The sequence below is a fragment of the Nicotiana tabacum genome, chromosome 21 (assembly GCF_000715075.1).
Source record: "Nicotiana tabacum cultivar K326 chromosome 21, ASM71507v2, whole genome shotgun sequence".
In the NCBI taxonomy this organism is placed as follows: domain Eukaryota; kingdom Viridiplantae; phylum Streptophyta; class Magnoliopsida; order Solanales; family Solanaceae; genus Nicotiana; species Nicotiana tabacum.
This window is the reverse complement of record NC_134100.1, coordinates 16552613-16624701: the sequence shown is the minus strand read 5'-3', so window position 1 is coordinate 16624701 and position 72089 is coordinate 16552613.

Sequence of the window (72089 nt, the reverse complement as noted above, 5' to 3'; positions counted from 1 at the left end):
AGAAAATCCAAAAGGCAGCCAACATCTCGGGCGTTGACAGTATTGGGTCGAGCTTTCAGTCTCCATTGAGGTCGTCTTTGGTTCGTCGAGGTCCGGTACGTCGAGTTTGTTGTCCGAGGTTTCGTCGCAGGTCCAACGCATCGGACGTTAATCTCAAGTAGGTTATCTCTGCCCGTGTCCTTCATGTTTGCTGTTTAGTAATATGTATAGGTGTTTGTTGAAATACAATCCTAGTTCATGCGGATAGTACGCGAGACATATATACATGATGATTGCGAATTGCTATATTTGATAATTAAATCTGTATGGTATTGAAATTTGGCCGTGAATGTCTTTTCCGTTGTTTCGTTATTTTAAGTATCTATTTGACATTTTGTTTCTTCATGTTTAAATTGTTGTTATCCAAATATTTGTCGTAATAGAGGTTTGCATGAAAGGTGTTAATTATTTAGTTTGTCTTAATAGTTGTTTATACATGTGGTAGTAATGTTGAAATTATAGTAGCAATTTTAATTCCACGGAAAAATACTCGCTTCATCAAATAGGCTCAATCTATAACCTATGACCTCGCAAAGTAGCAAAGAATGTAGTTATTTTAGCCTTATCCTTTTTTTTCTTTTGAAAAAATAAATAAATAATAAATAAAAAAAAAACTAGACAAGCTTCACCAAAAATAAAAAGTGTACAGACTGCGGAGCCCTCACAAAAATGTATGTATTAAATACTTAGATTCCGGGATAGGCCGCTTAGCAAATTTCACGGCCCTACCCAAAATAATAATGCGCTAGTTGCTTTAGGCGCGCCTTTAATAATATTATCTCCTTAAGCTCGGGTGCACATTTATGTGACCCAAATCCAAGTCTCAGCGAAATCGAAATGTGTCTCTAATCACGGGTACATTGATTGTGACGTGGTCTGAGATGCGTTTCCATGACGTTGCAAATTCCTTTAAAAAAAAACAAGAATGAGATGAGCCTCGCCGAATAAAAATACAAATTGCGGGGCCCTCAGTAAATACTTGTTTTAAATTACTTAGAATTCAGGAGGGCCGTTTAGCGAATTTCACGGCCTTCCCAAAATAATAACACGATAGTCTCTTTAGGCGCGTGTTTAATAATCTACTCACTTAAACTCGGGTGTGCATTTCATGCGACCCAAATCCAAATCCTAAAACATTGAATAAAAATATGTTCTGGATCGTGGGTGCATTTCATGTGACGCGGCCCGAAGACATGTTTTAAGCGATGTTCACATTCCTTAATAATAATAATTATGAAAGCAGTAAAAAGTAAAAATTTGCACATAAGTTCATAATTGTATTTAAAATCAGATAAATAAGCCGAATATAACAGTTGAGCGACCGTGCTAGAACCACGGAACTCGGGAATGCCTAACACCTTCTCCCGGGTTAACAGAATTCCTTATCCGGATTTCTGGTACGCAGACTGTAATATGGAGTCATTCATTTCCTCGATTCGGGATTAAAATTGGTGACTTGGGACACCCTAAATCTCCCAAGTGGCGACTCTGAAATAAATAAACAAATCCCGTTTCGATTGTCCTTTAATTGGAAAAAAACTCCTTTGTACCCTCTCGGGTATGGAAAAAGGAGGTGTGACAGTTACAGGGGAGATGTTGCCCGAATTTACGTAAATGAGCTATTACCTTAAGCTACAAACTTAGCCTTTGCTCAGCACTGATTTTGAATCTCCTTATACTATGATAGATTGAGTTGACTTGTTTGAAGAGTTGCTTGGAGTGTATTAAGGACTCAATGGGTTTAAGGTATGTTGAGTCACTTCCTTCTTTCTTTTGACATGATCTAATGTGAAATGAATACGCTATTTCATAACTGATCTACTTCTAGTAACTAAGGTTGTCCATGTTGTTCTTTCCTTATAAAGTTATTCTAAGCAATTGTGTGTGATACTTGAATCCTACTGAGGTTCATATTGTGGGTATGGATGTCCATAACGTTAATCGAAGGCGCAATGACCTTAAGTCACACCGAAAGCTTTAGAACGTGATTCTATGAGTCTAGCATGCATTATACATAGTATCTATTTTACTCTACCGAGCCACGCTATAGTTGGCCGGGTATAGAACCTCTTGTTCAACCACTGATTAGTTGGGTTTACCGAGCTCCATGTGGCCGGGTACGATTCTACCGAGCCTTATGATGGCCGGGTACGTTTACCGAGCCCTCTTTGAGGCTGGGTACGGTATGATGATGATGATGCCCACTGAGGTGAATGTTTTTAAAAGTTTATGTATATATATGTATTATGAATTTCATGTCAGTAGCCCTCAGAGACATTCATATATTATAGGTTGTATCTCCTCTATCTCTCTTTACATTACTATTCTTGTTTATGTGTTCCTGCCTTACATACTTGGTACTTTATTCGTACGATGTCCCTTTTTCTCTTGGTGACGCTGCATTTCATGCCCGCAGGTCTCGATAGACAAGTTGACATTCCTCCTAGTAGGCTATCACCTCAGCGGAAGGTGTTGGTACACAATACTTGCTCTAGAGTTGCCTATTTGGTCAGTAAGATTTGGACATGTATTGATTGGTATGACGGGGCCCTATCCAGACCTTTATGATGTGTATGTACTCTTAGAGACTTGTAGACAAATGTTATGTATATAAAAGATTGTATAGCCTTATCAGCCTATCTTTAGTGTACGAGTGTTCATTTTGGTCTTATAGAACCGTATGTCACATATATAAGTTTCTACATCATATTGTGTCGTCCTATGTCTAGTATTCCTTTAAGTTTTATTCTCGTTCTCTCATGAAGACCCTTTTGGTCCGTTTACCCATAATAGTATGATAAGAAAGATAAGTTACGTTGGCACTCGATTAAGTAAGGTACCTGGTGCCCGTCGCGGCCCTTCGGTTTGGGTCGTGGCAAGATGTCGAACCCACGAGGACTTGTGATTAACTATTTACTAATTTAGACTATCCTAATTATCTAAATAAGGACTTAACCCAAAAGTAGTGATGCTAAAGTAATTAAACTAAAAAGAAAATAACTAACGAACTATAAACAAAGGAAGAACATGTTTTTATATTATCAATGTAATGGAAACGTTCTAGGGTTATGGTCTATCTAACATTCCTATTGTATTCTTCAATTTAATTGACTAACTGTATCCAGTATATTGGTTAAAATGGTTAATATTGCTAATAAGAATCTGTCAAGTTCTTACTCGCCTATTCAAGATAACCTAACCCCTATATGCCTATGGAATTAGAACTAACAAGAACACATTTATAATTCCTATTAATCAACCAAGATGGTCAATTAGGTATATGTCTATCCTAGTCGCGAATCCGTTCTCCAATGCCCAGGTTCAAGAACTTGCTCTACTCAATCCTATATGCAATCTAAAATTCCCACTTTTGAGTTCAATTCTAGATTCGTAGATAGTATTTAATTGGTGATCAATGAATCAAATAAGTAAGCGCATGATTGAGTAAATAAACCAATACGATAAACTAAGCTATCAAAATCAATATTCGAATAACAATAGTCATAAAAGAACCACAACCCTAGAACGTGAAGTTTAGTTCCACATAGACATGGTAGAAAAACAACAAATCATACAAAGAAACATAAAAATTACTAAGGTTGGTGGAAGAAAAGATGAAACCCGGCCTCCATGGAGGCTCTGTGCTCTACTTAGGCCAAATGTTTGCCAAATGTTACTCTAAAACATATTTTTACATGTATTTATACCAAGTAGGGTCGGGCCCAAATGAAAACACCTTTTCCTGTGCGAATTAGAATAATAACTCTATAAGAATTGCACAGGTGCACCACATAGATGACGTTCCACACAGTGTAGTAGTGGAATTTATCAGAGAACTCAACACTTGAAGATGCATGCATATTTTGTACAGACACGGCACAGTGAGCATCGCGTTAGTAGGATTCTTCAGAAAAATTGGCAAAGTCATTGCCTGATGGAATTTTGTCCAACTCCTAATCATTCACGTCATTAAGAATGTGATATTACGCCTCATCATCAAAGGCTTTGGTTTTGTTGCCTTCTGCTACAACATTAAATTGCATATTCACCAGGTGACTTACATTGGCCTGCCCAACGTGGCAGCACTATTTCATCTCTATGTAACTTTTTTTTCTTTCATTTTCCTTGTACGTACTCAATTTTCGACCTCCGAACGCCATCCAATTTAATCCTTTGGGCTTTTACTCAGACTTTAAAGCTCAAAATCACTCGAATCAGCTCCATAACATCTATATCACTCGAAATCACTCCTACAATGCATAAAACACACAATTAGTGCAAAACACTAGCGATTAAAGCTCATACTCAATTAAAATACAATAAATTAGAGTACAATAAGTGACTAAAATATGAAATTATAGCCTACCATCAATACCCAACACTTAAACCATTGCTCGTCTTCGAGAAATCAAACTACACTTTATATGGATACGACCTTTTTAAACAATTCCCCTAACACATCACACAAGGAATTTTTAAAATAAACTAAACACAAAAGTGTAATATCTTCACCTCATGATTTGACTCACAAGTACCATGGATTATTCATAATTCACTCACTTACTCTAACATAGAGGTCAATGACATTACCTATCCTTCATGAATCAAGTGCCCTCATACAACAAACGAGGGTAGTTCCACACAATAAAATTTAAGAACAATTAGGAACTCAAGATAGAAAGAATTAACTCACTTTCAGAATCAAAATTCATGTGCAACAGAAGGCGTACCATAGGCTTGCCCGTAATATAATATTGTACTAATCGAGATCATTCAGTCTAGGATAAAGTAGGACTTTAATTGGTTGTAATGTAGGCTGCAGGACGGGTAGGATACATTTAGATATAAGAGTGACTACACCTCCCTATGCACTTTAATACATACACTTTTACATTTAAAACCCCACACTTATGTCAAACCATAACTTCACCTTCATATCAATGTATATTAACTCCATACTTCTTTAAGCACAATTACATCAAGAGTCACCACTATCAAGGAATATTTTTCACAGTAATACAACTATTTTTTCTTTCTTTTCAATTCAAGTGGCTCTTACTTTTTCAAAATAGTGCACCTTTCTCGGTATTTCATTAGTTCCATTAAAAATCCAAACCAACCACCCCACAGTTTAACTTTTATAAAGTTCATTACAATTCAAGTGCTCATGAGAGGTAAAAAGGTTCAAGAAGATGATAAATTCAAACAAATGGGTATGGCTTGTAATGTGATTGCCAAAGAAATAGGATTACTAGATCAAAGGAGTTAACTAAGATATATAACAATTAGGCAGGTAAAATATATATATCTGGCTCAACAAAGAAAAGCCTATATCACTACCAAGAATGAACAAAACTACTATTTCCCTTTGCAAACACACGAGGCAAGTTATAGACATCAAATGCAATGCACAAAATAACACACAAACCTCACACACATATGTCATATAACTCACTAAGGATTGGACTCATCAAGACACTCCAGTCAAAGCTGTTAAGGAAAGTTACAATCACATAATTTAAGATACTTATACAAGAGTCAAAAACTGAGCCTAAGAGTCACAACCAAGGTACTCACTATTCTCAAGTCATAAGAAAGTCAAGAAATATTGCTTCACTTCAATTCATAGCATAAGGTTTCCTACTTCTAACGAAAAATACAAACTAACTACACCAGGTTCAAACAAAACCCTTGGAAAAGAACCGCATCACAAAAAAACCAAAGGAGAATTATTACACTAACTACTAAAAGAAAATATTTTTGTCTTTTTTTTCTTTCGACTTAAATCCCTCAAGAAAACCGTTGAATGAGATCCATCGTCAGGAAAAGTCCAAATTTTTTTCCAATTTTTCTTAAAAGGATTTATACTACACAACGATGAAAAAAACAATAAGTTAACATTTTTCTAACACACTACTCCTAATTATCTAGAGAAATTCTCCCGTCCCACACATAAAGGTGTGTAGTGTATGCAATGTACAAATAAAACAAAACAATAACGAGGGTGGACAAAAAACTCCCTGAAAGGCCAAAGGCCGAAACAATAGCGGCTCATGGGGTACTCAGACTTCCTCCATGCATGGTCCTTTGTATGGGCACCCCACACTTAGTTCTCACCATCTAGCTCGCTTTTATACTCTTCCAATGGCTTTGCTTTCTATGCTTATAATACTACAAAATAAAACAACACTAAAAAGGTAATAAATAATTTTCAAAAATAAAAATAAAAAAAATAGTAAAGCTAAGTTGCCTCCCAACAAGCGCCTAATTTAACGTCGCGGCATGACGTGAACCACTTTTTGCCTCCTCCTAAAACTTATGAATTGTACCCCTAATTTGACTTCAAGCTTTCTGTTATGCTTCCAGGGCGGTGTGATAAATTTAATTGGGCCAAGCAACCAATATAGCATTCTAAACTTCTTGGCCTTCAGATAAGGTATGTAATTCTGTCTCTCTGGAACGACGAATTCAAGAATGTAAGCATCCCATTCCTCATCCATTGGCTCCTCCAAAGGCTCGAATGACTCAATTACCATATCATCATCCAAACACAAAGTCAAAAAATGCATGGAATGAGGACCGGTATGCCACAACTCTAGAATTGTATCACTATTTACATCCTCATATGTACACACACTAGAGTCTTCAAAAATAATATTATCTACTTCCTCACATGGCTCTAATGTACTTTTCTCAACATGGGCATCATTAACAAAAGTATGGTTGAATGATTGGCTTTCCACTATTAGCTCCTAAATTTGCCATATAAGCTCCTTTTCAACTTCACACTACTCATTACTATTTTGTTGGGCGTTAGACCCATCAACTTTTGCAATCAATTGAGCCCCTAAGTCGTGAATAGCAATTCCAAAGTTTTTGATCTCTTGTCCCATTTCAGCTCTCCCTTCTATTAAGTCTTTTATCCCATCTGTAATTTTCTCATGTTGAGCTTTATATATTTCTAATCGTTCAGCTTCTTCCATTAGCAGAGTTTGGCTCAAAATCTCCTCTTATTTGAAGGTTTCCTCTAGCTGGAACTCACTCTCTTGCCCAATTTTAGGCTCTTCTTGACTATCAACTATGTGATGACCCGATAGGTTATCTTATGTTTTAAAACAAAATTCTATATTCCGAGGCCATAAAAACCTCATTTTAGTCCTCCTCGTTTTGTGTGCGCAGTCCGAGCGTGTTTTTGGAAACCTTTTATGGTAAAAACTGAGAAAAAAATATATGAAATTTTGCTTTAAAATCTAGCTGAGTAGACTTCGGTCAATATTTTGAGCAAACAGACATAGATTCATGTTTTGATGGACCTAGTGGGTCCGTGTCGTGAATTAAGACTTGGGCGTATGCCCGAAATCGAATTCGGAAGTCCCTAGCCCGAGATACCGGGCTTTGTTGAAAATTGAAAGTTAAAGGTTCAATGAATTTGAAATGTTTGGCCAATAGTTGACCTTTGGATATCAGGTCCATATTTTGGTTCCAAAATCTAGTATAGGTCCAATACCATATTTATGACTTGTCTGTGAAATTTGGTGAGAAATGGAGTTGGTTTGACATGATTCGGACGTCCGGTTGTGAAAATAGAAGTTTCAAATTTTTCTTGAAAATTTCATTTGATTTGGTGCTCAATTCATAATTCTAGGTGTTATTTTAGCGATTTGATCATGCGAGCAACTTAGTATAATGTTTTTAGACTTGTGTGCATGTTTAGTTTGGAGCCCCGAGGGCTTGGGTGAATTTTGAATAGGCTACAGAGTGAAAATTGGACTTAGAACTTAGGTGGTGGTTCAGATTTTGTTGCAGGCCTCAGACCTCGCATTTGAGAGCTCAATCAACATGTTTGTGAGGTCAATCAATGTATCTAGGGAGGCTAGAGTTTGCATTTGCGAAGTGGGTGTTGGGTAGGCAGATTTGGTCGCATTTGCGGATGCATCAGAGTTCGCATTTGCGAACTGTTCTTCGCATTTACGAAGATAGTAGAGGTATGAAGGGCTTCACATTTGCGATGATTCCTTCGTATTTGCGGGCTTTACAATTTGCGAAGCTAGGTTGCAAATATAACATCTGCAGCTGAACAAAATATGACATAGACATGATTTTTGGTTCATTCATCAAATAAGTCCTATCACGTTAGATGTTGGGTTAAAGCATGCGGGAGGGGCTTGGTTTCTTGTAATTATTGCTTTATTGATTATTTTATCCATGTTTAGACCAGTATTATTAAATTGATCGTTCTTATCACATTTACATATCTTTTGATCATAATTGAGTATTGATTTCCAAGTTGAGGTTGGTATTCTGGAACCAAATATTGAAGTAAGACTTGTTCTTGTTATATATCTATCTCCCTGTTGTCATTTGTTCATTTCTTTATGGTAAGGGAGAGTGTTAATGCATGAGGGGTGATACCATGCCATTTTGTGAGTGTTAATGCTCGAAGGGTCATGTCGTGCCATGTTGTGAGTGTTAATGCATGAATGGTGATGTTGTTCCATGTTATGAGAGTTAATGCATGAAGGTTGATGTCGTGCCGTTTCTATTGATTATATAGTGAGGTTGAGACTAAAAGCACGAAGGGTGATGCTATGCATTTTTCCTTTACTGTGTTTACTTGTTCTTATTGGTTCGAGGTATATTGGTTGATAAAGTTCTTATTACTGATGTGATTCTTTATCTTGTGACCCCTGAGCATGTGCCCCTCCCGATATTACTTGTCTAGCTTCTATCTATTGTTATTTAGTACATATATACTATTATCTGCACATGTTTATTATTGGGTGTCTTGTCATTGTCTCGTCATTACTTTGTCGAGGTTAGGCTCGACACTTACCAGTATATGGGGTCAGTTGTACTGATACTACACTGCACGTATGTGCAGATTTTAGTACTGACCTAAGCTAATCAGAGGTTAGTAGCTGGATTGACGGATAGGAGACTCAAGGTAGATATGTTGGCATCCGCAGACCTTGGAGTCTCTCTCTAGTTTGCTATTTTACTGTTTCTTTTCCTTCAGAACATTGTAGTCCTTTTCAAACTCTATTTGTATTTATTCGTAGTAGCTCGTGAGTTGTGACTCCAGATCCTTTAAGATATTTTAGGTTTATGTTATTCCGCAAAGTAAATTCTAGTTTCTGTTCAACTTAATTGTTCTTATTATTGATATTGGTTAAAGTTGGTAGTAAGAATCCTCTAACATTGGCTTGCCTAGCAAGTGAAATGTTAGGCCCCATCACAGTCCCGACGGTGGGAACTCCGGGTCGTGACAAGTTGGTATCGGAGCACTAGGTTGCCTAGGTCTCACAATTCATGAGCAGGTTTAGTAGAACCTGGAGTATCGGTACAGATACGTCTGTACTTATCTTCTAGAGGCTATGAAGTTAGAAACAAATTTTACTTCTTGTAAGGCCCCCAAAATATTTCGCTAAGTAATTTAGGATTTCTTGGTACCTTGTAGGCAAATTATAATATTTTATGCGCTATTAACATGATGGGCATCAATTAGATTTGGTAAATAAGTGTATAAGTCATATAATAAGTAATGTGGGGTCTAATGGGAGGCCTAAGTCTAAGTCAAGTTAGAAAATTTCATAATGGGCTAAAATTCTAAATGAGTTCGCACAAGTCCACACTTTAGATGAGCATATCTAAATATATATAAGGTTTTAAGTGGTGAAAAGCCTATCATATGAAAGGTCTTCGAGTATAATTCCTAACGATTCAAACTGTTCGTCATTTGGACATTCCTACCCAAAGTTATGGTCAAATTACAAAAGGCTAGAAAATGCAATCCTGTGGCAGTTCTGCGATCGCAAAACCATTATGTGGTCCACATAATTGATCTGCGACCGCAAATCTGGTCGCAAAATGGACCAGTGTAGCCCAGTTTTGGGCACCAGTTTCGCGATGCCTTTTACGACCCACATTCCTATTTTGCGGTCCATTATGCGACCACAAACTTTATTTCGGAGGCTTATTTTTCCTATTTTTATAACCCGAATCCATTTTGATAAATAGGCTTAGGGCCTTCATTTGGGGTCATTTTTCTACTGATTTTAGAGAGAGTTGAGAGAATATAGAGAGATAAAGAAGGAGCCTAGTTACATAATCACCTAAATCTTGCTCAAGTTTTCAAGAATCAAGGAAGATAACCACTTGATTGTCCTCCATTTGGGTAAGTCCTTCTTCCAAGATTTCATGTAAGAGGTTAAGGGTTCAAATATGTTGTGGGGATTAGAAATAGGCCATGCATGTGGGACTAAGTTGTAGTATGTGATATTAAAGAACTAATTTGGGTAGTTCCTGTTAAAATTGGTTGGGAAATGAAGGAAATCTTATAAAAGAGCTTTGAAATCAAGATGCACAATTAGTATTTGATAAAATGCTCAAATGAGCCGAAACCATGAATATCTTCCTAACTTGTGTCCAATTTTGTTATGTCTCAAAGTAGGTTGGGATTTCTAGAATTTCCAGAACGTTGTAGTAATTTAAGGAAAGCTTAAACAAGGTATGTATGGATAAAACCCCCTCTTCTTAGAAATTGAGCTCCCATGGTGTTCATGCAACTATTGTAAGTCCGAAATTTGATTGATGTAGTACTTGTTATTACAAAGGAATTGGTGTTGCAAGAATATATGTGAAAGGTGTATCTCAATATGTTCAATATGCTATTCTTGGTAAATTATGGATATGTGAAGAATGTGAACTATGTGCTTAAATGCCTAGATTTTAAGTCAAGTTTAAACTAAGATTGTTATGCCACACTATGTGAAAACCTCTATGTATAAAGATCTTTGAATAAATCAAATAAATTGGGAAATAGAGTGTGACCAACGTGTTGAGAACTTGAGTTATAATTGTGCCTGGTGACGCTTATGATATGAGAAATTATGAAACAAATTATGTAATTAGCCCTGACTCTACTTTCCGTAAATGACTTCAATAATAAAGTGCCCTAAAGGCTTTGTACACAATTTATGCCCATAAGTGGTTGTTCGAGATAATGTTTTGCCATATAAGTACATGCAATATGATTCGAGTTATTACATACTTCAATGTTGAAATTGTATATTGTCATGATTGGAACAGACTAATTCAAAAATAATTGGTGTAATTACTTGTTTATGACTTTGATGTGTGTTTCTATTATGGTTTGGTGTGTCCCCTCCTTTTTGGAAGAATCCTTTGTATTTAAAGTTCCATTGCTAATGAACTTGAGGCGTATGATTTCAGAAATATTGTATATGCCCATGATTCATGATTTCCTCTCATGTGTACTTGACATCTTTGATTGAATGGCTTGTTGTTGAAATTGATATTGATGTGAAAAGTGGGGGAAAAGAGCTCGAATTATGAAATGTGGCCTAGTGCCAAGTATGATGTGATAATTGTGGCCCCAAGTGCCGATGAATTGATATGTATGATATAAACTTGAAAGGAGATGATTGATGGAAAAATGGAAACGTCTTGGTAAGACAGCTTAACCGATCGAGTCGTGAACGCCATGCTACACACATGGTGGTATTGGGTTGATACTGAACCCGGAATGTGAGAATGAAATAGTGATTGAGGTATATGTCTCAAATGAGGTAGCTTAGCCGAGCGGGCCATGATCGGACTCCGCGCAAGAAAGCGGTGGTATTATGAATGATGATGCACCAGTATGAAATGTCCCAACCTAAAGCTATGAAAATTATGTGAAAGCTATGTGATTCCTTTTATTTGATGTTATGGTGATTGTTTAAAGCTTTTGTTGAACCCTTATGATTTCTTTGTTCTTGTGTGGTTGTTCTTTCTAATGAGATGGTGTTTAGTTATACATACTAGTGCTATTCGACGATACTAACGTCCCTTTTTCCGGGGGCACTACACCTTTAAATAGATGTAGGTGGTTCCATAGCAGGTAACGTTGGTCGCAACTAGTGGCGCATCTTCCTTTCAGCTGACTTGGTGAGCCCCACTTGATTTCGGGATCTTGTACCGTTGTTTATCATGTACTTTGTATTTTGAGGTATAGACGGAGCCTTGTTTCCAGCATTTCCATATTATTCTTCAGTTGTATTTAGAGGCTCCGTAGACATATTGTGGATGGTGTTTCATATTGGAAATTAAATTAGAAGTATTGGTATTTGGCAAATATGTTTTTCATCATCATAACTATAAAAATTGTAATATTTTGGACATTATGGTTGAAATTGCTAGTGGAAGTAAAATGGAAGCTGTTAATGAAATATTTAAAAAGTATGATTAATGAAGTTCATCTCCTTTTTATTCATGAATTAGTTTGGGTAGAATGAAATCTAATAGGATTGCTCAGTCAGGTTTACTCGGTTGAGCACCGGTTGTGCTCCTCGATTTTTGGGGCGTGACACTTCTATTCTTCTCTATCATGCGATTTTGTTCTCCTATTGCTAATTGAACTCTTCTACTATTGTTCTCTCGCAGATGGAGAGAACACATACCACATCATCAACTGAGCAGCAGCTAGAGCCCACAGTGGAAGCCCGTACGAGGGGCAGAGGTCGAGGCCAAGGTCATGCCAGAGGCCGAGGCAGGGGTAGAGCTCAGACTAGAGCTCGATCAGCAGCACCAATAGTGGTGCCTCAGGTGGAGTTTAATGAGGAGGTTCCCATACTATGCATGTCGGATGAGCTTAGGTCCCGAAGGGTTTCAACGCCACCCCATTGCTTAAGGATGCTTTGGTCCATTTGGTAGGCCTTTTGAAGAGTGTGTCACAGGCCGACACATGCCCTGTGGCACCAGCCATATCTCAGTCTATGGGAGGAGCACAGACTCCCGCTACTCATACTCCAAAGTAGATGAGTCCCCAGTTTCAGACTCCAGCATCGCAGCCAGTTGGGGTAGTTGTACCAGTTTTTGCGACATAGGCCGGTGATGGATCAACTATGTCTTCTGAGGCTTTATGGAGTTTGGACAGGTTTTACCAAACTTTTTGCAGTTCACTTTCGTGGTGCATCTTCAGAGGACCCCCAAGATTATCTCGGCAGCTATCATGAGGTACTATGAAACATGGGTATAGTGGGGACCAATGGGCTCAATTTTGCTGCATTTCAGTTGTCAAGTTTCGCCATGAAATGGTGGAGGGACTATGTGTTGACTAGACTAGCTGGATCGCTTGCTCTCACTTAGGATTGATTTTCTCAGATAATTTAGGAGAAGATCCTTCCTGTCACATTAAGAGAGGACTATTGAAGGCAGTTAGAGCCTCTTCAGCAGGGCTCTATGTCTGTCACTCAGTACGAGACCTGATTTGTGGATTTAGCCCGTCATGCTGTTCTTCTACTTCCTACCGAGAGAGAGAGAGAGAGGGTGAGAAGGTTCATTGAGGGACTCGCTCAGCCTATCAAGTTACAGATGGCCAAGGAGACTGGGAGTGAGATTTCTTTCAGACGGACACCAATGTCGCCAGGCGAGTTGAGATGGTTCTAGCACGGGGGGAGGTCATTCAATGGTGCCTCATCTGGAGGCAAGGGTACTTTTGGTAGAGGCCATCCTCCCAGGGCATTACATTCAGCACTCTAGGTATCCCACAGTGCTTCAGGTGGTCGTGGCTCTCATATGCCTTATTCCGATCAGCTAGCCTTTAGTGCACCACCAGCTCCCATTAGTGCACCTCCGCTGTAGAGTTTCCAGGGTGGTTACTCAAGACAACAGGGTTAGTTTCAAGGTCAGCAGCCATAGGAACTGAGGTCTTGTTATACTTGTGGTGATCCGAGGCACATTGCTAGATTTTGCCCTCGAGCATCGAGCAGTTCTCAGTATTAGGATTCTCGTGTCATGGTCCTAGCACCGAGTGCTTTACTGCCCGCTCAGCTAGCTAGGGGTAGGGGTCGGGCAGTTAGAGGTGGAGGTCAGGCTGCTAGAGGTGAAGGCTAGCCAGTTAGGGCCCATCCTCGAGATGTAGTGCAGAGTGGTGGGGCCCAGCCCCAATGCTATGCCTTTCCAGCTAGGCATGAGGTCGAGTCATTTGACTCGGTTATCATAGGTATAGTTTCAGTTTGTAGTGGAGATGCCTCAGTTCTATTTGATCCGGGTTCTGCTTATTCCTACATGTCATCCTATTTTGCTTCATATTTGGTTGTGCCTCGTTATTCTTTGAGTGCTACTGTGTATGTGTCCACCCCCGTGGGAGATGCTTTTATTGTAGATCGTGTTTATCATTCGTGTTTGGTGGCTATTGGGAGCCTTGAGACTCGTGTAGATCTCCTACTTATCGATATGGTTGATTTTGATGTAATTTTGCATATGGATTGGCTGTCACCTTATCATGCTATATTGGATTTTCACGCCAAGACGGTGACCTTAGCCTTGCCGGTATTCCATCAATTAGAGTGGAGAGGGACTCCTGGCCATTCTACCAACAGAGTTATCTCATATGTGAAGGCTCGACATATGGTCGAGAAGAGGTGTCTAGCTTATTTTGCTTATGTTCGTGATTCTAGTGTAGCGGTTCCTTCTATTAATTTAGTACTGGTTGTTCGTGAATTTCTAGAGGTATTTCTTGTAGACCTGCTGGGGATTCCACTCGACAGTGATATCGACTTCTATATTGATTTGGCTCCGGGGAATCAACCCATTTCTATTCCGCCATACCATATGGCCCCACCAGAGTTGAAGGAATGGAAGGAGAAATTGCAAGATTTTCTTGAAAAAGGCTTTATTAAACCTAGTGTCTCGCCCTAGGGTGCGCCTATGTTGCTTGTGAAGAAGAAGGATGGGTCGATGAGGATGTGCATAGATTATCGACAACTGAACAAAGTCACTATCAAGAACAAGTATGCATTGCCAATGATTGATGACTTATTTGATTAACTTTAGGGTGCCAAGGTATTTTCAAATATTGATTTGACGTCTGGCTACCATCAGTTGAAAATTAGGGCATATTATGTCCCTAAGACAATTTTTCAGACTCAGTATGGGCCTTATGAGTTTCTAGTGATGTCATTTGGGCTGACAAATGCCCCAGCAACATTTATGGATTTTATGAACCAAGTTTTCAAGCCCTATCTTAATTCATTTGGGATTATGTTTACTATTGATATCTTGATCTACTCCCGCAGTCGAGAGGAGCATGAGCAACATCTTTGGATCGTTCTTCCGACTCTAAGAGACAGCTGGTTATATGCTAAGTTTTCAAAATGTGAGTTTTGTTTGAGCTCAGTCGCTTTCTTGGGGCATGTTGTGTTGGTAGAGGGTATTTAGGTGGATCCTAAAAAGATTGAAGCAGTTCAGAACTGGCCTAGACCCACTTTAGCTACATAGATCTAGAGTTTCTTGGGATTGGCAGGTTATTACCGTCGGTTTGTGGAGGGGTTCTCATCTATAGTAGCTTCGTTGACTAGAGTGACCTAGAAGGGTGCCCCGTTCAGTTAGTCAAACAAGTGTGAGGTGAGCTTTTTGAAGCTCAAGATAGCTTTGACTACGACGCCTGTGTTGGTGTTGCATATAGGTTCAGGATCTTATACGGTATATTGTGATGTATCTCATATTGTACTTGGTGCGGTATTGATGCAGGATGGCAGGGTGGTTGCATATTTGTCGCGACAACTGAAGGTTCACAAGAAGAATTACCTTGTTCATGACTTAGAGCTACCAGCCATTGTTCATGCGCTAAATATTTTGAGGCACTATATTTATGGTGTGGCATGTGAGGTACTCACAGATCATCGGAGTTTGCAGTATTTGTTCAGGCAAAAGAGCTCAATTTGAGGTAGAGGAGGTGGTTATAGCTATTGAAGGATTATGATATCAGCATCTTGTATCATCTCGGGAAGGACAATGTGGTGGCCGATGCCTTGAGTAGAAAGACAATGTGTATGGGAAACCTTGCATCCATTCCAGTTGGTGAGAGACCGCTTGCATTAGATTTTTAGGCTTTGGCCAATGAGTTTGCAAGGTTGGATGTTTTTGAGCCCAGTCATGTTTTAGCTTGCATAGTCGCTTGGTCTTTATTGTTTGAGCGCATCAGGGAGTGGCAGTATGATGGCCCTCATTTGTTGTCCTTAGGGACACAGTGTGGCACGGTGATGCCAAGCAGTTTAAGGGTTTGAGATGATGGAGTTTTAAGGATGTAGGGTTGTATTTGTGTATCTAATATGGATGGACTTCATGAGTTGATTCTAGAGGAGACCCACAGTTCCCGGTATTCTATTCATCCGAGTGCTACCAACATATATCAGGACTTGTGACAACATTATCGATGGAAGAGGATAAAGAAGGATATAGTTGCATATGTAGCTCAGTGTCTAAATTGTCAGCAGGTAAAGTATGAACATCAGAGACCTGGTGGTTTGCTTCAGAAGATAGAGATTATTGAGTGGAAGTGGGAGTGTATCACTATGGATTTTGTTGTTGGACTCCCATGGGCTCAGAAGAAGTTTGATACAGTATGGGTTATTGTGGACAGGCTGACCAAGTTAGCACATTTCATTCATGTGGCAGTTACTTATTCTCTAGAGAGGTTGGTCGTGATTTATATGTGTGAGATCGTTCGTCTTCACAGTGTGCCAGTGTCTATCATTTCTGATTGAGGTACGCAATTCACCTCACATTTCTGGCGGTCAATACAACATGAGTTGGTCATGCAGGTTTAGTTGAGCACAACATTTCATCCTCAGACGGACAGACAGTCTGAGAACACTATTCAAATATTGGAGGATATGCTCCGCTCTTGTGCTATAGACTTCAGAGGATCTTGGGATCAGTTCTTGCCACTTGCGGAGTTTGCCTACAACAACAATTATCAGTCGAGCATCTAGATGGTTCCCTATGAGGCATTATATGGTAGACGGTGTCGATCACCAGTTGGATGGTTTGAGCCGGGGGTGGCTCAATTATTGGATACAAATTTGGTGCAGGATCCCTTGGATAAGGTTAAGATCATTCAGGATAGACTTCGCACAGCTCAGTCCAGGTGGAAGAGTTATGCCGACCATAGAGTTCGTGATGTTGCATTCATGGTCGGAGAGTAGGTGTTACTCCGGGTTTCACCCATGAATGGTGTAATGAGGTTTGGAAGAAAGGTCAAGTTGATCCCTAAATATATTGGACCTCTTAAGAATCTTCAGAGAGTGGGTGATGTGGCATACAAGCTCACATTGCCACCTAGTTTATTAGCAGTTCATATGGTATTCCATGTGTCCATGCTCCGAAAGTACCACTGTGATCTATCTCGTGTGCTAGATTTCAGCTTTGTCCAATTGGACAAGGATTTGACTTATGAAGAGGAGTCGGTGGCTATTCTATCCTTACAGGTTCAACAGTTAAGATCAAAGAGTTATTCTTTAGTTCGAGTGTAGTGGAGAGGTCAGCCCGTCGAGGCAGCCATTTGGGAGTCCGAGTCGAACATGCGGAGTAGATATCCACACTTTTTTACCAGCCCAAGTACTTTTCTATGTTCGTTCGAGGACGAACGATTGTTTTAAAGGTGGAGAATGTGATGACCCGATAGGTCATCTTTTGTTTTAAAACCAAATTCTGTGTTCCGAGGCCTTAAAACCTCATTTTAGTCCTCTTCGATTTGCGTGCGTAGTCCAAGCGTGTTTCCAGAAAGCTTTTATGTTAAAAACTAAGAAAAAACTATGAAATTCTGCTTTTAAATCCATTTGAGTTGACTTCGTTCAATGTTTTGGGACTTGGGCGTATACTCGGAATCGAATTCAAAAGTCCCTAGACCGAAATATTGGACTTTGTTGAAATTTTAAAGTTAAAGGCTCAATGAATTTTAAATGTTTGACCAATAGTTGACTTTTGGATATCGGGTCAGTATTTTGGGTCCAGAACCCGTTATAGGTCAAATACCATATTTATGAGTTGTCTATGAAATTTGGTGGGAAACTGAGTTGGGTTGACGTGTTTTGGACGTCCAGTTATGAAAATAGAAGTTTCAAAGTTTTCTTGAAAATTTCATTTGATTAGGTGCTCAATTTGTAGTGCTAGGTATTATTTTGGTGATTTGATCACCTGATCAAGTTAGTATGATATTTTTAGACTTGTGTGCATGTTTGGTTTGGAGCCCCGAGGGCTTAGGTGAGTTTCGAATAGGCTATGGAGTGAAAATTGGACTTAGAACTCAGTTGGTGGTTCAGATTTTTGTCGTAGGACTCAGACCTTGCATTTGTGAGTTCAATCATCGCATTTGCGACCATTGCTGGGTTTACATTTGTGATCCACTCATCGCATTTGCGAAGAGTGGCAGGGGAGGCTAGAGTTCGCATTTGCGAGGTGGGTGTTGGGTAGGTAGTGATCACAAATGCGATCATTTGGTCGCATTTGCGGATGCATCAGAGTTTGCCATTGTGCACCATTCTTCGCATTTGCAAAGATAGTAGAGGTGAGAAGGTCTTCACATTTTTTATGGTTCCTTCGCATTTGCTAAGCCCAGGTCGCAATGTGACATCTGCAGCTGAACAAAATATGACTTAGACGGGATTTTTGGTTCTTTCTGAAAATTTTCAAAACCTTAAACCTTAGAGGCAATTTTTCCAAGACTCATTCTTCCCCAAATTATTGGTAAGTGATTCTAACTTATTTCCTTTCAATCTTTCACTACATTTCACAATTTTCAACCTAAAATCTAGAGTTTTCATGGTGAAATTGGGGGTTTTTGGGTAGAAATTAGGGATTTTGTAGATTGGGGATTAGACCTCAAATTGAGGCCGGATTCCAAAACAAAGCACATAACCGTGCTCGGGGGTGAATAGGTAATCAGGTTTTAGTCCGAATATTGGGTTTGGACCAAGCGAGCCTGGGTGTTGACTTTTTCAATAATGACCTAAATTGAATTCTTTACAATGGTATGTAGTTCCTAAGGCTTAATTTGAATCATTTGGTTGGTTAATTGCTATATTCTATTGGTTCGAAGGCTTGTTTGGAAGGCAAAGCGGTGGTTGAGCTTTGAGTTTGGTCCTTGGAGCGAGGTAAATGTTGTGGTTAACCTTAACTTGAGGGATTAGGACTTATTTGGGTATTTGCTACGTATTTAGATGTTGGGTACAACGTATTGGTGAGGTGACAAATACCTATGTGTTATTATCGGGCTAAAGCATGTGGGTGGGGCTTGGTTTCTTGTAATTATTGCTTTCTTGATTATGTTATCCATGTTTAGACTAGTATTATTAAATTGATCATTCTTATCACGTTTACGAATCTTTTGGTGATAATTGAGTATTGATTTCAAAGTTGAGGTTGGTATTGTGGAACCAAATGTTGAAGTAAGACTTGTTCTTGTTATTTCTATCTCCCTACGAAGGGTGATGTCATGCTATTTTGTGAGTGTTAATGCACGAAGGTTGATGTCGTGCCATGTTGTGAGTGTTAATGCACGAAGGGTGATATCGTGCCATGTTATGAGAGTTAATGCACGAAGGGTGATGATGTGCTTTCTATTATTTATATGGTAAGGTTGAGAGTAAAAGCACGAAAGGTGATGCCGTGCATTTTTCCTTTACTGTGTTTACTTTTTCTTATTGGTTCGAAGTATATTGGTTGATCAAGTTCTTATTATTGTTGTGATTCTTTATCTTGTGATCCTCTCAGCATGTCCCCCTACCAATATTACTTGTATAGCTTCTATTTGTTGTTATTTTGTACATATATTGTTATCTGCACAGGTTTATTATTGGGTGTCTTGTCATAGTCTCGTCACTACTTCGTCGAGGTTAGGCTCGACACTTACCAGTACATGGAGTTGGCTATACTGATACTACACTACACGTCTATGCATATTTTGGTACTGGCCTGAGCTAATCGTGGGGTTAGCGACTGGATTGATGGATAGGAGACACACGATAGATCTGTTGGCATCCGCAGACCCTGGAGTCTCTCTCTAGTTTTGCTATTTTATTGTTTCTTTTCCTTCGAAACATTGTATTTCTTTTCAAACTTTGTTTGTAGTTAATCGTAGTAGCTCATGAGTTGTGACTCCAGATCCTAAATGTTTAAGATATTTTGGGTTTATGTTATTCCGCAAAGTAAATTTTAGTTTCTGTTCAACTTAACTGTTCTTATTTTTGAAATTGGTTAATGTTGGTAGTAAGAATTCTCTAACGTTGGCTTGCCTAGCAAGTAAAATATTAGGCGACATCACGGTTCCAACGGTGGGAACTCCGGATCGTGACAAACTAAGTCTGCAACTTGTTGATCATTACATGTTTTAGCCCATTCTTCTACTTTGGCCTTCATTCTCTTCATTGTTTCCTTGAGAATTTTCATCTCTTTTCGACGTTCAAGAGTTTGTTCCAATAATTGCCTTAACATGTCCATAATCTGAGCATCATATTCCATATTCTCCACTTTGTTCCTATCAAACTCACAAATATTATGAGAAACATCAAAATAAGGGCTCGAAAAAGGATAAAAAGAATTAGTACAGTCATCCCAATGGCCACCTTGACGACTACGCATATTACAAATATTCAACTTAAAGGATTGAGATTGTGCACCGAACTCTAACTTGAACATATTCTCTTGGTTTCACTACTTACATTTATTTGCTTATATTCACTGCATTCTATTTATTGTTCTTCATTCATTGCTCATTATTGGCCATAAGGAGCCACCATCGAATTTATCTTAACTGTTAATCCTCCATTGACTGCCCCCAGCCGGGCACCCGACTCAACCTTAAGGCCCCGTATACGCAAGATCAAGGCCTCAATTTCCAGCCATTCAGTTTGATTATTACACTATCTACGAGCTCTTATCTTATCTTCTAATCTTACACTTAGCATCTATTGCCTAACAACTAGCATAAAAATAGATCACATATTTTTAGAACTACAAAATCAAATCTAATTGTAATCACCATTTTCAAGGTTAACACACAATTTCTAAAAGAATTATTTGTTTACAAAAATACCCTCATAAACAGTCTATCACTTTATTCTTTTAAAATAAACATATGTTTAACTCTATGTATTAAAGAGCGAAAATCATCAAGGTATTTGTGTGAATAGATATAATCCATGTAATCGCAGAAACTATCAAAATCAAAAAAGAAGTGACAATAGTTACTATAAGTATACGAAAGAACCGTTTTTTTCTAAATCCTATCATGCAATTGGGGCCTTTTCTTTTTCTCTTTTTATTTATTATTTATCGTGAATGGGGAAATCATTACACATAGTATGCCCGATCAGCGTATTTTTTTGTTTTACGCCCTGTAACTCTTCTTGAGCCAGGCTTGGACAAAATAGCAAAGCAAGTATTAGTAGTATAACAAAAAAGCCTTCCTCGTCATTAATATCTTTGCTCACGGAAATTGTGACCTCTCGGGAGAATCGATGAAGGAATATTTTATATGAAAAAAAGTTTTAAAAAATTATTCGATTTACCTACATATATTTGTAGTATATAATAGAATATTTATTTAAAAAAATAAAATATGCTAAGTGTTTATTTATCTACTTGGGATATGATTTTATTTCTCACTTTCATGGACTATTAGGCAAAGAAAGTTTGAATTAAAAAAATAAAAGAAAAAAGAGTTGATTACAAGTGCATTCCAGTACGTAGTAGTAGAGTACAAACTTATAAATTTACAAAGATTAACTTGGCAGAGTATGGATATAAATTGTCACGACCCAAAATTTAAATGTCGTGATGGCGCCTTCTCAATACTAGGCAAGCTGATAACCTCAATAAATCACAACAAAATTTTAAGTTTGCAAACATATATATTAGATTGAATAGAAAATCCCACAAATACTGATACAAATATACTCCCAAAATCCGGTGTCACTGAGTGCATGAGCATCTAAATGATATCATAGTTTGACTGATACACCCACTATCTAGAAATGTAGAACAGTACAAATAACTGAAAGGAAAGAGAGTCAAGGTCTGCAGATGCCAAAGAAGCTACCTCATTAGTCTCTAACAAATAAAACCCCGAACTCTAGCAGCCACCATATCCGGAAGTACCTGGATCTGCACACGAATTGCAGAGTATAGTATTAGTACAACTAACCCCATGTACTCAATAAGTAACAAGACTAACCTTTGGGCTGAAAGTAGTTATGAGCTCAACAGGTACACCCCAGTATAGAAATAACATTACAGAATTGTAGACATGCTTTCAAATTCAGCAGAAAATGCCAATACAAGTAAAATAGATCAATTTTGCATGATATGAGGAATATGACATCTCTATATCTACATGCCAAAAATACATGTTGTATGTGATGTACCAAAATGGAAACCTCGTGTACTCACACTCTCAGGATACTCAATCACTCAGTACTGTATATGGCCAATCCAGCACAGGGAAGATCCATCCCGAAATATATACATCAACTGACCATGAGTCACTCAGTACTGAGTAGGGCCAATCCAACATGTGGGGAAGATCCATCCCCAGGTATAAATGCTTCGGATAAGATCCATGTCCAGGGAAGATCCATCCCTCAATATAAATCAATCGCGTTCACTGGGGTATGTGCAGAATCAGGCCCTCGGCCTCTCTCAGTCATCAACCTCTCCAGTCTCTCGGGCTCACAATGACATGAACTAGCCCACAATAATGATATGATGTATCAATAAATAACAACAGGTTGCGACATGCAGCCCGATCCCATAAATATCACTTAAAATATCCGGTCTCTCGGGCTCTCAATGACATGAAAATCAACTCGACATAATGATATGATGTATCAATAAATGGCAACAGAGACTGAGATATGATATGCAAATAATAGATGTGACTAAGTACAAAAAATTACAATTTAAACAATTAATTCCACAACAATACAACCTCTGTGGTTCAAAAAAATATCGGCATATAGCCTAAACATGAACTTTAACATGAATCTCAGCTAAATTTCTCTAACACGTGGAGAATATGTGGAAAATGGCATGATTATTTGATTATAAAACTCCATTAAATCAATTAAGTCACAATTTCAATGGTGTACGGCCACACGCCCGCATGTGCGTCACCTCCAAACAAATCATATAACACGTAATCCAGGTATTCATACCCTCAGAACCAAGTTTCGAAGTGATACTTACCTCAAACCATGCAATTCTTTATTCCAATAAGCCTTTTCCTCGTGATTCGGTGTCCGAACGCCTCAAATCTATTCACAAATAATTCGATACAATCAACATAAATTATAGGAATCAATTCCATGTGAAAAATACTACATGTTCCAATAAAAATCCGAAATTCAACTCAAAAATTAACAATGGGGTCCACATCTTAGAACCTGACAAAAGTTACAAAATATAAACGCCCATTCAACCATGAGTCCAGCCATACAAATTTTACCAAATTTCGACATCAACTCGACCTCCAATTCCTCAAATCTTATTTTAAAATCTCTAGGTCCAAATCCTCGAATTTCATCTCAAAAACATGTAATCTATTCGAAATACTCAATGATAATTCAATATTATTGACTAACAATGATCATAGGGGACTTACCTCAAGATTTCCCGTGAATTCTCGCTCAAAAATCGCCTAACCCATGCTTGAAATGTCCAAAAATGGGAAAGACTCTCAGACCCTTTGTTTTTATTCAGCCCAGGGATTTTATGCATCTGCGATGCACTTAGCCGCATCTGCGAGGGCCTTCACCCTTCTGCGGCTTCATGTGCTTTTGTGGACAGAAGTCCGCTTCTGCGACGAGGCCAAGCTTCTCTCTTTTCGCTTCTGTGGTCTATCAGCCGCATTCGCGACCTTGCAAGTGCGCAAAATTCTCGCAGCTGACTACCCAACGCCTTCACTCATGTCCACTTTTGCGATGGGCCTTGCACATCTGCGGCATCGCACCTGTGATCAAAGCTTCGCAAATGCGGTTACACCAGAAGCAAAATTCCATATTTTCCTTAAGTCCAAATTTTGATCTGTTAACCATACGGAATCCACCCGAGGCCATTGAGACCTCAACCAAATATACCAATAAGTCCTAAAACATCATAGGAACTTATTCGAGGCCTCAAATCACATTAAACAACGCTAAAAACACGAATCGTATCCGAATTCAAGCTTAATGAAACTAGGAAATTCCAACTTCTATATTCGATGTCGAAACCTATTAAATCAATTCCGATTGATCTCAAATTTTGCACACAAGTCATAAATGACATGACGGACCTACTCAAATTACTAGAATCAGATTCCGACCCTAATATCAAAAAGATAATTCCCGGTTAAACTTCCAAACTTTCAATTTCCTATTTTCGCCATTTCAAACCAAATTTAACTACGGACCTCAAAATAAATATCCGAACACTCTCCTAAGTCCGAAATCACCATACGAAGTTATTGGAACCATCAAAATTCTACTCCGGTGTCGTTTACACTTAATTCACCATCTGGCCAATCATTTCAACTTAAGTTTCAAATCTTGGAACTAAGTACTCCAATTCATTCTGAAACCTCCCCGAGAAGTCACATAATTATAATTGAATAAAAAATGAGTAGTAAATGGGGGAACGTGGTTGTAATACTCAAAATGACTGGCAGGATCATTACATTCTCCCCCTTTTAAACAAACGTTCATCCTCGAATGGGTTTAGAATTATACATGTAGTCTCAAATAGGTGTGAATATTTGCTCCGCATCTCCCGCTCAGTCTCCCATGTAGCTTCTCCGACTGGATAGCCTGATCTCCACTGTGGTTTCTCTGAAGCTATGTTCTTTGACCTCACCTTTTGAACCTGTCGGTCCAAAATGGCCACCAGCTCCACGTCATAAGTTTAATTACCATCCAACCGAACCGCACTGAAATTCAAAACATGAGACGGATCTCCGATATACTTTCGGAGCATGGATACATGAAACATTAGGTGAACACCCGATAAACTAGGCGGCAATGCAAGTTCATAAGCCACCTCTCTGATCCTCTTAAGTACTTCGAAAGGCCTAATATATTGAGGTCTCAACTTACCCTTTTTCCAAATCTCATAACACCTTTCATAGGCGAAATTCTGAGTAGCGCCTTCTCTCCTACCATATAAGCAACATCATGACCCTTCCTGTCAGCATAGCTCTTCTATCTAGATTGCGCCGTATGAATTCGATCCTGAATCAATTTAACTTTTTCCAAAGCATCCTGAACTAAGTCAGTACCCAAAAGACTAGCCTCACCCAGCTCACACCAACCTACCGGAGGCCGACACCGTCTCTCATACAAAGCCTTATACGGAGCCATCTAAATGCTCGATTGGTAGCATTTGTTATAGGGAAACTCTACTAGCCACAAAAATTGATCCCAAGAACCTCGAATATCTATAATACAAACACGTAACATATCTTTCAATATCTGAATAGTGCGCTTGGATTGTCCGTCCGTCTGTCTGTCTAAGGGTGAAATGTTGTACTCAGTTGTACCTGTGTGCCTAACTCTCGTTGCACTGCTCTCCAAAAGTATGATGTAAACTGTGTGCCCCGATCTAAAATGATGGACAGTGGCATACCGTGAAGGTGAACAATCTCGCTGATATAAATCTCTGCCAACCGCTCCGAAGAATAAGTAGCACCAACTAGAATAAAATACGCGGACTTGGGCAATAGATCCACAATCACCCAAATAACATCAAACTGTCTCAAAGTTCGTAGGAGTCCTACTACGAAGTCCATGGTGATACGCTCCCATTTACACTCCAGAATCTCAAGTTTCTGAAGTAATCCGCCCGGTCTCTGATGCTCATACTTCACATGTTGATAGTTTAAACACCGTGCTACAAACTTCACTATATCTTTCTTCATCTTCCTCCACTAATAATGCTACCTCAAGTCTGATATCTTTGCGGCACCCGGATGAATGGAATACCGCGAACTGTGGGCCTTTTCAAGAATCAACTCACGTTGCCCATCTAAGTTTGGTACACAAATCTGACCCTGCATCCTCAACACCCCATCATCTCCAATAGTAACATCTTTAGCATTGTCGTGCTGAATTGTATCCTTTAGGACAAGCAAATGAGGATCATCATACTGGCACTCTCTGATGCGTTCATATAAGGAAGAGCATGAAACTACACAAAGCAGCACCCGACTTGGCTTTGAAACATCTAATCTCACGAACTGATTAGCTAAGACTTGAACATCTAAAGCAAGCGGCCTCTCACCAATAGGAATAAATGCAAGATTACCCATGCTCACTGCCTTTCTACTCAAGGCATCAGCCACCACATTGGCCTTTCCGGGATGATACAAAATAGTAATATCATAGTCTTTTAGTAATTCCAACCATCTGCACTATCTCAAATCTAGATCCTTTTGTTTGAATAAATGCTGAAGACTCCGATGATCTGTAAATACTTCACAAGACACACCGTAGAGATAGTGTCTTCAAATATTTAATGCATGAACAATAAATGACAACTCTAAATTATGAACACGGTAGTTATTTTCATATGGATTCAACTGGTGCGAAAGATAAGTAATCACTCTACCCTCCTACATTAATACACACCTAATACTAATCCGAGAAGCATCACAATATATAGTATTAGAACCCGATGCTTAAGGCAAAACTAGAACTGGAGTTGTGATCAAAGTAGTCTTGAGCTTTTGAAAGATCTCTTTACACTCATTCGACCACCTAAATTGAGCACCCTTCTGGGTCAATTTAGTCATAGGCACTGCAATAGACGAGAAACCCTCTACAAAGAGGCGATAGTATCCGGCCAAGCCGAGAAAACTCCGAATCTCATTAGCTGAAGATGGCATGGGCCAACTCTGAATTGCCTTAATCTTCTTCGGATCCACCTTAATTCCATCACTGGACACTATGTTTCCCAAGAATTCAACCGAACTAAGCCAGAACTCACACTTGGAGAATTTGGCATAAAGTTTCTTCTCCATTAGCCTCTGTAGTACACTACTTAAATTTTGTGCATTCTCTTCATTGCTACGTGAGTAAACTAGGATGTCATCAATAAATACTATGACAAACGTATCAAGATACGACTAGATTACACTATTCATCAAGTGCATAAATGCTGCTGGGAAATTGGTCAACCCAAAAGACATCACGAGAAATTCATAGTAACCATACGGGTCCTGAATGCCATCTTTAGAATATCCGAATCCCGAATTTTTAACTGGTGATACCCAGATCTCAAATCAATTTTGGAGAATACCCTCGCTCCCTAAAGCTGGTAAAATAGATCATCAATACATGGAAAATGATACTTGTTCTTGATTGTAACTTTGTTCAACTACCTGTAGTCGAGGCACATCTGCAGAATACGATCTTTCTTTTTCACAAACAAAATAGGTGCATCCCAAGGAGACACAATATACCTCTTATCAAGAAGTTCCTGAAGTCGCTCTTTCAATTCTTTCAATTCCGCTGGTGCCATGCGATATGGTAGAATAGAAATGAGCTAAGTGCCCGGCTCCAAATCAACAATGAAATCAATATCCCTATTGGGTGGCATACCCGGCAGATCTACAGGTAACATATCTGGAAAGTCTTGCACTATCGAAACAGAGTCAACAGTAGAAGTATTAGCATCCACATATCTCACAAAAGCCAAATATGATAAACAACCCTTCCCAACCATTCACTGGGCCTTTAAAACAAATTACCCTGCTGGGAACATAATCTAGAGAACCTCTCCATTCGACCCATGATAACCCTGGCATTGCCAATGTCACGATATGTCACGACCCTAATACTGACCCGATCGTGATGGCGCCTATCATGAAACAAGGCCAACCGACACAACTCCCAAATTAACCATTTATCAATAAAAGACATTTGTAAGTCTTTACTTATTCAAATATTTCATAATAAAAGTCTAGATGAACAGTGCAGAATAAATACACAAGCCCGACATCGGGGTGTCACAAGTCACGAGCATCTACCCAAGTCTAAATACAATAAAGAGTCTAAAAATGTACTAAATACAGTCTAAGGAAGACAAGAGGGACAAAAGTAGTGTTGCGAACGTCAGACATCCACCTTTCTGACTCCGATGACTCTACCACTAAGCAATCAACACCCTGCTACCAGGTTCAGAAACATCTAAATCTATACATAAGGTGCAGGGATTAATATGATTACGCCAACTTAGTAAGTAATAAAAGTAAATGAAAGTTGAGCAGTAAGAAAACACGTAAACCATGTCAAATCGCTACAACAAATGCAAGACATTTCGATACAGTACAGAAATCGTTTACTTCAAAAAAAAATCATCCTCAGTTTCGGTCAAACCTCTTTTAAAACAACTTTCAATTGTTTCAAAGGAGTGATAAAATAGTGAGTATAAATGATAAAAAATGTATACAGCCCCTTGGGCATAATATCAACAGAACCAGCCCCTTGGGCTACCTCACAGTCACTCGTATTCAGCCTCTCGGGCATAACATGAATCAAGAACTGCCCCTCGGGCAAACATGTATCAACAATAGCCCCTCGAGAAACAATAAAATTAACCACAGCCCCTCGCGCTACATCACATCACTCTCACTGGGTACCCACGCTCACTAGGGGTGTACAGACTCTAGGAGGGGCACCTTAAGACCCAAGTGCAATAACAAGCCATCTCGTGGCATAATCAAACAGGCTCTCGGCCTCATATCAAGCCACCGTGGCGTAACAACTCAGCCTCTCAGCCTCATAATCATGAATCAGTATAATACTACTATGGTGCGCAGCCTAATCCCACAGTATCCTCACAACACAAGCCCTTGGCCTCACTTAGTCAGAAATCTCTCTATCCATTTGGGCAATAGTAAAACATGATGCTCAGCCCAAAATATCATTTATAAAATCAAAATTGAGTAAATATGGATGAGTTATGAAAATAGTAGTATACAACATGGCTGAGTACAAATATGAAGTCAAAACAGTGAGGAATAGCAGTAAAAATCCCCTAAGGGTCCAAAACAGCTGCCACAGAGCCCAAATACGATATTCAGCCCAAAACATGGTAATAGTTTCCAAAACACAACAATATCAAACAGTTTTCAATCAAATGCGCGACTTAACGGTCATACAGGATGGACTAAGTCACAATCCCCAATGGTGCATGACCCCATGATCGTCATCTAGTGTGTGTGTCACCTCAAAGTAGCACAACGATGTGAAATCCGAGGTTTCATACCCTCAGGACAGAAATTTATAATTATTACTTTCCTCAATCCGGTCCAAACTCTAGCCCGTGCTGCCCTTGCCTCTCGACTCGGTCTCCAAATGCTCCAAATCTAACCAAATACAGATTTATACCATCAAAATAGGCTAAGGGAACAAAGTGTACTCTAAAATAACCAATTTACATAAAAAATACCGAAATTGGCTAAACCCGACCTTCGAGCCCACGTCTTGGAATCCGATAAAAATCACATCAATAGAATCCTTATCCTCTCACGAGTTCGTACATATCAAATATGCCAAAATCCAACCACAAATGAACCCTCAAATTCCTAATCGAAGGTCTCCAATTTCAAGCCTAATCAGTGAAATAATACCATAGAAACTAGTTTAGGGTCCAAAAACCTTACCTCTATGAAATCCCCTCTAATTCCCTCTTCAAATTGCTATCCAAAGCTTTCTCCTGAATGAAATATCGTGAAAAACCACTCAAACTCGCGAAGGACCAAATATATATGTTCTGTCGCAACTAAACCGCATCTGCAGTCCAATTATCTAATCTGCAGTTTCACTTAAAACTAAAAGTCCGCACCTGCACATCATCCTCCGCACCTGCAGTCTCGTAGGTGTGACCAAACCATCCACACCTGCGCTTCAGCCCTTCACACCAACTTCTGCATCTCCAGCTAGCCATCCGCTTCAACTACAAATCTCAAACTTCAAATCTCCCGTCAATCACCCGAAATCACCTCGAGGCCCTCGGGATCTCAACCAAACATGCCAACATATTCCATAACATCATTCAAATTTGTTCCAACCTTCGGAAAGCTCAAGACAACATCAAAACACTTTTACATCGGATTCAAGCCTAAGAATTCCAAAAACTTCCAAATTCCGGTTTCAATCAACAAGTCTATCATACCTCATCCGAAAGACTATTTTGCACACGCATCACAAATGACACAACGGACCTACTCCAACTTCCGGTATTCCATTTCGACCCCTATATCAAAATTTCACCTATCAACTCTAAAACACCAAAATTCCAAGTTTGCCATTTCAAGTTTAAATCTACTTCGACCTCCAAAACACATTCCGATCATGCTCCTAAGTCCCAAATCACATAATGGAGCTAATCAAATCATAAAAATTCAGTTCCGATATCATACACTAACAAGTCAAATTTTGGTCAAACCTTTCGAATTTTTTCGCCTCAAACAGAGAATAGTTCCTCCACATTCATTTCGATTACCCTGAAAACTAAAACCGATTGTTTACATAAGTCATAATACATCACACGGGGCTAGTCATGCCTGAGAACTGGCGAGTGAAGTGAAAAAGCTCAAAACGACTGATCGGGTCGTTACATCCTCCCCCACTTAAATATACGTTCGTCCTCGAACGTGCCCAGAGTTATTCCGAAAATCATCAATCGCTAAGTAACCTTACCATGCACATACCCGGGGGTGATCCCACGTCATCCTATCTCATATAGGTCCGACAACACAATGTAACTGAAATTTTACAATCCAACCTAGCACATAAACCTTAGAACCACATTTCCACTTCTGAAATAATCTACCAGATCAGAACCTCACATCTATACTCCGAACACACTGCAACCGAATCCGTTTGTATTCATTTTAGATCCCGACCATCTAATTTAATCCAACACAGCTACTCTGGTGACATGACACAATCATTCTATCTAAAGACACAACTCGTGTAATCCGCACACCAATAAGCAAAAATCCGAATGTACTCAATTCATAAAAATGACTCAAATGAAAGATTTGTACCGCATGCTCACCTGTACCATCACAACACAATGTTGAGAACCCATCACACGTTGTAGAACAATAACGCAGAAATCTATCCTGTAGGATCATACCTCCACCTAGCTTCACTCCAATACGCGACCTCATCCAAACAATAGTCCACGTAAAACACCTCAAGTCATTATGCTCAAATCAACAACCACGCACAATTTGATGTCTATATCCAAAACAATTCATCATAACCACGGCAAAGTAATTGATACAGCATTACACATACCCTAAAGGACACAACCGATAGACCATCCACAGAGCAATACCCAATACTCTTCCTGCTCGAATTCCACTAAGAGACTCTAATAAAATCGCACCGCATGTGCCTATAACCAACAAATTCCAAAGCCTCGCAACCTGTAAAGGTAACTTATAGATCTCCCTAGCTCATTAATAAGCTCAACAACAATCGAATCAATACATCCCTCAACAATACAACTTAGAGTCAACCAAGCCGACTCAAGTTAGAACAAACATCTACCTTGGCGTACCAATTAACCCCTTATCAAGGAGTCCCTAAAGTTGCTCCTTCAACACCTTTAACTTTGTCGGTGCCATACGCTATGGTGCCCGACACAAAATCAACAACCCTGTCCGGCGACATGCCTAGCAGCAGGAAACACATCCAAAAAAATCCCTCGTCACCGGAACTGAATCAATGGTAGGAGTCTCTACACTTACATCTATCACGAAGGCCAAATAAGAAAGACAACCCCTTCCAGCCATCCGCTGGGTCTTCAAAAATGAAACTACCCTACTGAAAACATAATTCGTTAAACCTTTCCACCCAATCCGTGGCATTCCCGGCATAGCCAACGTCACCGCCTTAGTGCAACAGCCCAGAATAACACAACACTAAAACAACTAGTCTATACCCAATATCACATCCAAACTCTAACATACCAAGCAATAAAGGATCCACTCGGGTCTCCAAACCCCCAATAGTCACCACACCAGGCCGATACGTGCGACCCACAACCACAACATAACCTGTCTATGATAATTCCCGGTCTCTAAGTCCATAAAGCACACGAATCACCATATTTGAACCCAAGTCCACCCTATGAATATACAACACACCTCTAATACCCAATAATCCCACGAGAGGTACCCCTATAATTCTTCGATGCCACCAAGCAAACTCGAATATCAGCATTCAATCCAACAAGAGAGTGCCGCAATACTAATGAAGTATCCTCAACTCAAACACATCGCCCTTTCTAAAATGTATACCCTCATCAAGCCACACCAATCAGTAATCTCATTTATCTAGTGATCCGAACTGTCCATGCTACCTAAGAATTTGTGACCTTCCTTTCAAACTGAATTGTGACCTTACACATACAAGTATCAATCCTACACAACATATCGCATATACCATACCATCCTAGGATAAACATGAGAACTTCATACCCATTTCTGAGCCACAAGCAACTACGTACTCAACTAGCCAAGAACTTTCCATTGATCCCATCTAGAATAAAATCGCTATACATCTCATGCTCCTCACGCTAGTAGAAAATATACAACTCTAACCGTGGTAGAAACCATCAAGAACTCTCTGAATTCCATTTGCACAAAACTAAACTGTCTGGACTGAATCCTTCTAACTCAACCAAGCTACGCAGGCAACTAAAACCCCAAAAAATTGTCGTGAAGCACCTGTAGAAATTCATCGCCTCGTAAGCACCCAAAGAATTAATCATATCCTTACCATGACGTCCTAGCCTACTACCAAGCCAACCCATCTACCCAAGTTCCTTCTATTTTTCTTTTGACTTGATACTTCTTCTCGCTATAAAACCATAATCCTCAACCCAGACTTGCCACACGAGGCCCAAGCATAAAGCCACACTCTCCTACGATTCATAAGCCACTAACTACTTTCTCAAATATACCCAAAAGTACCACATGCGAAATGCTTTCCCTGAAGAGACTTCCAGCGAATCTAAAGTCATTACCTTCACCTTTCTGATACTGATGTATAGAATTCATAATGATATAGAAATACCATAAGTATTGACACCCTTCAATGCAAACATTAGTTTCTAGCCAAATATACAACCTGAAAATCTCCAAATATTACGTCTAAAATCTTGAACCCATTAGAACCATATTTGAGAGTCATCCACTCTACTCAAACCTCAATTAGAATGATTAAATGAACTGAACAACATGTGCCTCAATAGCACTCCGACACTGTAGAAGATAACTTCACCTTAATGGAACAAAGCAACTTCCTGTTCTATGCACCGAACATCCTTTATCAATAACAACTCAAGTCATTTCGTGATTCTCATACACCCATACAACATAACATAGCCTTTATTAAAATTCCCTATACTCAAACCATTCTCAATCTCAACCCTTGCAAGTCACAACCGATTCACTAGTATCCGTCAAACTGAAACCAATACAACAAATAACCATGCCATCAACTAATCAATAGCGAACTCCCCCACTTGGCTAAAAGCCATAGGTCAAAACACACAACAACTCCTAATACATATACTTTATCACTGAAAAAATACCATAGTGAGATTAAACTCAATCCTTCATAAGCTCGTACAAGACAGACCATCTAGTACCTCAAATCTCCTGCAAATCTTGCATTCGTCCTCGTAGCAGTCAAGCCCATTCTCTTATGAAACACAAATTCAAATTGCAACACATACATTTCACTAGTAAAAGATATTTTCCAACAAACCACATAAGGATCACACAACTTCAGAACACTCCGGGGGAGATAACCGACCTGCTTTGCCTCAAATTGACATCCCTTTATACCCTTCCACCGTTATAAACATTACGCAGTCACTTAATCTTCCTAAGTCTGAACTCATATCACAACGTGAAATCTACTTCACTTCCCAACTAGGAAACATGAAAAGATCCTTCAACACGCCCACGACTCGTGCTATACATCAAATCACGATGGAAACCAAGCACCAAATAGTTCTTCTATCCTTAAGCAGACCCTTTTCGTCGCTTCCAAATCGTATGAATACATTTCGAAGTCATATCATACTCATCACATAGTCATCCAGCCATCACCTCTACTAACAGGGACACTACCAAACATATAAGTTCAAAAACACATACTCATCCAATCAGTACCTTGGTGCTCAAGCTACAGGCAAAGACCCGCCCTCAAGTCCTCCAGACTGGCCCAACATCAATGCACATAAATCACATCTCACCCCTCGATCAGGGTATCACAAGCCGTCAATGCATAGCTGATACTGATGGCTCATGCGCGCACACAAATGTGTAGAAGGAATTTCAAGAGTTATATTTCAAGATGAATCAATGACGCACGATAAGAATTCAAGAATGTGAGATTTCTTAAAGGTTTTGCAGCCTCATGAGGATAAGTACAAATGTCTCTGTACCGATCCGCGAGACTATACTAAACCTGCTCATGACTCATGAGACCTATGTAACCTAGGCTCTGATACCAACTTGTCACGACCCTAAAATCGGCCCGGTCGTGATAGCGCCTATCGTGAAACTAGGCCAGCCGACACAATTCCTGAATTAACCAATTATCAATAAAAGTCATTTTTAAGTCTTTACTTAATCAAATATTTCGTAATGAAAGTGTAAATGAACAGTACAAAACAAATACACAAGCTCGACATCGGGGTGTCAACAAGTCACGAGCATCTACTCAGGTCTGAATACAACGAAGAGTCTTAAATGTACTAAATACAGTCTAAGGAAGACAAGAGGGAGAAAAGCAGTGCTGCAAACATCGGGCAGCTACCTTGCTAACTTCGATGACTCTGCCACTGAGCAATCAACACCCACTACTAGGTCCATAAACACCTAAATCTGCACACATAGTGCATGGAGTAATGTGAGTATGCCAACTCAGTAAGTCATAAAAGTAAATGAAATATGAGCAGTAAGAAAACATGTAAGTCATGTCATAACACTACAACAACTGCAGATAATTTTTAAAGCAGTACATAAATCATTTACTTCGTAAATCAAACTTAGTTTCAGTAAAAATCTTTTAAAACAACTTTCAATTGTTTCAAATGAGCGATAAAATAGTGAGTATAAATGATAAAAAATGTATACAGCCCCTTGGGCATAATATCAACAGAACCAGCCCATCGGGCTACCTCACAATCACTCGTATTCAGCCCCTCAGGCATAACATGAATCAACAACCGCCACTCGGGCAAACATGGATAAACAATAGCCCCTCGAGAAACAATAAAAATTAACCACAGCCCCTCGCGCTAAATCACATCACTCACACTCTGTACCCGCGCTCACTAGGGGTTACAGACTTTAGGAGGGGCATCTTACGGCCCAAGTGCAATAACAAGCCATCTTGTGGCATAATCAAATAGGCTCTCGGCCTCATACCAAGCCACCTCGTGGCGTAACAACTCAGGCCCTCGACCACATAATCATGAATCAGCATAATACTGCTGCGCCGCGCAACCCAATCCCACAGTATCCTCACAACCGAGGACCTCGGTCTCACTCAGTATGAAATCTATCTAGCCACTTGGGCAACAATAAAACATGATACTCAGGCCAAAATATCATTTAAAATATCAAAACGGAGTAAATATGGCTGAGTTATGAAAATAGTAGAATACAGCATGACCGAGTACAAATATGAAGTCAAAATAGTGAGGAATAGTAGTAAAAATCCCCTAAGAGTCCAAAACAGTTGGCATGAAGCCCAAATATGTCATTCAGCCCAAAATATGATAATAGTTTCCAAAACACAATGATATCAAACAGTGTTCAATCAAATACGCGACTTAACTGTCATACGGGATAGACTAAGTCACAATATCCAACGGTGCACGACCCCACGCTCGTCATGTAGCATGTTCGTTACCTCAAAGTAGCACAACTATGTGAAATTTGGGGTTTTATACACTCAGGACAGACATTTACCATCATTACTTACCTCAATCCGGTCCAAACTCTAGCCTACGATGCCCTTGCCTCTCGACTCAGTCTCGAAATGCTCCAAATCTAACCAAATACAGACTTATACCATCAAATATGCTAAGGGAACAATGATCACTCGAAAATAACCAATTTACATCAAAAATCCCGAAATTGGCCAAACCCGACCCCTGGACCCACATCTCGGAATCCGATAAAAATCACATCAATAGAATCTTTATCCTCTCACGAGTTCGTAAATATCAAATATACCAAAATCCAACCACAAATGACCCCTTAAATCCCTAATTGAAGGTATCCAATTTCAAGCCCTAGTTCTTAAATTTTTAACCACAAATTTCCATATATTTCAAGCCTAATCAGTGAAATAATATCATAAAAACGAGTTTAGGGTCCAAAAACCTTGCCTCTACGAAATCCCCTCAAATTCCCCCTTTAAATTGCTATCCAAAGCTTTCTCCCGAATGAAATATGGTGAAAAACCACTCAAAATTGCGAAGGACCAAATATATATGTTCTGCCCCAACTAAACCGCATCTGCGGTCCAGATATCACATCTGCGGTTTTCACTTAAAACCAGACGTCCGCACCTGCGCCTCATCTTCCGCACCTACGGTCTCACAGGTGCGACCAAATCATCCGCACCTACACTTCAGCCCTTCAGATCAACTTCTGCATTTGTGCCTAGCCATCTGCTTCTGCGGCGCATCTAGGGTGCCCAAGCCGCAGGTGCGGTTATGATAGTTGTTCAGCAGCTTCAGCTGCAAATCTCAAACTCCAAATATCACGTCAGTAATCCGAAATTACTCCGAGGCCCTCGAGACCTCCACCAAACATGCCAACATATCCCATAACATCATTCAAACTTGTTCCAACCTTCGGAATGTTCAAGACAACATCAAAACACCAAATTTACATCGGATTCAAGCCTAAGAATTCCAAAAGCTTCCAAATTCCTCTTTCGATCAACAAGTCTATCAAACCTCGTCCGAATGACCTGAAATTTTTCACACACATCGCAAATGACACAACATACCTACTCCAACTTTCGGAATTCCATTCTGATCCCTATATCAAAATTTCACCTATCAACCAGAAAACGCCAAAAATTCAATTTCGCCAATTCAAGCCTAAATCTACTTCGGACCTCCAAAATACATTCCGATCATGCTCCTACGTCCCAAATCACCTAACAGCTCTAACCAAATCATAAAAATTCAATTCCAAGATCATACACTAACAAGTCAAAACTTAGTCAAACCTTTCAAAATATTTTGCTCCAAACTGAGAACTGTTCTTCCAAATTCATTCTGATTACCTTGAAAACCAAAAACTGACTATTTACATAAGTCATAATATATTACACGGGTCTAGTCATGCCTGAGAACTGGTGAGCAAAGTGCAAAAGCTCAAAACGACCGGTCAGGTCGTTACATCCTTCCCCGCTTAAACATACGTTCGTCCTCGAGCGTGCCCAGAGTTATTCCGAAAACCATCAATCGCTGAGTAACCTTACCATGCACATATCCGGGGTTGATCCCACGCCACCCGATCTCATATAGGCCCGACAACACAATATAACTAAAATTTCACAATCCAACCTAGCGCATAAACCTTAGAAACACATTTCCACTTCTGAAATCATATACAAGATCAGAGCCTCACATCTTTACTCTGAATAAGTCCGAAAAAGCTGTAACAAACCATACCCACAACCTCAGATGCAATTACACGATATACCACATAACTCAAACTCTCTTAAAGATGACTTTGATCATAGCAGTAGCTCAGAATAACTGAATATCTATAATAAACCTCTTATCAGATAAAGCTTCATTCCAACACTTCTGTATACTGCCAATGATAAATGAATCATATAGAAAGACAAAACAATTCCTCAGATCAGCCATTCATGAAGCCACTTCTCTTTTGGCAAGGACCATAGCAAATTTCTAAACCGAACATCGATATTATCCTTCCAACACGCTGCAACCGAATCAATTTGTATTCATTTTAGATCCCGACGATCTCATCTAATCCAATATAGCTACTCTAGTAACATGACACATCCATACCATCTAAAGCCACAACTCGTGCAATCCGCACAATAATAAGTAAAAATTCGAACGTACTCAATTCATGAAAATGACACAAATAAAAGAGTTTTACTGCAAGCTCACCAGTACCATCACAAAAAAATACTGAGAACCTATCACACATCGTAGAACCAGAGCACACGAATCTATCCCGCTGGATCATACCTCCACCTAGCTTTGCTCCAATGCACGACCTTATCCAAACACTGGTCCACGTGAAACACCTTAAGTCATTATGCTCAAATCGACAACCACACACAATTTGATGTCTAGAACCAAAGCAAATCATCATAACCACGGCGAAGCAATTGACATAACATTACACAAACCCGAAAGGACACAACCGATACGCTATCCATCAAGCAATAACCAATACTCTTCCCGCTCGAATTCCACTGAGAGACCCCAATAAAATCGTATTGCATTTGCCTATAACCAACAAATCTTAATGCCTCACAACCCATAAAAGTAACTCATAGATATCCCCAGGTTATTAATAAACTCAACAACAATCGAATCAATACATCCCTCAACAATACAACTCGGAGTCAACCAAGCCAACTCAAGTTAGAACACACATCCACCTTAGCCTACCAATAAACCCCTTAACAAGGAGTCTCTGAAGCTGCTCCTTCAAATCCTTTAACGCTGCCGGTGCCATACGCTACGGTGCCCGGCACCAAATCAATACTAAAATCAACAACCCTGTCCGGAAAAATGCCTGGCAGAAGGAAACACATTCGGAAAAATCCCTCATCATCGGAATTGAATCAATGGTAGGAGTCTCTGCACTAACATCCATCACGAAGGCCAAATAAGAAAGACAACCCCTTCCATCCATCTGTCGGGTCCTCAAAAATAAAACTACCCTACTGAAAACATAATCCCTCAAACCTCTCCACCCAATCCATGGAATTCCTGGTATAGCCAACGTCGCGCCCTACCGCAATATCCTAGAATAACACAACACAGAAACAATCAGTCTATACCCAATATCACATCAAAACTCTAACATACCAAGCAACAAAGGATCCACTCAGGTCTCCAAACCCCCAATAGTCACCACAACAGGTCGATACGCGCGACCCACAACCACAACATAACATGTCTATGAGAATTCTCGGTCTCCAAGTCCATAAAGGTCACGAATCGACACATCTAATCCCAACACCACCCTCTGAATATACAACACACCTCTAATACCCAATTATCACACGAGAGGTACCCTTATAATTCTTCGATGCCACCAAGCAAACTTGAATATCAGCAGTCGATCCAACAAGAGAGTGCCGCAATACTAATGAAGTATCCTCAACTCAAACACATTGTCCTTTCTAAAAGGTATACGCTCATCAAGCCACACCAATGTTACATCTCGCATTTTTTGTACATTAAAAATTTGTCTTTAGTTAATTGACATAGACTCAGGGATGAGATTATCTCGAGGTTAGCATATTTATGCTATTTATATCAATCAATAAGTAAGTTCCATAAAGTTTGAAGGGTACACGAATTAAAGAAAATGAGTTTCATTGAAGGTTGTTGATTTGGGATAAAATATGGGTCGAGCGGTAATACCCGATATTTATGGACTAGTACCATACAAGGTACTATATGACCACGGTAGTATAATGTATAAAGTATATTAAAAATAAGTAAATTTTAAGTAATTTGAGAATTTTTTTGATTCTGTAGGTAATTGATTAATTACGGGTAACAGGATATTACCTAATTATCTAATAAGTAATAAAGATTAAAAACACCCCAACCCACCCCATGTGGAAGCAAGCCACTAGCAATGATGTGACTCATGGTCACATTAGAATAGGTGGCATCTTGACAATTCAATTGCAAGACACCTAATACCTTAAGACTTTTAAAACCAAATCATTTTACAATTCTTGCAAAGACTTTTAATAAGCCACTAACAGAGGAGGACATCGTTAGTAACTCATAAAGGTTCTCTCAATTTCATTATCAAAGAATGTTGAAATCAGATCCTACAAGTTTCAACGGTTCCAACAAGATTTAGCAACGTAAAATTTTGCGGTTCTAAGGGAGTACGGTGTATTCTTTTTCCAAGGATATCATAAAGATTTTTCCCTACTCCAAGTATGTTAAGGCTAAGCTTTTCCTTCATTTTAGCATGATCGCGTCATTACGCAAGTTTGATAACGAGCCATAAAGAAAATTTCATATCCCGAAATTTAGGTATATTTTGCTAGTCTCGCAAGTTACGTATAATTTCCTAGTTTTGTAAGTTATAATATTCTCCTTATCGGGACTTCATATTCAATTGAGTATTTCCTTTTTCCAATCAAGATATCAGAGAATTTATATATATAGTATTGAAGTATTTTCATTACCATCGAGCTATAATCGATGGGCATGCCCTTATTGGGCAACCTCTGAGCAGATGATAAGTTATACACCGAGCCTACTGTGGTCGAGCGCCTATGAGAAAGCCCGGTTGGCCTTGATACAGAGCCTAGTATTGCCGAGCGCCTATGAGTGAGCCTACTATGGCAGCGCAGTTTTATATATATATATATATATATATATATATATATATATATATAACGAGCCTTATAGGGTCGGACAACTGTTTTACTTATTATATTGAGAGAATTTAGTCAGTATTAGTAGTTAAGCATATGTTTAAGTTATTAGTTCAATTTCAGCTTTCAATATATTACCTTACATACTCGGTACATTATTTCATATTGACGGTACTTTCTAGGGGCACTGCATTTCATGCGTGCAGGTTCGGACATACAAACGGGTAGACCTCCTCAGTAGGTGTATGCCCAAGTTCAGCCTTCAGTAAGCTCCCCGTCTTTTGGAGTTGCCGGGTCTAGCAGTTTGGTGTACATCTTGTGTATATATGTAGATAGGTTAAGGGTAGGTCAGGGCCCTATTCCGATCATAGTACATCTATCAATAGAGGCTTGTAGATATATCCTGTCAGTTAGTGTTGTATGTTGGGCTTGTAGGCCCTGTACATATATTTTGTTGGCTTGTCAGTTGTAGTAATTATGACGGCCATGCCGGTCCAGCTTTATGTTGACATTTACTCAGTGTTAGTGTCTATTCAGTTGTATATTTTGCATTGCACATTATCTTGCAATGTGCTCCATGGCCAAAGTATGACATTACATGTTCAGCGTCTCTTAGTCACAAGTGGTATGCGAGGATAGGTGAGGCACTAGGTGCCGGTTTCGCTCCCCAGGCTCGGGGCATGACAAAAGTGGTATCAATGCAGTTCTGTCCTAGAGAGTCTACAAGTCGTGTCTAGTAGGGTCTTGTTTATAGATGTGTGGTGCACCATATTATAAGCAGGGGACTATAGGGCATTTAGGAGTTGGTTACCCTTCTTTCAAATCTAAACCGTGTTGTAGCACTGAGTTATATGAATTTTGAGTTAAACTTATGTGTTGACATTTGCATGCACAGATGACGGTAACAAGGAAAACTACGACTAGCCAGAGGAGAGAAACATCAGTAGGTGAGGGGACTAGAAGGTACCCCCAGCAGATGGGGCCCAATCAGAGTGGTAGGGAGAGATCTCTACCCAGCGATTACCGGCTCCTCCACCATATGAGGAGATTCCTAGGGAGACCGCACATCTAGTTCCCCCTCTACTTCCAATAGATCGTGACTTGAGGAGTACTGTAGTGCATTTGTTGGCACAGCTGGTAGCTACCCATCAACAGGCTAGGGCATCCGCTAGTGCAGGACCTTCTGAGGGATCTGGAAGTTCAAGGGTCCGAGAGTTTATTGTTTTGAATCCCCCAGAGTTCATGGGGACAGATCAGAGGGAGGACCTATAGATTATCTTCATAGGATCTTTCGGGTTATGCATGCCACAGAGAAAGAGGCAGTTGAGTTAGCAGCTTTTCGACTCCGAGATATTGCCATCTTTTAGTATGAGGGATGGGAAAGGTCCAGGGGACGTGATTCACCTCTTGCTATTTGGGAGAATTTTTCAGATGCCTTCCTTGACCAGTACTTACCACGAGAGATCTGACAGGCCAGACTCAATCAGTTTCTAGGCCTCAAGCAGGGCAATATGAGTGTTCGAGAATATAGTCTCCGTTTTGACTCATTGGCCAGATATGCACCATCCATAGTTGCTACTATGTGGGATAGAATCCACAGGTTTATAGCAGGGTTGGCCCCAGAGTTGACCGAGGGGTGTGCCACTGCTGCATTGTAGGATAGTATGGATTCTCGCAGATTTAGGCATTTACCCAGAATATAGAAAGGGGTAGGCATCAACAACAGGGTGTAGAGAGGACTGAGTAAGGGCAGCGCAAGAGGGTAAGATTTGCCAGGTCTTAAGAGTAGTCTCAGGGTAGTTACAGGCCCCAGTACTTTGAATGGCCACCTAGACCTCTGCCACCTCAGTTATAGGGTTACAGGTATGACCGCTATACTTAGTTAGGACCAGGCGAAAGCTCTCAAGCATTCGGTTTGCAGTGACAGCAAGGTTCGTGGAAAACATGGTCAATCTCTCCACGGTGTGCCAACTGCGGTAGAGGACATGTGGGCCAATGTTGAGCTGATTCTGATGCTTGTTATACATGTGGACGTCCAAGGCATATGATGCGAGATTGCCCAGATAGAGATTCTAGGGGTATGGCACAACAAGCGAATTCAGCAACATGATCAGCTATGTCTATGCATCCTTCAGGGCGTGAGTCTCAGTCTTCGGCTGGTAAAGGTCGAGGCAGAGGTAGAGGGTCCAGTTCAGGTGGTAGCCAAAATCGTATTTATACGCTTGCAGGTTGAAAGGACCAAGAGTCCTCACCAAAGGTTGTGACAGGTATGTTAACTATTTGCTCTCACGATGTTTATGCCTTGATAGACCCGGCATCTACTTTATCATGTATTACCCCATTTGTCGCACGAAAATTTGGTATAGTCCCTGAAAAACTAAGTGATCCTTTTGCGGTATCTACATCGGTCAGAGAATCGATTATTGCTAGACGAGTTTACTGAGGTTGTACGATATCAGATTGTGGTCATCGGACCTCAGCCGACCTAGATGAGCTAGAGATGTTGGATTTTGATGCTATCATGGGCATGGACTGGTTGGAAACTTGTTATGCCATAGTTGATTGTCGAGCAAAGACAAACATATTTCATTTTCCGAGTGAGTCAGTCCTTGAATGGGTAGGTAATATAGCGCCACCGAGAGGTAGGTTTATTTCCTATCTGAAGGCGAGGAAAATGATCGCAAAAGGGTGCATTTATCATATTGTGTGAGTTAAAGATGTGAATGCTGAGATACCTACATTTCAATCTATTCTAGCAGTCAATGAGTACGCGGATGTATTTCCAGATGAACTTGCAGTTATTCCTCCAGAGCGAGAGATTGATTTTTGGCATCGATTTGCTTCTAGGAACACAACCAATATCCATCCCTTCGTATAGAATGGCACCTGCTGAATTAAAGGAGTTGATGGAGAAGTGAAAAGATTTACTGGAAAAGGTTTCATCAGACGCAGTACCTCACCTTGAGGTGCATCGTTATTGTTTGTACGGAGCAAAGATGGCTCAATAAGGATGTGTATCGATTATAGGCAACTAAACAAGGTAATTATTAAGAATAAGTATCCCCTTCCAAGGATAGACGACTTGTTTGATCAGTTGTAGGGAGCTAGATGCTTTTCAAAGATAGATTTGAGGTCGGGGTACCACCAGGTCAGAGTTCGGGAGAAAGATATCCCAAGACAGCCTTTAGGACCCGATATGGCCACTTTGAGTTCCTTGTTATGTCCTTCGGGTTGACAAATGCACCTGCCATATTTATGGACTTGATGAATAGCCTATTCCGACCATATTTGGATCTGTTCATGATAGTCTTTATTGATGATATTATGGTTTATTCACGTTCAGAGGATGAGCATGTGGATTACCTACGAGTAGTACTCCAAACCCTCCGTGATAATAAATTGTATGCTAAGTTTTCTAAGTGTGAGTTCTGGTTAAAGTCTGTAGCATTCTTGGGGCATATTGTATCTGACGTAGGTATAAAGGAAGACACTCGGAAGATTGAGGCTGTGAAAACTGGCCTAGACCTACCCCTCTAACATATATTCATAGCTTTCTAAGCTTAGCAGGATATTACCGGAGGTTCGTAGAGGCTTTTTCTTCTCTTTCAGCACCATTAACAAAGATGACATAGAAAGCGACTAAGTTTCAGTGGACAAAGGCATGTGAGTAGAGTTTCCAAGAGCTTAAGAACAGGTTGACCTTAGAGCCAATTCTAGCACTTCCAAAAGGTCTAGATGGTTATGCCATGTATTTTGATACCTCAGGTGTCGGGTTAGGATGTGTCCTAATGCAATATGGGAAAGTAATTGCGTATGTTTCATGATAGTTAAAGAAGCATGAGCGGAATTATCTAACCCACGACCTCGAATTAGCTACGGTTGTCCATGCATTTAAGATATGGCGGAATTATTTATATGGTGTTCATATTGATGTGTTCACAGATCATAAAATCCTGCAATATATCTTCAAGCAAAAAGAGTTGAATTTGCGACAGCGGTGATGGCTTGAGTTATTGAATGATTATGATGTTAACATTCTCTACCATTCAAGGAAAGATAATGTTGTAGGAGATGCCTTAAGTCGTCAATCTATGGGTAGCTTAGCACATGTGCCAAGAAAAGACAATTAACAAGAGAGGTTCATCAATTGGCTTGTTTGGGGATTCGGTTAGTAGACTCTGGCAATGGAGGCATTTTACTCCAAAACACTGCAAAATCATCTCTCATAGCTAAAGTAAAGGAGAGGCAGTACGAGGATCCAGAGTTAGTCAAGTTGAGAGAGCGGGTTCCACAATTGAAGAAGCCATTGTTAGAACTCAAAAGAGATGGGGTTCTCAGATATAGGGGCCGTTTGTGTGTTCTAGATATAGCAGGGCTACGTGACAGGATTATGTCAGAGGCATATTATTCATGGTATTCCATTCATCCTGGGTCGACAAAGATGTATCATGACATTAAGGATGTGTATTGGTAGAACAATATGAAGAAGAACATTGATGAGTATGTCGCTTCATACCCTAGTTGCCAGCAGGTGAAAATAGAGCACCAGAAGCCCGGAGGGCTAATGCAGACTATAGAGATCCCGACATGGAAATGGGAGGTGATAAACATAGACTTTATCACAAGTTTACCTCGTTCCCATCGTAAGTTTGATTCAATGTGGATGATAGTCGACAAGCTCACGAAATCAGCTCATTTTCTTCTAGTCAGATATACATATGCAGCAGAAAATTATGCAAAATTATATAATAAAGAGATAGTACGACTACACGGAGTACCAATATCTATTATATCTGATCATGGGGCCCAGTTTACAACACATTTTTGGAGGTCATTTCAAAAAGGTCTAGGAACTCAGGTGCATCTCAGCACTGCTTTTCATCCACAAATAGATGGACAAGCCGAGTGCCCGATTCAGGCGCTTGAGGATATGTTGCGAGCATGTGGGCTAGATTTTAAAAGAAGTTGGGATGAACATCTACCTCTTATTGAGTTTGCATATAATAACAGTTATCACTCTAGTATCTAGATGGCTCCGTATGAGGCTTTGTATGGGCGCAGGTGCAGATCTCCCATATGGTGGTTTGATGTTGGAGAATCTGGATTACATAGACCAGACCTAGTTCAGCAGGCCATAGAAAAAGTAAAGCTTATCCGGGAGTGACTGTTGACAGTTCAGAGTCGTCAGAAGTCATATTCTGACGTGCGGCAACGAGATTTAGAATTCGGGGTTAATGACTAGGTATTCTTAAAGGTGTCACCTATGAAAGGTGTGATGTGGTTTGGAAATAAAGGCAAGCTTAGCCCACAGTATATTGGGCCTTATAGGATCATTCGGAGAGTGGGCCAAGTGCTTATGAGTTAGAATTGCACTCAGAATTGGAGTATGTTCATCCGATTTTTCACGTATCTATGTTACGAAAATGCATTGGCGATCCTACTAAAGTGGTGCCCACAGATGATGTACAGATTGCAGAGGACTTGTCATACGAGGAAATTCTGGTTTCCATCCTAGACCGACAAATCCGCAAGCTACGAAACAAGGAGATAGCATTCGTGAAGGTTTTATGGAGAAGTAGGAAGGTGGAAGAGATGACATGGGAAGAAGAGGAAGAAATGAAGTCTAAATACCCCCACCTAGTTCAAACTGAAGATATGATTCGAGGGTATAAACTCTCAGGCCAGTAGGTCATTAGGTAAGTTCTCATTTTTAACTCTCAAAATTTATAATGGACAGTTATGTGGAGCCAAGTGTTGCTATTTATAGACAGTGGACATGTGTGGCATGTATAGTAACTTTTCTGGCTGCGTACAGGTTAGTTTTAGTCTAATGTACGAAAGAGGCTCCGTCAAAAAATTTCCCAATGTATTAGAATACACATTCGAGGGCAAATGTTTCTAAGGGGGGAAGGATGTTACATCTCGCATTTTTCGTACGTTATAATTTCGTCTTCAGTTAATTGATATAGACTCGGGGATGAGATTATCTCGAGGTTAGCATATTTATGCTATTTATATCAATCAATAAGTAAGTGCCATGAAGGTTGAAGGGTACACGAATTAAAGAAAATGAGTTTCGTTGAAGGTTGTTGATTTGGGATAAAATATGGGTCGAGCGATAATATCCGATATTTATGGAATAGTACCATACAAGGTACTATATGACCACGGTAGTATAATATATAAAGTATATTAAAAATAAGTAAATTTTAAGTAATTTGAGATTTTTTTTAATTATGCAGGTAATTGATTAATTACGGGTAACGGGATGTTACCTAATTACCTAATAAGTAATAAAGATTAAAAACACCCCAACCCACCTCACGTGGAAGTAAGACACTAGCAATGATGTGACTCATGGTCACATTAGAATAGGTGGCATCTTAACAATTCAATTGCAAGACACCTAATACCTTAAGACTTTTAAAACCAAATCATTTTACAATTCTTGCAAAGACTTTTAATAAGTCACTAACAGAGGAGGACATCGTTAGTAACTCATAAAAGTTCTCTCAATTTCATTCTCAAAGAACGTTGAAATCAGATCCGACAAGTTTCAAACGGTTCCAACAAGATTTAGCAACGTAAAATTTTGCGGTTCTGAGGGAGTACGGAGTATTCCTTTTCCAAGGATATTATACGGATTTTTCCCTACTCCAAATATGTTAAGGCTACGCTTTTCCTTCATTTTAGCATGATCGCGTCATTACACAAGTTTGATAACGATCCATAAAGAAAAATTCATATCCCAGAATTTAGATATATTTTGCTAGTCTCGCAAGCTAAGTATATTTTCCTAGTTAGGTAAGTTACAATATTCTCCTTATCGGGACTTCATATTCAATTGAGTATTTCCTTCTTCCAGACAAGAGAGCAGAGAATTTATATATACAGTATTAAAGTATTTTCATTACCATCGAGCTATAATCGATGGGCAGGCCCCTATTGGGCAACCTCTAATCAAATGGTAAGTTATACACCGAGCCTACTGTGGCCGAGCGCCTATGAGCGAGCCCAGTTTCCCAAGATACATAGCCTAGTATGGCCGAGCACCTATGAGTGAGCCTACTATGGAAGAGCAGTTATATATATATATATATATATATATATATATATATATATATATATATATATATATATATATATATATATATATATATATATATATATATACCGAGCCTTATAGGTCCAGACAACTATTTTACTTACTATATCAAGAGAGTTGAGTCATTATCAGCTGTTAAGCATATATTTAAGTTATTAGTTTAGTTTCAGCTTTCAATATATTGCCTTACATACTCGGTATATTATTTCGTACTGATGTCCCTTTCTGGGGGCGCTGTATTTCATGCGTGCATGTTCGGACATACAGACGGGTAGACCTCCTTATTAGGTATATGCCCGAGTTCAGCTTTATCAGTAAGCTCCCCGTCTTTCAGAGTTGTCGGGTCTAGAAGTTTGTTGTACATCTTGTGCATACATGTAGATAGGTTAAGGGTAGGTCGAGGCGCTGTTCCGATCACAGTACATCTATCAGTAGAGGCTTGTAGATATATCCTGTCAGTTAGTGATATATGTTGGAATTGTAGTCCATGTACGTATATTTTGTTGGCTTGTCAGTTGTAGTAATTATGACGGCCTTGCCGGCCAAGCTTTATGTTGACATTTAGTCAGCGTTAGTCTCTATTCAGTTTTATATTTTGCATCGCACATTATCCTGCGATGTGGCCCATGGCCAAAGTATGACATTACATGTTCAGAGTCTTTAAGTCGCAAGTAGTATGCGATGATAGGTCAGGCATTGGGTGCCGTTCTCGCCCCCAGGCTCGGGGCGTGATAACCACTCAGCGATCTCATTTGTCTAGTCATCTGAACTGTCCATGCATTAATTAAAATTCCCTATACACAAACCATTCTCAATCTCAACCCTTGCAAGCCACATATGATTCACTAGCATCCCTCAAACTGAAACCAATACAACAAATAACCATGTCATCAACTAATCAAAAGCCGTCAATGAACAGTTGATACCGAGCGCTCATGCGCGCACACGAATGCATGGAAGAAATTTCAAGAGTTACATTTCAAGCTGAATTAATGACGCACGATAAGAATTCAAGAATGTGGGATTTCCTAAAGGTTCTGCAGCCTCCCAAGGATAAGTACAGACGTCTCCACTACTGATCCGCGAGACTCTACTAAACCTGCTCATGACTCGTGAGACCTATTTAGCCTAGGCTCTAATACCAACTTGTCACGACCCTAAAACCGTCCCGGTCATGATGACGCCTATCGTGAAACTAGGCCAGCCGACACAACCCCCGAATTAACCATTTATCAATAAAAGTCATTTTTTAGTATTTACTTAATCAAATATTTCATAATGAAAGTCTAAATGAACACTGCGGAATAAATACATAAGCCCGATATCGGGGTGTCACAAGTCACGAGCATCAACTCAGGTCTAAATACAATGAAGAGTCTAAAAATGTACTAAATACAGTCTAAGGAAGACAACAGGGAGAAAAGCAGTGCTGCGAATGTCGGGCAGCTACCTTGCTAACTCCGATGACTCTGCCACTAAGAAATCAACACCCGCTACCTGGTCAAGAAACACCTAAATCTACACACAATATGCAGGGAGTAATGTGAGTACGCCAATTCAGTAAGTAATAAAAGTAAATAAAAGTTTAGCAGTAAGAAAATACGTAAGCCACGTCATAACACTACAACAAATGTAGATAATTTTCAAACAATACACAAATCATTTACTTCATAAATCAAGCTCAGTTTTAGTAAAAATCTTTTAAAACAACTTTCAATAGTTTCAAACGAGCGATAAAACAATGATTATAAATGATAGAAAATGTATATAGACCCTTGGGCATAATATCAATAGAACTAGCCCCTCGGGCTACCTCACAATCACTCGTAATCACTCCCTCGGGCATAACAATAATCATGAAACGCCCCTTGGGCAAACATGGATCAACAATATCCCTTCTAGCAATAATAAAAATCAACCACAGCCCCTCGGGCTACATCACATCACTCAAACTGGGTACCCGTGCTCACTGGGGTATGCAGACTCCGGGAGGGCCCCCTCACGGCCCAAGCGCAATAACAAGCCATCTCGTGGCATAATCAAACAGGCTCTCGGCCTCATATCAAGCCACCTCATGGCGTAACAACTCAGGCCCTCGGCCACAAAATCACGAATCAGTATAATACTGTTGCGGCGCGCAGCCCGATCCCACAGTATCCTCACAACATAGGCCCTCGGCCTCACTCAGTCAGAAATCTCTCTAGCCACTTAGGCAACAGTAAAACATGATGCTCATCCCAAATATCATTTAAAATATCAAAATGGAGTAATTGTGGCTGAGTTATGAAAACAATAGAATGCAGCATAACTTAGTACAAATATGAAGTCAAAACAGTGAGGAATAGTAGTAAAAATCCCCTAAGTGTCCAAAACAATTGGCACGAAACCCAAATACGACATTCATCCAAAAACATGGTAATAGTTTCCAAACACAATGATATCAAATAGTTTTCAATCAAATACGCGACTTAACAATCATACGGGACGGACTAAGTCAAAATCCCCAACGGTGCACGACCCCACGCTCGTCATCTAGCATGTGCGTCACCTCAAAATAGCACAACGATGTGAAATTCGGGGTTTCATACCCTCAGGACACACATTTACAATCATTACTTACCTTAATCCGATCCAAACTATAGCCTGTGATGCCCTTGCCTCTTGACTCAGTCTCCAAATGCTCCAAATCTAACCAAATACAGATTTATACAATCAAAATATTCTAAGGGAACAAAGCCCACTTGAAAATAATTAATTTACATCAAAAATGCCGAAATTGGCCAAACCCAACCCCCGTGCCCACGTCTCGGAATGTGATAAAAATCATATCAATAAAATCCTTATCCTCTCACGAGTTCGTACATATCAAATATACCAAAATCCAACCACAAATGACCCCTCAAATACCTAATCGAAGGTCTCCAATTTCAAGCCCTAGTTCATCAATTTTTAACCATAAATTTCAAGCATAATCAGTGAAATAATACCATAGAAACGAGTTTAGGGTCCAAAAACCTTACCTCTACGAAATCCCCTCGAATTCCCCCTTCAAATCGAAATCCAAAGCTTTCTCCCGAACTCACCCTGAGGCCCCTTGGGACCTCAACCAAACATGCCAACATATAACATCATTCAAACTTATTCCAACCTTCGTAACACTCAAGACAATATCAAAATACTAAATTTACATCGGATTCAAGCCTAAGAAATCCAAAAACTTCCAAATTCTGCTTTCGATCAACAAGTTTATCAAACCTCGTCCGAATGACTTGAAAATTTGCACACACGTCACAAATGACACAACAGACCTACTTCAACTTCCGGAATTCCATTCCGACTCCTATATCAAAATTTAACCTATCAATTGGAAAACGCCAAAATTCTAATTTCGCCAATTCAAGCCTAAATCTACTCCGGACCTCCAAAATACATTCAGATCACGTTCCTAATTGCCAGATCACCTAACGGAGTAAACCAAATCATAAAAATTCAATTCCAAGATCATACACAATCAAGTCAAAACTTGCTGAAACCTTTTAAAAATTTTCGCTTCAAACTGACAACTGTTCTTCTAAATTCATTCCGATTATCTTAAAAACCAAAACCGAGGATTTACATAAGTCATAATACATCACACGGGGCTAGTCATGCCTAATAACTTGTGAGCAAAGTGAAAAAGCTCAAAACAACCGATCGGATCATTACACGGTATTAGCGTCACAATCAAGAATGGCATGACATGGAAACAACCAATCCATACCTAAGATCACATCAAAATTGACCATACTAAGCCATAAAAGATCAACTCTGGTCTCCAATCCCCCAATAATCACTACACATGACCAATATACACGGTACACAATGTTAGTATCGCTTACCGATGTAGACACATGAACAATTAAAACTAAGGAGCCACGTGGCATATCCAGACAACGAGCTAAATATGATGAGATATATGAATATGTGTAACCAGGGTCAAGTAATATAGAAGCTTCCATGTGGCATATTGAGACAATACCAGTGATCACTGTGTCTGAAGCAACAACATCTGGATTGGCAGGAATAGCATATAATTGAGTCTGACCACCACCTGATCGGCCTCTCCCTCTATGGCGACCTCTAGCTGCCTATGCCCACCCCGTGCTAGCTAGGTGGGTGGTGACATAACTAGTGTGGGAGTCGCAGCCTGACTCCTCTGTTGGGCTGGAACTCCCGAAAGGCTGGAACAATGTCTCTTTATATGACTCAAATATCCACACTCAAACCAATCACTCTCTAAAAATGTCGGTAAGTACTGAGGCGGACCTTGAGAACCAGAATAGCTACCAAAAGAACCTGGTACAGATGAACCTGAACTGATGGTGCACGAGATGAACTCTGAGCTGGAAGTGCACTAAGAGATGACTAAATCGGTCGAGCACTATATGAACCATAGCTAGCTGATGTGCCATGATGAGCTGAATGATCCATCTGAGTGGGCCTATAAGGAAGACCCCTACTGTGATAGGGTTGCCCCTGAAGGAACACCGCTGGAATTATCCGGACCACAAGACCTTTTGGCCTCCCTCTCCTCACGCTCCAGAGTATGGACCATTTCTAGTCGTCGAGCACTGTCAACCACCTCATCGAACTTAGCACCTGCTATATTCCCCAACGTCATAGCAAAACGAAATTGCTGGTTGAGGCCATTAATGAACTTCCTAATATTTTCCCTCTCAGTAGGAACCAATCAAATTGCATGACGAGCCAAGTCTGAAAACCACAACTCATAGTGGGTCACAAACATATCCTCCTAACTGAGCTGTTCGAACTGCCTGCGCAACTCCTCTCTACGGGTCTGTGGCATAAAATTCTCCAAAAAGAGAATGGAGAACTCATGCCATAAAAGTGGTGCTGCACCAACTGGTCCACTTCTCTCATAAGCCCCCACCATCTGAAGGTTGCCCCAGTCAGCTGAAAAGTTGTAAATAAGACTCCACTGGTCTCTAGAATGCCCGTTGTACGAAGAATCCACTAGCATCTGTCCAAGATATCCTGAGTATCCTCTGACGCAGCTCTACTAAATGATGGAGGATGGAGTCTCCCAAATCTCTCTAGTCTGTTCTGCTCCTCGTCATTCATAATAGGACCCACCTAGGTCTCAGAAGCTACAACTGGCTAGACTAGTAGTACCCCCAATTTTGGAGTCCCGGCACTACTTGCTCTAGTTTACGGGCGATGGGGGTATGAGTACCTCCCCCGGCCTGAGAAGTGGAAGGTGCGGCCTGAGCAAAAATTGCCTAAGGAAGGCCAGTGTAAACAGTTAATATTTGGGCCAAAGTCTCTTGAAGGCCTGGAATCACAATAGGCATAGCTGGAGCCTGAGCTGGTCCCACCGACTCAACTATATCTAGAACCTGCTCCTGAGCTGGAGTAGCTGGTGGGTCAACAGGTGCTGCTCTAACCGCTGTACTAGCTGCACCTCAGCCTCTACTGCGGCCCCGGCCTCTACCATGGCCCCGACCTCTCGTGGCCCTAACTGGTGGTACTGGTGGCTGGCTATCCGATCCGGTAGTACGTATCCTCACCATCTGTGAAAGAATAGAATAAGAAGATTTTGCTTTCTAGAATCAACCCATTCGCACGACCAGAATACAAGAAAGCAAAATTTTTTCCTAAGGATTCGGCAGCCTCTCGAAGATAAGTACAAACGTCTCCATACCGATCCACAAGACTCTACTAAACTTGCTCATGACTCATGAGATCTATGTAACTTGGGCTCTAATACAACTTGTCACGACCCAAAATTTGCATGTCGTGATGATGCCTATCTCAATACTAGGCAAGTCGATAACCTTAATAAATCACAATAATATTTTAAGTTTGAAAACATAAATATTAGATTTAATAGAAAATCTCACAAATACTGATACAAATATACTCCCAAAACCCGACGTTACTAAGTGCATGAGCATCTAAATGATAACATAGACTAGTGCAACCACTGTATGGAAATGTAGAATAGTATAAATAACTGAAAGGAAAGAGAGTCAACACCTGTGGATGCCAAAGCAGCTACCTCGATAGTCTCCAACAGATAAATCCCTAAAATCTAGCAGCTGCCATATCCAAAAGTACCTAGATCTGCACGCGAAGTGCAGAGTGTAGTATGAGTACAATCAACCCCATGTACTCAATAAGTAACAAGACTAACCTTTGGGCTGAAAGTAGTGACGAGCTCAACAGGTACAGTCTAGTATAGAAATAATAGTACAGTATTGTAGACATGCTTTCAAATTCAACAAATAAGCCCAATATAAGTAAAATAGATCAATTCTGCATGATATGAGGAATATAACATCTCTATATCTACATGCACAGAATACATGTTGTATGTGATGTACAACAATGGAAACCTCGTGTACTCATACTCTCAGGATACTCAATCACTCAGTACTGTATATGGCCAATCCATCCCAGGGAAGATCCATCCCCAAATATATATCACTGACAGTCAGTCACTTAGTACTGTATAAGGCTAATCCAGCCCAGGAAAGATCCATCCCTCAATATAGATAATTAGGCAAGATCCATGCCAGGGAAAAATACATCCCATAATATAAATGCTTCGGGAATGATCCATGCATAGGGAAGATCTATCCCTCAATACAAATGCTTCGGGCATGATCCATTGTCATGCCCCGAACAGAGGGAGCGCGACCAGCGCTCAACCGAGTGAACCCGGTCAAGCAAGCATGTTAGATTTACTTCTACCCAAACTCATCCATGAATAAAGAGGAGATGTACTCTGTTAATCATACACTGAAAATATTCCATTATTAACTCCTAATTCATTTCCATTAGCAGTTTCATTCATAATTTCCAAAATACTACAAGTTTATAGATATAATGAAAACATGTTTGCCAAATACCAACATTTCTAATTCAATTCCCAATATCAAATACTATCCACAACCTGTCTACAGAGCTCTAAGTACAACAGAAGAGTAATATGGAAATGTTGGCAACGAGGACCCGGCTATACCTTAAACACAAAGTATAACATCAAGTGATATCAGGCCCAGAATAGAGTAGGGCTCACCAAAACTTGCTGAATAGAGAGTAACGGCTAACGAAGACCAAAGTTGCTCGATGATGAACCACCTGCATCCATTGAAGATGCAGCACCTCCGACAAAAGGGACATTAGTACATATGGAATAGTACTAGTATGTAATGCGAAATGTCCTCTTTAAAAATAGAATACCCATATAAGAAAGGGAAAATCATAGAAACAGCAAATTAGAATCAACAATATCAAAATGCCCAATTGAAATATAACCATTTTTCAAAATTCAAAATATAATATATTTTTTGGTTGGGAGATCATTAGCACCGATATACTATTGTATTTTTAGCACGGAGTCCGATCATGCCCGATTGGCTAGGCCATCTTACCACGAATAATGTGGTTTGACATGTAATGTAAAAGAAAGGTGTTACCAATAGTAGTACCACCATGTGCGCAACATGGCGTCTCATCTCCACCCGATAAGCTAGGCCGCCTTATCACATATGCGTATGGGTTGACTTTTCCAATTCATGGCTAGTATCAGTCACATCCAAATTAAGGGGAATAATCACAATCACATCAATATTTTAATGACATCCCAATTAACGGGAATAATCACAATCCACCCTTAACCGACACGTGTAGTTCCGAGTATGGGCCTTATGACCCACCCTTCCTCAGTTTGCTAGTGATACTCCCAAAAATATTTTTTTGTTTTTGCCCACAAAGGTAATATAGATACAAATGTATTCACCTCATCATCTTTCATATTGTATAAATCTCCATTAGTATTTTCAGCCAATAACAACAACAATATTTCATTGACTCTTTTGGCCATTCACAAGATTGTTTATTCATGGGACGATGGTCGGATTTCATATTCCACACTTTCATATCTTTCCTTCCATGAATCATCATCATAAATATCATCATATATAATATTATGGAAATCACAACTTTAAGTTCGTTAGAAATGAAGGTTTTAAACACAAAAAATTTCTTTCCAAGAAATGGAGTAAGACGATTGGCAATCGATGCACAAATTAAAATCATAAACAAGTAATGCACCATTTATTCTTGAGTTACTTTCCCCCAAAAGAAGGCAATACACAATTTCCACTCACGAATATATATATGAACGCAAAACACCTTGAAAATACTTACAAAGTATAGCATTAGTTAAAACAGCCATATATGGGCATGAATTGAGTAAATAAGCTTTTAGGCAATTTTATTTTTGAAGTCATTTTAAAACAATTGAATTAGGGCTTATTTCTTAACCTTTCTCACATCATCTATTTTCAGTTGCATCACTAGCCACAAGTGTTGATACCCTATTTTGCCCACATATTTTTTATACATATATACTTCCAAAATAGCATATTTGCATCATCATTTAGTCTACAAACCTATACAAGCATTTTTTATAATTTTCCATAATTTTTTTAGAGCTTCAAATTAATTTTTCTTATATTTAAAATTATATAAATATCTAGTAATTATCCTTTAAATTACTTTGTGATGACTTAACTACCGCAAAATTATTATTTACATCCGTAATACATGTTTCAAATATTTTTATCCAATTTTTCTAATTGCATTAGCATTGTTAAGCTATTTAACTAATTTTGCAATAATGGCATGTATTCTTCAAGTAATTGCGTTTATTATATTATTTATATCAAAGTATCATTTTTATATTTTTTATAATATCGAGTTATTATTTTAAAATAGTTTTACAACATAAATACTATTTTTACCATTTTTAGAAGTTTTAATAATTTATTTTAATTATTTCCAAGGGTTTCAAGGGCTGACCCAAAATAAGCCAAAATTTCGGACCAAATTAATGGTCCAAACACTCAAATCACTAGCCCAATTCCCAGATCCCAAACCAAATAACCCATAAACCCAACCCCAATTAAGTATAACCCGACCCATGCCCCTTTCAAGATCAACGACCCTCATCCTTTCTTACCTTTTTTTTAAATTCAAATGACCCCCCTAACCTAGTCATTTTATTATATCCGCCGCCCCTAAATTCCTCTTCTTCTCCATCTCTCTGAGACCTAACCCTAATCCTCCCCCCCCCGCCCTCACTCACCTATTGTCGTTCATGGTGGTTCTTCACCACCCCAGGCCTCTAATGACCTCTTCAATGTTGGGTACTTCCATCTCTAAGGTCCTTGAGAAGATTCTCAAGGGGCCAGGGCTAGTCTGCTTACGCCTTTGGATCTTTCTTGCCTGTTTCAGGCCGTTGTGGTTCGATTTTGAGTAAGAATTTCTTATTTTGTCTTAAATCTGTGGGTTCCTAAGTGTATGTTCTCATCTATGATTTACTTCTGAAAACCTTAAATTTTGTCTTTAATCTTCTCAGATCTGTATAGCTCTGAGAAGAATCAGACCTATTTCCTATGATTTTCATAAAAAAATCTTTTGGTTTTTCTAGTGATTTTCCATTTTTCTAAAGCTAGGGTTTCCTGGAAATCCTTTTCTCCAAATGTTTTTTGACTTTGAATGTTTAACCTTCTGTTCTTATGTGCTTTTTGGTCGATTTATGTTGAGTTTGCGTTAGCCCTAGTTGATTTATGCTAAAACCCAATTTTTGGCATTTTCGGTTTGATTCTGAGTTTGATCGTGTTATCTGTGCATTGTTTCGTTCTATACTTTGATTCTCATGATTTCTCATTAGTCCAATTTAAACGTCTTGTGAATTTTACCCTAGTATGCCTCCATTAAGGTTTATGTCTCGATTTCTAGACTGATTCTATGTGTTTATACTTAGCCTATTTGTGTATTTGTGGAAACATATATTATTCTCCTTTAAATCAGTACTATTTCGTATTCCTGGTTCACTTATTTGCTCCGTAAAAACCTAGGGGCTGATTCTTGATTATTCCTTTATTTGTGACCTTATTTAGTTTCTTACCTTATTTGATTAACTGTGATACTTACTGATTCCTCTAGATTTTTTTCTTAATTAAACCCCTGCTTATTTACCCCTAATGCTCACTCTATACTTAACTCTTACTCGATTTTCTTTCCTTAAATATTATCCTGCCCTTTACCATTGGGTAATTACCTCTTAATTAAGGGAGACTATACTGATTTTGTGCGTAATTGATTTCGTAAGCTTCTTAATTGCTAACTGATTGATCTCCTTTACATTATTCTATTTTGCTACTAACTACTATATATACTCTCCTCTATTCTCACTTCTACACAAACATAAATTCACAATACACACATACACTCAAACTATTCTCCTTCTTTGCTACTTGTGCTACTTGTGGGTCTAGCCGGCTGAAAGCCTAGGCTAGATAGTGAAACTGTACTTGCTCTATATTCTCCACTCTTTTTCCTCAACCGGTATGTCTCTAGTTAAATTTGAAACCCAAACTCTATGTGTTTCATTCCTGCATTAGTTCATTGATTATGAATTTGACATATCCTCTTATTTACTTCTTTGTTTAAGCATGCCTAAATTATGCCCAGTTTAATGTACAACTAGTATGTCTACACTTTACATGTTTACCTGATGCTTGACCGGCCTATTTGTTGATTTATGATTAATCCTTTAACTATGTGATCATGTTGGTTACTTAATATGGCTGATCCTACTTGTGTTTTGATTCTATCCTCTACATTTTGGCTCCATGTCTTGATTGCCTACTATATTGGTTAATTTGTTAAGGCATGAAATTCCTAAGTGTTCTATGCATATTGTTGTCCACATGCCTCCTTGCACCCTATTCATGGACCGCCCAATAAGATTCATATATGTTCTTAATCCCTTTCACCCCTATGTGCAAACCTGCCTGCTAAAGTGCCTATGAATTTGAACCTTTTATGATTGATTGGTTGTCTACTGAATTTGCTTTCTGCTGAACTGATTTCAAAATTCTGTTAGTGTTCTTCTAAAAACTGGTTTTCATTCCTAGTATTTTCTTAAAACTGGTCTGTTCTAGAAAATCTTTTCACTCCTAAGAAGTTGTCTCCATACTGTTTTTTACTAAGTCTTTTAAACTATGTCAAGCACTCTCACTTACTCTTAGGTTATTAAGTTCTGCCCCTCTGGTATGTGTACTACTTAAGGATCCTTGAGATCTCTTAGAACTTTGGCATATCAGGGCTGGCTCTTCCACACTGCGCATAACCAATCTCTATTTGAGAAAAGTCTGGGTGTGAGCACTACCCGGGATTCTTGAGGTCCTTAGGGAACTCTAACACACCTGGACACAAGTTTGGCAATGAAATCCTCAGCATTTGAGACTACTGAAGGCATGGTACTCCCAGGTTGGCTTTGGGCCTGCATCAGGATCCCTATAGTTTAATTTATATTGCATTTATGTAATTTATTCAATTCTGGTCTGTAATAATCATTTGTAAATAGATATTGGTGTAACTAGTGAAAAGGGAGGGTAGCTATATGATCTTGTGGGTAAAGCTGGGTAGAAAACATGCTATAGGATTTATATTTTGCAAATCTGCATTAGAATCCATATTTTAGGATTGATATGTTCATTTACATTTAAACCATGTTGAACCTGTACATTAGATATCCTAATTTTAGGGCCTTCACATTTACTGCTTCAGCATGTTGCATGCTCATTTCCTGGTTTTTCGCAAGTACTGTCGCATAAACATCCTGCTATTAAATATCTTAATAAAAAATTGTCATTCTTGTATGCATTAGGTACCATGTTCTTATGAACTTTGTTTGCATCTATTTGAACCACGTCTATTAAATCAATAGCTGTCCATGAAAAGGTTTAAAACAAACTCACGTATAGGTATCATGTCTCTAAACAGAAATTAATAAATCTCCTGTTATAATCTGTATCACCTAGATCCAGCATGCCTATAAGTTGAATAATCTCAAACTTTTTAAACAGCTCCTACAATTGTGATTGTGTAGAATCCCATGCCTAGGCAAGTCTTAGGTAATTAATCTCCTTATAAAAAATGAGAAAATATGTTCTGATCGTGTTTAAACTGCTTAAGTTTCACTGGCTATAAAATCAGTAGGCAAACTGGTTAGGATTCTTCCACCTCCCTTAAAACAACCCTGTATATCCTGTTTCTGTAACATTCATCTAGATATTATGTTCCTAGGCTTTCTGAACTTCTTCAAAATCCGTTGTTTGAGACGTGTTGTTTATTTGCCTATGTATATGTGGAGGTAAATATGAGCCTTTTACATGCTTCCTTAATTGGCAGTCCTATGTGTTATTTGTTGTCGCCTAGACTTTTCCCCATTAAACCCCTTAGGATTGTCTAGAACTGCCTCAGTCTAGAGGTTCTAAATTCCTTCGGGGCCACAAGGAAGGGACGGGTAACAACATGCTTAGAGGTCGTTAATCAAATTCGCTTATATAACCATTAAGGGGATGGTGATGGGTAGTAAAGGGATATGATGACATACATGCTAATGTCACGTGTAGCCCCTCTAGTTGAGGAGGATTATCTGGCATTGCACAGATTGATCCTTTAGGCTAATCAACTTAGGACTTCACTTTCCCTATTCTTATATGTGTTTAAATTATTTAAACTCCCTCTTTTTCTTTACATATACATGTGTTTAAGCTATCCAAACCTCTTTTACTTTCATTATCTGAACTTCATTGATCATATATGTATTTAGATGGGGAAAACTACTTTATTTGCAACTATGTGCTAAGACTGCTTACTTGTTAATTGACTAATTCACATAGTTTAAGTTCCGTCGGGACCCACCGTTGTGGACCACGAGAGGTTTCTAACACCTTCCCTTCAATGTTATTTCGAGCCCTTACCCTAATCTATGGTAATATAGACTAGTTACATGAGTTAATTGCCTAAGTGCTCTAACGCAACTTAATTCGTTAGGTGGAGACTTTTCAAATACCCAATTCCCAAAAGGAAACGAGTTACTCCCAATGAATGTCAAAACCCAGACTCCGCGAGGAAAATGGGGGTGCGACAACAAGTATAACTTTAATTCTTGCGACATTGCCCACACTCTATATCCCCGATTCACCTATTTCATTTTCAAGCATCTATATAGATTATCAACAACACGACATTTTGAATCAAGACTTCAAATACATATATGAGCAATTTAGAGTCTTAAGCATATCGAATTTTTCTCATACAGTTTGGCATACTAGATTTTATTTGAAACATGACTCAAAGCCATAACATTTTAATACAGAAACCATACTTTGAACATATATCTTTTGACATAAGGCACATTAGGAATAATCAATTTTATTGGATAACCGGGAACATAAGAATTAGGAACTTGAGTCAACCTTACTTGAAACTTACGAGAATATTATTGAATTCGATTCTAAGAGAGAAAATTTAGCCAACATACCTCGCTTTGAGCTTTCCTTAAATACTACAATGATCCAGAAATCCTAGCAATCCCAATTTATTTTGAGACATAACAAAATTGAACAGAAATTAGGAAGATATGCATGGTCTCAGCTCATTTGAGCATTTTATCAAACACTAGATATGCAAATTTGATTACAAGATTCTTCCACTATATTTCCTTCACTCCACAACCCAATCTTTACCCATTTGAGCTCAACAATATTCCCACAAACCTTATTGGTACATGTATGTATAAATAATACTCTTACACCCTAGAATCACACTCCCAATTAACCATCTTCCACCCAAATCCGAAATTGAAAACTAGGGTATGAGACCTTACCTCTTAGGTGAATATCTTTTCAGATTTCCTTGTTGGATATTAAAGCTTGGACAAGATCTTGATGAACAAAGCACTTGGGCTTCTTCCTCTCTCTCTAGAATGCTCTTCCTTCTCTCTAAAAGTATTAGATTTTCTTTTCCAAATAAACCTTTAGGTTTATTTATCGATATAGGGTCAGGTTATAAATATCAGATAATAGACTCTCCGAAATCAACTCTGCGATCGCAGAGTGGTTGCATAATGGGTATGCGGTCCGCAAAATGGTGTCAAAAATTAGGCTTCTCACGTTGAGTCTGCGGTAGTTCTGCGGCCCACAAACCTGTTCTGCGGTTGCATAATATACCACATACCTATTCTACGATCGCATAATGCATCGCAGAACTTCCCTCCAAAAATCCCCATGATATTCTGCGATTCAATGTGTGGTCCGCAAAATAATTTTATAGTCGCAGAATTGACAACATAATGGTCTTCAAACTTGGCTCGAGTTCTGCTTCACGATGCGACCCTTATGCGGCCCACATAATGTTTCTGCAGTCATAAAATAGACCGTAGAATCGCCTTCTTCTACTAGAAGTTTTCATCAACCATCCAATGCATTCTTCAACCTAAAAAGTCCGAGCCGCCAACCTTTGTGCTCATTAGTCTACCTCAGTACCACAAAACCTTAAATTCCTAAGCGAAATTTTCTGGGGCCTTACATTCTCCCCCCCTTAGGATCTTTTGTCCTCGAATGAGAAGTAGAGTTCTCCCCAAATGCTGAATATAACTTATCTCTTTTCTCACATACCTCAAGCCCTCGAATTTTGACTAACTCCCAAATGTTTCAGAAATTTTGGCAAAGTTTCCTCTGTAATTAGGCCTATCCGTCTGCTAGAGAATCACCAAAACCATCCTAACAAATATTTTTATCTAACAATTCACAATATATATATATATATATATATATATATATATATATATATATATATATATATATATATCAACAATTAATCACAATATTACAGTTATTATAACATCAAAAGTGATATCTGGACATGAGCTGCACATTTCAATCATAACACATAGAAAGTACCTTTCGAATCACAACTATTTGCTATACAAACAAGCTAAAACATTTTCTTTCCTTAACACTTTCGGCCTACGAGGTGGCTTCCTCGACTCATAGACTTGGCCATAACACTCGACACAGGCAATCTCAACTTTCGGACTTATCTAACAAGGATGACAATTAAGTACCTCTCATAGGGTAATTATCCATTTACTTCACCTCCACTAGCTTTCAGTGGAACGACAGAAAGGATTTCCGAATGCCTTCTCAAACATAGACACATAAAACATTGTATACATGGAGGATAATGACAGGGAAACATCATACTCATAGTTTTGCCTATTTCCTTCAAGATTCTATAAGGCCTAATGTGAACTACACCTACTTCACCTTCTTTAACAATTCACCTAACATTTTCATGGATAAAGTCTTAATAATAACTCGTTTACCCTCTTCAACTCTAACTCTCTACGTGAACACCCAAACTAAACCTTTGGCGACCTTCAACAATTACTCTAAGATGTGCTAGCATGAATATGACCTTAAAATCTCCTATCCAATATATTTGATAATAGGATGGTGCTTCTTCTTTGACATGTTTGAATTTTCAACCCCTATAGATCTAATACAAGTAGCAATGGGGTTTGAGATGGAGCTGGAAGAATCCATCAATGTGCTAAGCAGGGCATTTCAGGAGGTTATATACTAAGAATTATGAAGGTTACTACCAATAGCGCTAACATGTTTAACCATTGTGATGACATCATTGATTTGACAAATGAGGCATAGATTTAATCAGCATATCTGCAATAGAAATCCTTAAGGAGGAATAGTCAAGTACGTGACATCAGTCGCCTTCTAAATGGTAGGGAAAATTTTGTTTAATTCAAAATGAGAATATTCTGGCACCCTGAATGTGATATGGGTTTCAAAATACATGAAGTTGTGGTACGTTCTTAACATTAACTGACACAAGGAACCTATGCCACAAGCCCATGAGACTGAAAAAGAAGTTGAACATTTGTGAGATTATTATCATGTTGATAGCTTAACCCTTCACAATAATTGAACCTATATGAGAGGACTAGAGATAAGAAAAACTTTGTCTTTCAAATTAATATGCTCATGATATGTGCTAGGCATGTTTCTGCCATAATAGCTCTCAAGCTGCAATACCAGGCCACTTCAAGGGCAACTACAATACTAGGAACAAATGATCTACTTACTGCAGAATGATCTAAGTGGACATGAAAGTCATACTGAGATGGGCAACAAAAAGTTCTTCCTTTGACGAATTTGTGAAAATCCCAAATTTCTTAGAAACTTTATGCGGACAAGTGACACCTTTCAATTGACAAGTACACATGATAGGTGCTGAGATATGCTCTCATGTTACTAGATGGTGAAAATGATTCATGATAATATTTACATAGGAGTAAGGTCACTATTCAAACCATAGGAGCCACATACACCGAAGAGAGAGAAAAAGAGTGGCTCGAGAAGGATCTTAGCATTAGGCTACTTTACATTGGATATAATACCACGTAGGTAAACTTTACGATGGTGCATACATAAGCACCAGTGAGCAGATGTTATCCATTTGAATGAAAAGGTTTTGTAAGAAATTCATCAGGTATAGTCCTTTGTTGAGAATTTAGGGAAGCAAATGGGAAATATTAGCCTAGGGTTATAACTCAATTCAAGGAAATAATTATAGAGCTCAATCCCACAAGAGGTTTTAAATAAGAAAATTTATGATAAAGTGGCTTCATGAATAATGCGTCTCGTTCAAAGAGTTGATACAGAGAATGACTCGTAAAGTTGTTCCGATTCTATACCAACTTCCATAGAAACATAAGGAGTGACATATGACAAAGTGGAACTACGATCAATAAGAGCATACACATCATGAAATTGGACAGTCAATATACCTGTAACCACACCAGGAGAAGACTCTGAATTTTGACGTCTCCTCATAGCATGAAACTTGTTGGGACCTCTCGAGCTCTGAATACCACCCCTAGCTGCTCCACGCCTTGCGGACGCTATAGCGCATCGAGCTGGGGGAGGCGCTGTGGATGTAGTAGCTGCAGAACTAGTTGGTTGTGCTGCACCCCTGCCCATGCTCTTGGGAGATGAATCACAATATCTTTGAATGTGACCCGTCATACCACACTTGTAGCATACATTGGTACCATAGTGACATACTCCCAGATGACATCTCCCACACTTCACACAACGAGGATGAGGTCCGCTAAACTGACTCTCCCCACTAACCTAATATTTATCCTTTTTGTATACATCGTAAGCATCCTCTGTATCTTTCCTCCAAGCTTCCAATGCGGGAGTAACAATTCCAGTACCGATTTGTTGTGTGGGCCTTTAGAATTGCCCATGTCTACCACTCTTAACATGTTGTTGTGTACCCAACCTAGGACATTTGTTATTCTTGTACCCCCTCTTTCCACAAACGTAACATATTTCAAGAGTCATCCAATATCTCCCTAAGTGACGCTTCTTGCAAACTAAACAATCCAGCTTATTGGTAGCAACAACCTTTTTTGTTTCTCAGATACTCTCACCACACGATCCGGTGGTGCGGTGACATTGGAAGGAACAATGACACTTCCCCGAGCAACAAATTCTTTCAACCCCTCCACGGTGCAACATATTCTCCCAATGAACTCTTGTGCAATCTCCCCTAGATTCAATGGCAAGGTCATTACCTCCTTGCTGCTTCAAACTCGTGGATTACTCATCTAGAAAATGAGACATAATGAGGAAATTAGCTCCCTATCTTGGGCTTGATTGCATGATCTGGAATATCAAAGAAGTGTGAAATTTCATAAATGTCCGTGTAGCCTCCTCATTATCGATATGGTCGACAACAAACCGATAAGAAGGACTCTACTGCACAGAGCTCTGAGACATCATAAGACACTTTAAAATCTTAGGCTCTAATACCAAGTTTTTTATGCCCCGAACTGAGGGAGCACGACCGGTGCTCAACCGAGTGAATCTGGCCAAGCAAGCCTGTTAGATTTCCTTCTACCCAAACTCATCCAATAATAAATAGGAGATGCACTCCATTAATCAAACATTGAAAATATTTCATTAACAACTCCCAATTCATTTCCATTAGCAGCTTCATTCATAATTTCCAAAATATTGCAAGTTTATAGATATAATGAAAAACATGTTTGCCAAATACCAACATTTCTAATTCAATTCCCAATGTCAAACACCACCCACAACCTATCTACGAAGCCTCTAAGTAAAACAGAAGAGTAATATGGAAATGCCGGCAACAAGGCCTCGGCTATACCTTAAAACACAGTACATGATCAAGTGATATTATGCCCCATAATAGAGTAGGGCTCATCAAAACCTGTTGAATAGAGAGTAACTGCTAATGAGGACCAAAGTTGCATGTTGATTAACCGCTTGCATCCATTGAAGATGTAGCACCTCTGGCAAAAGGACGTTAATACATATGGAATAGTACTAGTAAATAAAGCTAAATGTCCTCTTTCAAAATAGAATGCATATATGAGAAAGGAAAAACCATAGAAACAGCAAGTCACAATCTAAAATATCAAAATGCCCAGTTGAAACATAACCATTTTTCAAAATACAAAAATAATATATATTTTTGGTTGAGAAATCATTAGCACCGATATACCATCGTATTTTTAGCATGGAGTCTGATCAAGCCCGATCATCTAGGCCATCTCCCCACAAAAAATGTGGTTTGATAGGTAATGCGAAAGAAAGGTGTTACCAAGAGTAGTACTACTATGTGCGCAACATAGCGTCCGATCTCCACGCGATCAGCTAGGCCGCCTTCTCACATATGTCGTTTGTGTTGACTTTTCCAATTCACAACTATTATCAGTTTCATCCCAATTAAGGGGAATAAACACAATCACATAAATATTTCAATCCCATCCCAATTAAGAGGAATAATCACAATCCACCCCTACACTGGCACGTGTAGTTTTGGGTGTGGGACTTATGGCCCACCCATCCTCGGTTTGCTAGTGTTACTCCCAAAAACATTTTTTTGGTTTTTGACCACAAAGGTAACATAGATACAAATGTATTCACCTCATCATTCTTCACATTGTATAAATCTTCATTAGTATTTTCAACTAATAACAACAATAATATTTCCTTGGCTCTTTTGTCCATTCACAAGATTGTTTATTCATGGCACGATGGTCATATTTCATATTACACACTTTCATATCTTTCCTTCCATGAAACATCATCATAAATATCAACATATATAATATTTTGAAAATCACAACTTTAAGTTCGTTAGAAGTGAAGTCTTTAAACACAAAAGATTTTTTTCCAAGAAATGGAATAAGACGGTTGGCAATCGATGCACAAATTAAAATCATAAACAAATAACACACCATTTATTCTTGAGTTACTTTCCCCCAAAAAAAAGGCAATACACAATTTCCACTCACGAATATGTAAGAACACAAAACACCTTGAAAATACTTACAAAGCATAGCATTAGTCAAAAACAGTCACATATGGGCATGACTTGAGTAAATAAGCTTTTAGGCAATTATATTTTCGAAGTCCTTTAAAACAGTTGAATCAAGGCTTTTTTTTCTTAACTTTTCTCACATCATCTATTGCATCACTAGCCATACGTATAACTTTCATTCTTTCACATTGGTCATACTCTATTTCCCTGATTCACTTATTTCATTTTCAACCAGCTTTATAGATTATCAACAACAAGACATTTCAAATCAAGACTTTAGATACACATATGAGCAATTTAGAGTCTTAAGCATATCGAGTTTTTCTCACGCAATTGGCATACTAGCTTTCATTTGAAACACGACTCAAAGCCATAACATGTTAATACGTAACTCATACTTTGAACATATATCTTTTGACATAAGGTTCAATCATAATAATCAATTTTATAAAGGATAACCCGAAACATAGGAGTTAGGAATTTGAGTCAACCATACTTGAAATTTACGGGAACATTATGGAATTCGATTCTAAGAGAGAAAATTTAGCCAACACATCTCGCTTTGAGCTTTTCTTAAATACTACAATGATCCAGAAATCCTAGCAATCCCAATTGCCGCGACCCCTTTTTTCCTTCGCAGAGTCTGAGTTTCGATATTCATTGGGAACAACTCGTTTCCTTTTGGGAATTGGGTATTTCAAGAGTTGCCACTTAACGGATTATGGTGCGTTAGGGCACCTTGAGCAGTTAACTCATGTAACCAGTTTGCATTACCATAGATCAGGGTAATGGCTCAAAATAACCTTGAGGGGAAAGTGTTAGGCACCCCTCGCGGTCCACAATGGTGGGTCCCGACCGAACTTAGTCATGTGAATTAGTCATTTAAAAAGTAAGCAGTTTAAGCACATATTTGCAAATAAGGGTAGTTTATATAGTCTAAACACAGATATATAATTAAGACAGTTTAGGCACACATGCTTATTAAAAAGGTTTGGACAGTCCAAGCGCACGTACATAAATTAAAGAAGGGAAGTCCTAAGGTGGTTAGCCTATAGGATCACATCTGTACAATACCCGGTAAGCCTTCATCAACTAGAGGGGTTACACGTGACATTAACGCACAGGTCATCATATCCTTTTACTACCCATTACCCTCCCCTTAGTGGTTATATATGCGAGTTTAATTAACAAACTCTTAGCGTGCTTTACCCTTACCTTCCTTATAGTCCCGGAGGTGCTTAGGACCTCTACACTTAGGTAGTTCTAGATGCTCCTAAGGTATTCAAAAGGTAAAATCTAAGCGACAATAAAGAACATATATCACTGTCAAATTGGGAAGCAATTATGGGCTCATGTTTTACCTCCACACTTAAATAGATACGTAGCACGTCTCAAACAACTGATTTTAAAGAAATTCAAAAAGTCCTAGAACCTGATATCTAGACGAACATCGCTAACACAGAATATGCAGTATTTGTTTAAAAGAAAAGTGGCAGAACGCTAGTCAGCTTGCCTATTATTTTTATAGCCTATTAAACTTGGACAATTTCACACATAAACAGAATCTGATTTCACAGTTATAAGACGATTAATTACCTAAGACTTGCCTAGGTGTGGGTCTGTATGCGATCATAATTTTGGGAATTGGTCAAGACAACTCGAGGTCATTCAATCCTATAGGCATACTGAATTAGGTGATTAATGTTACAGAACTGATTTCACGCATGTTTACACTGGAACATGATATTTATGTGTTGGACTATTCTTAAACCTTAACTGATTTCATACCAGTTAAGGCGGGATAAGGGAACTAAGTAAACATGTTGGACAAGTATCAAAGAACGAAGTGAAGTCAGACATGCTAATTAACTTTAGGCAGAATTTAGACATGCTTAATAATAGCAAGCAGAGAAACAAATTGAATAACTAGTATAGGAACAAACATGGATGTATAGACATGGAACATATAAAGTTGAGTTTCAAAATTTAACTATAGATATACCAGTTAAAGAAGAAAATGCAGAATGTAAAAACACGTGCAATTCCACTATATAGCCTTGACTTTCAACCTGCTAGATTAACAGTTAGCATAAATAGAAAAGAAAGAAGAGAGAGTTTTAATGTATGTGTGTGCATTCTGAACAGTGTGTTTGTATGTTGAAGGAGAAGAATGAGAGGGCTTACACAATAGTTCAAGAGTAGAGCCAATAAGGTAAAAGAATCAGAAATCAGCAATATAGTGCCATCAGAAACCAATCACATAAAGGGGTTCAGAATAGACTTCTTAAATTAGGGGCAATTAGCCAATGGTAATTATAGGAAGTCTAATTAAGGAAAGAAGTTCAAATCAAACCAAATAAAGGAGTTCAGAATAAAATAATCAGTGTTCTAATTAAGGGAAGAATCATGTAAAGGAATCAGTAAATATACAGGTAATCAAATAAGGCAAGAGTGACTAATTAAGGTCGTAAGCATGGAAACATGCAAGACTTAGGCTACAAATTTCTAACAGAGCAAATCAATCAACCGAATTTCAAAGTAACAATGATTTCTGGAAAGAATATATCAACTCCCATAAAAAAGAAAATAAACTTAAGTAAAACTTCATAGAAATATAGAACTTAATTGGGGAAAATCAGGTTCAAGTCCTAACAGAAATTTATTAGGGCAAAACCACAAAAATATTGAATTTGGCGAAGAAAAGCATGCAAGTCAGAGGATACAGAGCAAACTAATACGATTAGTAACACGAAAAGATCCAAATCGTAGCAAGAATTGGAAAGATCAGTATATTACATACAGTCAACTTGGGTTCGAGTACTCTTGCAAAAATCAATCAAGAAGATAAAAAAAAATAGAATCGATGAAACATCTAGAAGTCAGAAAGCCTTTGAAAAACAACTCATAATGAACCCTAGTTTTAGGAAAAAGCAAGAACAAGCGATTAAAACCAGAAATTTTCACATAAACACATGTAATAGTGCTCGAATCGTCTCAGATCTATATAGAGCTGGAAATAATCGAAGGTAATAGACTAGGGTTTTTGAAAACATAATAGAGATGAAAGAATAGGTATAGAAACCATTGATTCGTAACAATATAAAGAGAACTTCTCACTCACAATCGATAAAAATGGCTTGAGACAGGCTGACAAGTAGATCTTCAAACCAGAACCAATTAGGTTCCTCGAGATCCCCTCAAGTATCTAAGGAGTCGAAGAGCCATGGCGTGTAAGAGGCCAAAACTGGCCGGAGAAGACAAGAAAATATCACAACGTTGAGATATACGCTAGTGATGGTGCCTGAGAAACTAGAGTTTAATGGAGAAAGTTGAGAGACAAAGGGATATGAGGACGGCGTGTGAGGGAGTGAATGAGAGGTCTGGTGGTCGTTCTAGGTTAATTATGGTAAGTTTTAAGGTGGATCATTGATCTAAAGGATCAATGGCCACGATTTGATGGTGGTTTGGGTCGGGTAGGTGTAGATTGGGCTTAGGGTGAATTGGGCTGGTATTATTAAGGGGTTTGGGCTGGTATTAAAAGGTTTAGGTCCGAAAAAATTAGAGAAATTAAAAAGGCTATTTGTTGAATAACCAAAATAATTGATAAAAATAATTAACAGATTATAAAAAATAATTTTCATGAATAGAAATATTTTAAAACAGTTACTACATATTTAGAAAAATATAATGAGCTATTTTTGTAAAAAATAATATAATAATGTACACATGGGCTATTATTGCAATTGTAATCGAAGGGTATACATCTGGCCATTTGTGAAATAATTTGAACTTAATATAACTGTAAATAGCAATACTAAGTCATGAAATGCTATAAAGTCATTTGTGATGCAATTTGTAATTATTTATGTAAATAAAATACTAGGATAAAATTAATTTAAAAATATAGAAATAATGGGAAAATATCAATTGATGCTAATGCATAGTTTTGAAGGTATATATGCACTAAAAAGCATTATAGGGAAAAATTGGGTATCAACAGCTGCCCTTCTATACCCGGAAAGGATGGAAGAGTTTTTGGTTAAAGAAATGATGGCCAATTTTGACCAAATGGGAAGTTTTTAGAAAAATAGAGGCCTAACTCTAGTCTTTGAGCTGCCTACGTATCCCTAGTTTTACAAGAATCAGGCCATGTGTAGTTTCAGATCCACTAGTGAATGATGCCGATGGAGTTGTTATAGGAATGGTAGTCAATTTCGGTAAAGGTTATTTTATGAAGGGTAATGTCGGACGGAGTTATGATTTTGGGTTTGGAGTGTATCGGATGTATTATAGGGTACATAGTTGGATATCATGAGGTAGGATGGGTAACTGATGAGAATCGTTTATGAATGGAAAAGTGAAAATGGTATGAGCGGAAACCAAAGCAGAGGTTGCTCCTGTTTGAAAAAACGGTTAGCTCCAAGATCACCTGTAAACTTAAAATTCAATGCATGCAAGTACGTAGATTACTGCAAAAACTTAAATGTGATGCAAATTTCTTTTGGACCATGAAAGATTGCCCTTGGATGGTGTGAATGGAGTCCTTAGACTATGATGTCTTGGGTCATGAGTTGTGAGATAGGAGATTCGCAGGCCATTAAATGATGTTCTCGGGCCATGAAAATGGTACCTCCGAACCATGATGCCTTTGAATAATGATATGCAAATTTGAGAGATCCTTATGCTATGGTATGGTGTCTTCCAGCTATAAGGATGATGCCTTTTGACAATGATGCCTTTAGACAAGTTGGTGATATTTCAACCCACGAGATGTAATAATATGATGCTAAAATTACCAAGACAAGGTTTAGTCTTATGAGGTTGAGGGCAGAGCTTAGCCCGAAAGAGGAGCAAATAGATAGTGCTAGAATAGAGCAATGTTTATGTAAGGAGGGACAATTCTTAGTCCCATGAGAAGGCAGTGCTTAGCCTTATGCAAAAATGGAGAAAGAGCTTAGTCCCACGGAAGGCAGAGCTTAGCTTTATACAAATATGGAGGTAGGGCTTAGCCTCATGCAAGATGGAGACAAATCTTAGTCTCATGCAGGATGCGGGACAGGGCTTAGTCTCATGCAAATGAAAGGCAGAGCTAAGCCTTATGCAAATATGGAGGAAGGTCTTAGCCTTATGCAAGATTTGGGACA